This window comes from Lissotriton vulgaris, chromosome 6 (assembly GCF_964263255.1).
Source record: "Lissotriton vulgaris chromosome 6, aLisVul1.2, whole genome shotgun sequence".
Classification (NCBI taxonomy): domain Eukaryota; kingdom Metazoa; phylum Chordata; class Amphibia; order Caudata; family Salamandridae; genus Lissotriton; species Lissotriton vulgaris.
Window position 1 is genome coordinate 78714179 of NC_141694.1, and position 60948 is coordinate 78775126.

A 60948-nucleotide genomic window follows, 5' to 3' on the forward strand; every position below is an offset into this window, starting at 1 on the left:
ATGGCCGCCGTTTTAAGCACAGTACACTGCATACCCTTCATGATGGTCATGTGACCCTTCACATGACCGTCCACTTCCGGTATTTTGTTCTTTTTACATAGCAGGACTCTCACTCTCTCCTCCTTCGCAATGCCCGCATTGAAGATGCTCTGATTGCAGCGCTTCGTTTCATCAGGTAAGCCCTTCACTGCAGTCACCTTGTCTCTGCCAGTGGTTATGCGTTACACCCCATTTACTCTCACCTTCCAGTTCCCTTTAGGTCCACCGAGACCTCCGTTCAAGCCTTCAAGGCGGCTAACCGCAGATGAGATTCACCTTCTTCCAGGTTAATCTCTACTGGAAAACGGTATGCATCCAACTAGGGCAATCATGCGGTTCACCGCATTGACTTTACACTCTCTTTTTTTAGGTCTATCAACCTTTCCCTAGTTCTCATCAGGTCCATCGCTGAAACCTACACGTTGTGTAACCGCGTACGAGGTTCACAACTTTTCCAGTTCAATCTCTACTGGAACAAGGTACATCCACCAACCAGTCTCCATGTATGTATTCCAGGCATTTGTGCAATTAACCGCATTGACTCTTCACTTGTAGGTCACTTGAGGTAATTGGCTCACATACCTCGTTTCTCCTCCACCATAGAGGACAAGCTGATGCGGTCTAATTAGTGGCCTTTTTCTACACGTTAATTAACCATTTGTTATGGAAAACAACTCCAGGGCCACCCTCCCTTGCGTTTCACAATCGTGTGCCACAGGACACACAGTATCTCACTCGGAACTGGCTCACCATGTCAATCAGGTCTAATTACCCTCACACCTACACGGCCTCCGACGGCCACTGGCCCCTATGTTATTGAAATCGTGTTCCCTGGTCACAGAACACACTACTTCTCTCCATACCGGATCACCTTGACACAAGTGGCCGCTGTCACATAACGACACTCCACCTCTGATCCCACACACAGCTCAATTGACTTTTTCGCCGAAGTTCTCACCGGCTCACTTGCGTCTGATGGAGCAAGTATTCGCACGTTCAGCGACTTGCTTGAATCAAGAACCTCAAAATAATGTTAATCGATTAATTCAACTGGTTTGTCTTACTCATATTGCACATTTTACACTACACGGGGTGTGCTAGAGACGCTTGCTTATGTGTTTTCTAAACAGTAATAACGCTTGCCTTAAAATGGTCGCTGCTTTGCGGGAATTTAGTCTGCGCATGCGTCGGTCATACCCATGTGATGTGACGCACTCGCAGTTCTGGAGGGAATTTGTTGCTCATGCGCAGTACTGCTAAAATGTCCGCTTTGTTTTCTCACATGCTCCGTGCTTGCATTGCCGCTTTTGCAAAGCTGTTTGTTCTGCCTAACTCCTAATGCTATAGTTATTATAAAGTAAGGGGTGTAGTATAGCCAATCACGGTATACAGTGTATTCATTTTTTTCCTGTGTTCCTAAATTGTTTTCGCTTACTTTTCATGTATCATACTCCGTGGGCCTGGGAGGCGCTTGCTACTCCATATTTGAAGCCCCTATGGTCCCAGTCACTGATGGGGGGAAATGAACCTGGCCGCAGTGGAAATCAGCCAGCTGGCAGCTGAGGCTAAGATGTTCATGAGAAACGACCTGCTACCCAGCAAGACGAAGCTGAACTGTACCTGCATTCGCAACATTTGTATTAAACCTACTGTGTACCCTATTGTATTCTATAAATCTTATGCCATGGGAACTGGAATGTAAGGGGTGGGTCCGAAAATGAATATTAAGCCTGAGAAAGTCTAAATTTTGGGTAATGTGATGACCTAACCTCCTCCTTTGACCAATCAGAATTTAGGGAACCTTTCACTTGCAACATTGGTGGGTGGTACACTAACCCGAAACAGTATAACTAGCCTAGGTTTAGCTAGAGAAATTGTCCGACTTGTCCGAATAGCTGACCTGTCACTGACCCAACGAACTCTATAGGTGATTGATACAGAGAGCTGCGGAGCACTCTGTCGGTAATTTCCACAGACTCAGTCGGGGTTTGGGAAACCTTAAGTGCTGGCGAAGCACTTTGCTGGGAGATTCGAGAACCCAATCGGGGTTATTGGCAGATTCCTTGCAGAGAGGGGGTAGCGCAGGCGTTGCATCCGAAGCTGCAGGTGTTGGTCGACCCTTTGGTGAGCCCGGTCCTGATTCAAATTCCTGGGGTTATCCTGTCCTGACCATTCATGAGCTGTACCTGCTCGCCTACTGGCAGCCTAAGTCCTTGAGGGTCCTTTCCCGCCTTTTCCAACTGACCCGTGGCCAGGGTTAGTCTTCAACCTATCCTAGGTAGATATAACTGAGTGTGGGTGTTTGTCTATCTAAGCTTCTCTCTCTTGTCCCGAATAAAGCATAATTGCCTATGTCCTTGACCTTGTTTCTATAAATAAGGTTTTCGTGCAAACTTGTCTATTAGTATGCTCCATTCTCTACCTACCCTTAGTCAAATACAGAAATGTACGCATATATAGTTTTTTCCATTCTTACCCTCCCTTTAGAGAATAAGCACATCTGGATAAATCAAATTGCATAAGTTTCATTTCTCTGAACCGTTAGTGAATTTTGAAAGTCTGCTTTGATTAGTATGTTCCTTTTTTTCCCCGCCTTTAGTGAAGTTGTGAAAGTCTGCTGATCTAAAATAGCGTGTTCCTTATTTTTCCCTTCCCTTTATTTTTCGATTTCTAAACGTTTCTTACTCTCATTCATAGCTATACAATCTTTTTAATTCTAGTTATAGACAGTCTGATCTGTGTAAATGTGTGGCTCATGGTATTAGATGATGAAGAAATTTAGATAAAGGTGTTGAAAACTTCATGCGTCTGTGGTCTTTATAAAGTACAACATTATTTCAATGTTGCATGGTATTTTGGTGCTGTCTACTTAATCCCACAGCTAGCTCCTGATCCATTGTGATCTTAGGTACCCGTTTCAAGGATTTGGTAAGTCAGGTACACGGAATTACAAAGAAGTGAAACTGAATTGCTGATAATAGTGTGTAGGTTACCTGATTAAAGGATAAATGAAATTAGTATTTTATGGGCCCAAGTGTGCATTATCCGGTAACGGAGTTGGTCGGGTGACCTGCGCCCTCTATCAGTAATTTTCTGGTAGCAGTAAGATGGTTAGGACTAGTTAAGATAGGTAGATAAGTTACTTGTTGATAAACTATGAAAAATAATAAGTGCTGCTAAATTTTTTTTATTTCTGATAAATCGATCGATCAAAATAAATTTGCTTTGAAATGTTAGGAAATGGTTTTAAAATGTTTTGATGAAATACTGCTGTATTATTAAATGTATTAACAAACTCGTTAGTGATCGTTATATGTTTGTCTGGAATCCCCGGGGGCAGAATAGCGGGTGGTGAGGAGAATCCACTTTGCAGAGAGGTCACTTACATTGAGGAAAATTAGTGCATGGTTAGGCAGAGCTGGAAGCGCTAATTAGGGTTTTCTGTATGAATAGTTGAATAAATGATAGCAACGAGTTCGCTATTGAAACTTCAGCTGTGATATAACCTAGTAAGGGTCACACAAGGAAGGAGTAGTAGGTTCGTCGGAGCTTAAGTGATAGCAAAGGAGTTCACTAGTGAAACTTTAGACTTAGTATATATCCCGAAAAGAGTGAATGAGTCAAAGAAGTAGCAGGTTCTCTAATGCTTGTGTGAAAGGTAGGCAGAAGGGTCTATCCGCAGTATATGAAAAGTAGACAGAAGAGGTTTACTTGCAGTGAAACAAATCTTTCCTTTCTAGACACTCGAGTACAGTGGCGAATGTTATACGTTGTAAATTAAATAGAGCACTTGCACTTTAAGAAAGAAATCAAGTTTCCGTTACCTTGTGAAGGAGGGAGTCAGTCGCGGAGCTGCGCTGACGTCACTCTGTGCCGCGCTGGTATTGGTCAGAACAGTGGGTGTGTAACGGAGCTGCTATTGTAAAGGAGGGGTGAGAACGCGTCTCACGAAAAGGCCGCGCACCCATTGGTTGATTTTATTTGCTATCACAGTGTTGATTGGTTGTTGAAATTTACAAAATTTCCCTAGCATTGGAAGAAAATAGTAAACATAAGTACGTATTTTACCAAAATGTAGGTTTCATAAATATATGTGGTATTCGCTTAATCCAGAGACTCAACCTGATCCTAGGTACTTAGGGTTTGCGAAAGATCAGTGGAAAGGTCGTAGACTAGACGGAATGTACGGAAGCAAGAGAAAGATGACTTTCGTAAACAAAGTTAAAAAGTACTTCAAGAAGGATAAACCTATAAAAACTAGAGAGGGTATAATCATTCCACCACCTAATACTCCCGCATCTTTCATGTTATTTGATAAAGGGTATCATACCTGTGTATGGTTGGAAAATTGGGTGGAATATACCAAAGATGACGGAGTTTTAGCATTTCCCTTAGATGGTACCTTTAACGGTAGAATTTTGTTTAATTTAAGGACCCGAATGAATAATTTACACCCAACACCAAGTCTGACGCAATATGAGGCTTTAGAAGAATGGGAGATTGAGGCCTTTGAGCAAGACAGACCCAGAATGGATAAAGGATTAGCAAAATTTTATCTAAAAACACAGAGAGAGACCCGAGAGAAAAAAATGAAACAGTGGAGACAAAATATGATGGTGGAAGGGGTGTTCCCAGTACGTGCTGTAGATGACCCCATAGGAGGAAAAAGGACAGAGAAAACCCGACACTTAATGACTGCGGGTGATTCAGAAGATGAATACCTGGAGGATTTATTAATGGAAAATCCCCCGCCATATGATGAGGAATCTAGGTCCTTGAGTTAGAAAAATCCATTCTTTAGGCCTTCCAGTAATAGAATGGCCAGTGCATCTGATACGACAGGTCCAGGTTATATGCCTAGTGGTAATGAGGGACCGAGCATGCCCGATACAACTGTTCCATATTATGGACCGTCCTGTGGTGAGGGATCGAGTATGACCATTCCGACTGCACCAAATCTTTACCCTCCTTTAATTCCACAAGTAATACATGAAACCTCCATGGAAAGGCTTTTTCAAAATCGAGAAAGAGAGGCCTTAACTAAACAGAGAACCAAACTTATCCAGAAAATATCACAGTTAAATTCAAGTCCTGAAGCTTTGACAATTCCAGTAACCATTGGCCCAGTTGTTCCTCTTTATGGGGATAGACAGGCTAGTCCGAAGACTCCAGTTATTACTCCAGCTGTAGTGCAGCCAAGAAAAGAGCCCTTAATAGTTGATGACCAGGTAAGTGAATGCGAGTCTGTAATTTCCCTGATGGATTTGCCCATAAGTGAACCTGAAGGCAGCTCCCAGAGAAGGAGCACTCAGACTAGTGTAAGAGAAGTCCTGATAGAGTCAGCTTCAGGTACTAGAAGTGCCACAGTAGTGACTCCAGAAGAAATAGATCGATGGACCCGAGAATTTGAAAAAATAAATCCTCAGCCAAAACCATTAGATATTTACAAATTAAGAATAGAATTGGAAGAATTGATGGCTGGGAACGTAGGACTAGACAGGCTGAACACGCTTAGTGAGGAAGAGCTACTGTTTATTTGCAAAAGTATTACCAGAAACACCAGAGTGTTCCATGAGAAATTAATGGACACAGCAGCTAACATGGAAATAGACGTCAGCAGATCCAAAGTATTGCAAAAACCCTACCGAGCAGAATTTTCTGACAAAGATTTAGAAAACATGAACGTGTCAGGGAAAAAGGTGCAGATAAGAGAATTGCTGAACCTGTTACAAAAATGGGGAGACCTAGAAAAATGGAAAGCCAGGTGGGCAAAGAAAAAGGAAGACAGTAGATCCAGACAAATGTCCTATGAATATGTCCTAAAAGAAGCAGCCAAAGCAGAAAAATTATATCCTATGCGAGAAGTGCCAGGTGGAGGATATGTACATGTTCCACGGTCCAGACAGGATATTGTGTCCTTTACAAATGATTTCCCAAAATTACGAGAGAAACCTGTAGAATGGTATAGACAAGTCGAGAGATTTGTTAAAATGCAAAAATGCCTCCTGAAAGATCTAGATGGGTTCTTTGACATTGTAGTTCCAGTAGATTTGTGAAACAGAATGTAAAATTGCTGTTGATTGGCCAAGTGAAGAATATGCCAGAGACAAAAAGACAGGAGCTCCCTCAGCGGAGGTGATGAGAAAGTATGACCAGGTAATACTGTACTTGAAAGGAAAGGTGCCTGCTAAAGAAACTGATTGGACCTGCATAGATAGAACTACCCAAAATCGTGATGAAACTGTACATTCATACTATGAACGATTGTTACAGGTGTTCAAAACCTACAGCGGGCTAGATAACATTGAGATGAAGGATATGACCCATTTCATTTATCGATTCGTGTTAGGGCTGAGACCTGAAATTTCTCAATGGATCAAAGACAATAAAATCTGTTGGCAAGCCAAGCCCATTGATGAGGTTTTGAAATATGCTAAATATTGTGAAGATGAGCTGGAAAATAAACGAAAAGACTTAAAAGAAAAAGTTATGTGGGCACAAGTAAAATTAGCAGAGCGCCAAGAACAGCAGTTAAGTAAAATGAATAATAGCCAGAATCAGAACTCTGGGGGTGGGGGGAAGCCCAGAGTAAAAATGAGCAGAGAAGAAGCCCGAAAGAAATTTCTCTGTCACGGGTGCGGAAAGATAGGGCATTGGAGGGACGAGTGTAAGGCTGTGCAGAATGATAACGTGCAAATTAATGATTTAAATCCGCAGGTGCAGAATGAGGGGCCAAGAAAGACACAGCAACAGGTAAAACAGCAACAGTTGCCTCGTGCACCTAGGCCCAACTATAGGAGCAGAGCACCACAGAGTGAGGAAGCAGAGGTTTGGGAAGGAAGGGAGGATAGAAATGCAGCAACTTCGCAATTCCTGTTGAATGATACATTCCTCTGTGATGAACCTTACTGACGGTGCCTGAGGGGGGAGGACGAGGAGTGCGTGCTCGGCGCCTCCTTGCCGGTAGACCAGTCAGGGCCATACATTGAAGGAAAGGTTGAAGGAAATGATGTCACCTTTCTGTTGGACACTGGTGCTACTCGTTCTACTGTGAGAACAGCAGATGTTCCAAACCTACCCCTCTCGGGAGAAGCAATCCAAGTAGTGGGTGTTTCTAATCAATTAATTAGTACCCCAGTTACCGAGCCCATGGAGATCACAATAGGGAACTTCAAAGAGATGCATAGATTTGTAGTGTGTGATTCAAGTCCTGTGAACTTACTAGGACGTGATTTGTTGTGCAAAATGAATTGTACCATCTTTTGCACACCAAAAGGCGTTGAAATTCAGACCCCAGATGTAGATGGAATTTATAAATTGATGTTAATAAGGCCTGACCCGGAAATTAAAAGACTGACAATACAAGACTTACCTGAAGAGCTCCAACAGACAGTGAAACCAGAAGTATGGGATTTTACTGGAAAAGATGTAGGATTAATGGCAAATGTTGACCCAATTAAAATAGCCATAAAAGAAGATGCAGTTTACCCAAATGCCAAACAATACAGGATGAGTGCAGAAGTAAAAGCAGGGGTTGCTGTCGAAATAAAAAGATTGTTAGAAGCAAACATTATACAAGAAGTAATGAGCAGTCCTTGTAATTCACCCATAATTGGAATCAAGAAACCTAGTGGAAAGTACAGGGTAATGCAGGACCTGCGCAAGGTAAATAAAATTGTTGTTCCTTGCTGTCCTATTGTTCCAAATCCTGCAGTAATTTTGTGCCAAATTCCATGGAATGCTGAATTGACCTATGTCACGCATTCTTTTCAATCACATTGCATCCAGACAGCAAATTTCTTTTCTCATTTGAATTCGACAGTCATGTCTACGTCTGGAATCGTGTCCCTCAGGGGTACACAGAGAGCCCTTCGATTTTCAATAAGATTCTGAAGAAATGACTTGAATCCTTAGTCCTACCTGGAGAATCAGTCCTGGTGCAATACATAGGCGACCTCTTGGTAGCATCTAAAAGTCGGAAAGACTGTGTTGCTGACACCATTGCCTTACTGAACTATTTAGGTGAAGGAGGGCATAAAGTATCAACAGACAAATTGCAGTTCTGTACCTCTTCAGTGAAATATCTGGGGCACCAGATAGAGAAAGGTATCAGGAAAGTTACCACAGAAAGAATTAGGATAATTCGAAACATGCATCTACCCAATACTCAGAAATAGATCAGAATGTTCCTTTGAGTTGTAGGATACTGTAGACAGTGGATTGTGGGGTTTGCAGTACTAGCAAAACTGTTAATAAAAATGACAAAGAAAGGAGCAAAGGACCCAGTGGAGTGGGATGAAGAAAGCATGCCAGCTTTTACAAAATTACGAGAATGTCTGTGTACAGCTCCTGCATTAGGGATGCCTGATTATTCGAAAGAATTTGCATTGTTTTGTGACACACGAGACAATTGTGCACTGTCAGTCCTAACCCAAGCGCATGGTTTGACTAGACGTCCAGTGGCATATTTTTCTGCTACTTTGGATCCAGTGGCTGCTGGATTACCTGGATGCCTAAAAGCTGTAGCTGCAACTTGCATGAGTCTTGAGCAGAGTGAATCCATCATTATAGGACATCCTGTGACTGTGTATGTTCCACATGCAGTTGTAATCTTGTTGACCCGGACTAAAACCCAGTATCTCACACCTAGTCGGCTGACTAAGTATGAAAGAATTCTGGTGGGTGCAGCAAATGTAACCATTACTCGATGTAACATATTGAATCCAGCTACCCTATTACCAAATTCACTCATTGCAGAAGTAAAGGGAGAGGTCGAGCATGATTGCATTGACCTGACCGAGTTCAGTACAAAACCACGCCCAGACATTAAAGAAATGCCCTTGCCTGTTGAAGATTATGAACTGTTTGTAGATGGCTCGTGTCTAAGACATGAGGATGGAGGCCTACGCGCTGCTTATGCTGTGTGTACATTAGAACGCGCAGTAGAAGCATCCTATTTGTTTGGGGTCAAGTCTGAACAAGTAGCCGAATTGGTTGCATTGGCAAGAGCCTGTAAAATTGGGAAAAACAAGAGGATAACATATACACGGATAGCCAGTATGGTTATGGGGTTGTGCATGACTTCCGCCAATTGTGGCTGCAAAGAGAGTTCCTGACTTCTTCAGGTACTCCTATCAGAAATGGAAAAGTTGTACAGGAGCTACTGGAAGCAATCCAGTTTCCAAAAGAATTGGCAGTGGTCAAGTGTGCTGCTCACAAATCTGGCAATGACGATGTGACAGCAGGTAATCGATATGCTGACCAACCGGCTCAACACTGTGCAAGATATAAAATGTCAGTCAATATCAAGTTGGGGGGAATTGGAAACAGCTGCCAACTTATGGTGTTTGAAGATGTACAAACATGGGAAGAACTGAAAGATTTGCAAAATGCAGCAGGACTAAAGGAGAAGAAAAGGTGGAGAAAGTTTGGTTGTCAGAAAAGGAATGAGGATGGTGTCATGGTTTACACTGATGGTATGCCTGTATTGCCTGACAGCTTGCTTGCTCCTATGGCTCGGCTAATACACGGAGATGCACATATAGGCAGGGATGCAATGGTCCGTGTCTTTAGACAGACATGGTTCAATTCGAAATTCAGGAACATTGCAGAGGCACTCTGCCAGAGGAGCTTGACCTGTCAACAATACAATCCTGGAAAGAAAACAGTAGTTTTACCAGGTACAATCGGAAAAGCAGAAGGTCCTTTTATCAGGTTGCAAATTGACTTTATTCAGTTACACCAATGTAAAAGAATTAAGTGCGTCCTTGTCATTGTCTGTCTATTTTCAAAATGGGTAGAAGCTTATCCAGCAAAGAAAAATGACGGCATTACTGTAGCCAAATTGTTACTGAGGGAACTGATACCTAGGCACGGTTTTCCAGAGTCAATTGAATCAGACAGAGGTGGGTGGGCATTTTCAGAATGAAATAATAGGCCAAATCTGTGAAGCATTCAAAATTACCCAAAAACTGCACTGTGCACTAGGCTTCTGGAGTGGTAGAACAACTGAATGGTACTATCAAGTCGAGATTAGGAAAAATGTGTGAATTCACTGGAATGAATTGGATAGACGCCTTGCCGCTTGTCCTGATGGGAATCCGAAGTATTCCAGATCGGAAGACAGGCCTGATCCCCCATGAGATACTAATGGGAAGAGTAATGCGACAAGCATGGGTACCAGGACACAAACTGATAAGCATTTCTGATGATTTGGTGCTAGAGTACTGCAAGCAACTGGGTGACCAAGTGCGTTCTATCTCTCACCAGATTGGGGTAGACACCGTCGCCAGGCCAGCAACTCCAGCCCATAATCTAAACCCGGGTGATTGGGTTGTACTAAAGAAACACACCCAGTCGAGTTGCCTTGCACCGAAGTGGGGAAAACCGAGACAAGTGATTCTTGTTACCACAACAGCGGTGAAGTATGCAGGTGTGCCGAAGTGGATCCATGCCAGCCATACGAAAAGGGTGACAGAAGACGAAGAAACTGAGGCTGAAGGTTGTGCAGCTGAGGGGTCTCCTGACGTTGGTCCTGAAGTAGCTGATGACGAACAACCAAGCACCAGTCAAGATGAGTGGGTCCCAGTAATCGACCTGACATTCGATCCCATAAGAACCAGAAGACAAACCTACTTAGATAGAGAGTGGGATAGTGAGGATGAGACAGGAATAGAAAAGGATCATCAGATCATCGAAATCCATGTCAAATCTGATAATGAGGAAGGTCAGATAGGGACAGAGCAGGTTATCGACACACCTCCAAGAACTCCTGAGATTGAAAAGGGACAAATAGAAAATAGGGCGGAAGTTCAGGCAGAAGAAAATCAAAGGTTCGAAGTGTTTGAACAGGATCAGATAGAAATAGATAAATGTGTTCATAAAGAAGAAATTGAAATAAAACAAAGCCAAATCCAGCATACACCTGAACCAGGCCAGCTTAGTGAACAGGCAGAAGAAACAGACCCAAGACCTGGAACTAGTCAGACAGATAGGGAAGAAGAAACCATTGAAGCCGATGTGCCACAACTGAACGAAAATAAAAGAGCATTTGAAGAAAGCCAAATTACAGTGCCAGTCAAAAGATTCAAGAAGAAGAATAGAGAACCAAGGTTCATAAAAAGACTGAGACTAAGACTAAAGACTGTAGAGGAGAAACTTGAGCAAAGGAAACAGGCCTCCAGTAAAACAGAACAGTCTGGAGTAAAACCTAAGAGAAGAAATGCTCGAATAAAGAGACAGAACAGTAAATATCAGAATCCTGAATGGACTTATCTGGTGTTGGAAGAATTTGAAAATCTTGAGATAAATTACGAAATTGATGAAGAATTGATTGCTAACCAGAGTACCGAAGAAGAAGAACCAACCTGAACGTTGCCCTGTGTAAGCAACCTGTATAAAGTTACAAAGAGGGGTTGAAAAACTTCTTTTGAACCAAAATATCTGATTCCAATGTGAAAGGTTATTGGGTTTCTAACTTAGGGAAAAGTCTTTTGAGCAAAATACTGATGCCAATCATGGGGATAAGTATAATAATGTTTATTATATTCATTTGTTGTAAATGTCGCAAACATCAGAAAAGGTACACTGTGAACAAGAGAGGAGTGAAGAGGAATGTGGATGAGTTAGAATTGGAAAAACTGAATAATCAGATTTATAAAAGGGTGAAAAATTCTCACCCTAATAAAGAAACGAAAGAAAAGATGAATAGAATGCTTGAAGAAATTGAACTGTTAAAAATGTGAAAAGTTGGCATCTGGTTCCATTAATAGTGATGATAGTAAATATCATCAAAGAGGGGATTGATGGAGCAAGTATTCGCATGTTCAGCGACTTGCTTGAATCAAGAACCTCAAAATAATGTTAATCGATTAATTCAACTTGTTTGTCTTACTATTATTGCACATTTTACACTACATGGGGTGTCCTAGAGACGCTTGCTTATGTGTTTACTAAACAGTAATAACGCTTGCCTTAAAATGGTCGCTGCTTTGCGGGAATTTAGTCTGCGCATGCGTCGGTCATACCCATGTGATGTGACGCACTCGCAGTTCAGGAGGGAATTTGTTGCTCATGCGCAGTACTGCTAAAATGGCCGCTTTGTTTTCTCACATGCTCCGTGCTTGCATTGCCGCTTTTGCAAAGCTGTTTGTTCTGCCTAACTCCTAATGCTATAGTTATTATAAAGTAAAGGGGTGTAGTATAGCTAATCACGGTATACAGTGTATTCATTTTTTTCCTGTGTTCCTAAATTGTTTTCGCTTACTTTTCATGTATCATACTCCGTGGGCCTGGGAGGAGCTTGCTACTCCATATTTGAAGCCCCTATGGTCCCAGTCACGTGATGGGGGGAAATGAACCTGGCCGCAGTAGAAATCAGCCAGCTGACAGCCGAGGCTAAGATGTTCATGAGAAACGACCTGCTACCCAGCAAGACGAAGCTGAACTGTACCTGCATTTGCAACATTTGTATTAAACCTACTGTGTACCCTATTGTATTCTATAAATCTTATGCCATGGGAACTGGAATGTAAGGGGTGGGTTCGAAAATGAATATTAAGCTGAGAAAGTCTAAATTTTAGGTAATGTGATGACCTAACCTCCTCCTTTGACCAATCAGGATTTAGCGAACCTTTCACTTGCAACATTGGTGGGTGGTACACTAACCCGAAAACAGTATAACTAGCCTAGGTTTAGCTAGAGAAATTGTCCGACTTGTCCGAATAGCTGACCTGTCACTGACCCTACGAACTCTATAGGTGATTGATACAGAGAGCTGCGGAGCACTCTGTCCGTAATTTCCACAGACTCAGTCGGGGTTTGGGAAACCTTAAGTGCTGGCGAAGCACTTTGCTGGGAGATTCGAGAACCCAATCTGGGTTATTGGCAGATTCCTTGCAGAGAGGGGGTAGCGCAGGCGTTGCATCCGAAGCTGCAGGTGTTGGTCGTACCCTTTGGTGAGCCCGGTCCTGATCCAAATTCCTGGGGTTATCCTGTCCTGACCGTTCATGAGCTGTACCTGCTCGCCTACTGGCAGCCTAAGTCCTTGAGGGTCCTTTCCCGCCTTTTCCAACTGACCCGTGGCCAGGGTTAGTCTTCAACCTATCCTAGGTAAATATAACTGAGTGTGGGTGTTTGTCTATCTAAGCTTCTCTCTCTTGTCCCGAATAAAGCATAATTGCCTATGTCCTTGACCCTGTTTCTATAAATAAGGTTTTTGTGCAAACGTGTCTATTAGTATGCTCCACTCTCTACCTACCTTTAGTCAAATACAGAACCGTACGCATATATAGTTTGTTCCACTCTTACCCTCCCTTTAGAGAATAAGCACATCTGGATAAATCAAATTGCATAAGTTTCATTTCTCTGAACCGTTAGTGAATTTCGAAAGTCTGCTTTGATTAGTATGTTCCTTTTTTTCCCCCGCCTTTAGTGAAGTTGTGAAAGTCTGCTGATCTAAAATAGCGTGTTCCTTATTTTTCCCTTCCCTTTATTTTTCGATTTCTAAACGTTTCTTACTCTCATTCATAGCTATACAATCTTTTTAATTCTAGTTATAGACAGTCTGATCTGTGTAAATTTGTGGCTCATGGTATTAGATGATGAAGAAATTTAGATAAAGGTGTTGAAAACTTCATGCGTCTGTGGTCTTTATAAAGTACAACATTATTTCAATGTTGCATGGTATTTTGGTGCTGTCTACTTAATCCCACAGCTAGCTCCTGATCCATTGTGATCTTAGGTACCCGTTTCAAGGATTTGGTAAGTCAGGTACACGGAATTACAAAGAAGTGAAACTGAATTGCTGATAATAGTGTGTAGGTTACCTGATTAAAGGATAAATGAAATTAGTATTTTATGGGCCCAAGTGTGCATTATCCGGTAACGGAGTTGGTCGGGTGACCTGTGCGCTCTATCACGTCTGCATGACATCTTATGCCGTTTTTTACTCATCCTAACTGTCTTTCCCATTTTTCCCTTTCTCCTATTATCTCTTTACAGGCAATTTTTACTCAGGCATGTAACACTATGTCCTAATGATGATCCCAAAATTATTTAAAAGGGATTGAAACGTCTTCGACTCTATGTACACCGTAAACGCTTTCCTAACCAATATTACCCATGTGTAACGGTGTCCCATCACATCTTTGCTTGTGCTATTTGAATGTATAACATACAAGCAAGTCGCTCTGCCTGACCCTTCCTGTTTGTTTCTCTGTTTTATGTATATACTGTATGTACACGTGGAGAAGTGTGGCTCAAATGGTTAGAGCGGCAGACCCTGATGCAGAGGTCTAGCCCGGGACCAGGGTTCAATTCCCCGCCTCGGCGGGTCTTGGGCTCAAAATTCCACGGACCTGATAATTTTCGCCTCGGTGCCTATTCCAATCATGGAGTCCCACTCTGCAACTCTGGGCAATAGCTTGCTTAATCTCCACAACGGCCCCCACAACGCTAAGGATGCCTGGCCTCCACCTTGGGGGTGCCCAGGAGTGGACGCCTCACAGGGAAAACCAGGATGGGTTCCACAGCGGTATTCGTACAAGCGCCTTGAGACCCTTGCGGGTGAGTAGTGCGCTATACAAGTATCAATTTACCATTTTTACACGCTGAGTAGGATGCAGGCTTGTGTCCCACTTTATTGTGTTCGTGTCAATTTTACAAATTAAAAGCAATTCTGTCTGGCTGGACAGCTTCAAATATAGTACTGACTCTGGTTCTATATTCATCTTCTTTAAAGTTTATTGTCCTTGTTTAGGGACCATTGTGTTTATAACTCGCTCTGATGGCAAATGGGTCGAAACCACTTTTAGGGACAAGTTGGCATCAGAACGCGAGGACTCTGCACTAATAAAACATTCCATGCAACATGCAATATTAGTGAAATCTGTCAGCAATACAGACCCTTATTTGACCTGAAGTATGACACAACATCAACCATACTTATGTGCTGCAATGTTCATGGGTTAGTAGGCTCCCTCCCCTAATCCTCTCAGTTCTACACCATGTCTGAGAGGTTCAGGAGGTGGGGGGAGTGGGGGCTCATGTGGGCCTCTCCCCTGGGCCCCATTGTAACTGTTTCACAGCTCTGTACCATTGCTCTGTGCATAGGTTGATGTCAAGGTCCATGTCCTGTGATGTCGTTTCCTGTGATTTCACATTGCATGCAATTTGGAGGAGCCTAACACATTCCCTTTCTGCTGGGGCATAGCATTTGGTCAGAGACAAAGCCATCAGTAATGCAGCGGGTGCAGTGGCACTGGGCCCAGGGGTATTAAGTGCTCAATGTTCCCAAAATACGTCTTTATTTTACTGTGCAGCCAGTGGACCAAAGTGAGAGGGCTTTTTCACTTTGCACCAGCACCCATGGCACCATTGCTGTAGTACTTGCCTCTCTTTCATGGGCACTGCAGTCATGTTCCGGAGCTGTGAGACCTGTGAGAGTCCCTCCCTCCTCTGGGCATTGCAGCCAGCCCTGGTTGGACACTCACGGGAGGAGGCACCAGTCTTTGAGCTGTGAGGCTCATTGGGGGTGTAGCTATCAATAGTGCAGCAGGTGCAGTGGGACCCGGGCTCATGGATGTTCGGTACCCAACGCACCCAGATTATGGCTGTGTATTAGTGTACGGCATCATTTTCTTGCATTAGGGCCCATGGTTACATTACTATGCTACTGGTCCCTTCTCTCATGCACCACACAGCCATGATTCAGAGCTGCGAAGGTCAGGAAACGTCTATCCTACGCTAAGCATACTGACCATGGTCCAGGGCTGGGAGGCCCAAGGAAGGTAGCCTGCTGTTCTGAGCCTTGCAGTACTTGTCCATGGCTACACGTCCCAGGGCAAGAGATCTCTCTGAAGGACATAGCTATCAATAGTGCAGCAAGTACAGTGGAACCATGGCTCCATGGGGTAATGGATTTAATGCAACCAAATTATGGCTACATCTTACTGTCAACAAAAAAGTATACAAAAAGTGATGGAGGGAATGCTTGAATTAATCACAGAAAACCACTAATTACGCAGGCTGCATCCTACTCCTTCGTAAGTTTGCATACCGTGCCATCTCAGTTTGGACCCAGACATATGCAAATCAGTCTTGAACCTGCTACATTAGGTACAGTTCAGACCAAACTACCAGGCCAGGTCCTCCCTGACCCAGAACACAAGACAGGTGTCACCCTAGTTAGGGATCATCAGCTGGGTACAGCCTGGTTCCAGTGCCACAGTGTGTACAGGACACACGTTTGGGCACACCCATCCCACTTAGGGTGATTCACTAAAGTAAAGAAATAGGTGAAGGATGGAATCCTCGAATTCATCTAAGCCACTGTTGAGGCTGATGCCCCTATCATAAATTGATGTCTACCAGAGCAGCCTGGTCCCAATTTGAAGACCTTGGCTTACATCATTTGTATCTATTCCAATCTGAGAGATTTTACTAAGCTGATGAGGCACAGATATTTTGTTCTATATTGTTATATCCCTATAAGATGTCTTGAGATTTTTGCTTCCTTGCTCTTTTAGACATGAAAATCTATGTATGAAGATGAAATACTGACCAGACACAACCCTAAAGGTCTGGCCTCTCTCCCATAGCCCCAGTAGCCATATTCCAGTACTATGAGGCCCAAGGAAATAGACGCTTAGTGGGCCTGGCTTGCAGCATTATTTAATTGCATTTAAACTTGCTTTCCGTGTATTGTTTAAAATGAGGAGAAATCAAATGAGATGAGATGTATCTCAAATCTGTTAACTGAATCTGCATCATGCTAATTTACAAAATGAAATGCACTCTGGAAACATGTAAGTGTATACTAATTATTAGTATCAGAACATTTAAAGGCTTCAGAGGACGTTGATAGAGGTGTTGTGGCCATGACTCATGGCACATGACATTAAAACCCTTTTAGCCTACATACAATTGTATTCCGGTAGTTCCTGGTGATTTTCAGTAACTAGGGTGATGCCTTTAATAGAAGTCAAGCTATTTTCAACAGTTTTATTTGCTTTCATCTCTTTTTTTCACATACTCTATCTTGCACAGTGTATCTGGGAAACCATCCTGGAATTTTAATCCACACTGGCCTCCTTAAGGGTGTCCTACATGCTGCAGGACACCTCAATAGGGCAGGAAGAAATATGACCACATCATAACACAATGCGTTAACAGTCCACAAACCAGCTTACTTTCCCATCACTCCCTTACTTTATGCTTGTCAGTGACCCTGTACAGTGTTCCATGTGTTTGGCTAGGTTTGCACTATACGACTGATACCACTGGCTTTTCGGAAGTCAAGCTTGCCATCTCCAGTGGCTCTCCACACACCTGCAGCAAGGACACCTTGAGACGGAAGAAAAAAATGTGCTAATAAGATGAAAAACAGGAAAAAGGCCTTTCCCACCTATGCCCCCAGGATATGGAATTGTAAACCTGCATCCATCCGGAGAGCCTGAAGTCAGCTCCAATTTAGGAAACAGCAAATAGTCAACTTAAAAAAAACAAGCATCTGTAATGCAATAGGTCTCGCATTTACGCGATTTTGAGCTATTAACATTGCAAATGACAATGTCTTTTATTTTTGTTTTTAAAATATAAATAAAAGGCATTGTCATTTAAAATGCCAATAGCTTAAACTCGCGTAAATGCGAGACCTATTGCATTGCACATGCTTGTTTTTTTACGCAACGAAATGTAAAGACCTGTAAATCAATGGTACACATTTTTGAAACATCAGCAGTTAGGAAAGCACGCCTGAAATGTGATGTAAACAAATATTTAATAGGACCAAAACAAATGAAGATCCTTTACTTGGGATGAGTAAAAGATAAGCATTTGTTGAAACCAGATATTTGCACATTATTGTATGTGAGCTATATAGTTTTATCAGTAAAACTGCATCAGTGCAACGTTTGCAGCCGTATCAATGGTAGAAAAAGGGGGATCCCTTGGTGAATCTAAATACCACAACCAGATGGTAAAATGGTTGTCTATGTTCTAGCCCGTATATCAGAAGTGAATGTCATAAACAAATCAATATAGTTTAAAATTCTTCTTTCATTTTCAGTTTAAAAAAAGGTTTTTCGCGCAAAGATTTCTTTAAAAACAATACATTACATTCAAATATACAACAATATACACCTCATGATTAAAACATTTTTGACATAAAAGAAGTTGATCCTAAAAAGGGAAAAGACAAAGGAGAGAACAAAGAACAGACAATCCTATTTGTCATAAAAGTACATATCAGGGAATTCAAATATAAGAGCCTAATCCAGGACACGTTCTACTTATAATGTCTACGGAAATATCTCTGTCCCTTGATTATGTGATATCAGGCGTCGACGCGTTTCGATGGTTAGTTTAAATTTTTGACCATCTTTTTCAAGACCAAATAGATATGTCTCTCCTATCACACTGGCAATGGATGGTCGCCAAGTTCATGGAGATCCTGCAGATAAACATACTTGTATAAGTATTTTGTATATCAATAGTTCCACCTCTATATACCAGTCGGATTCTTCTAGATACAGCTTATGCTAAAATCTATAAAATCTGATCTTACATGGCCTATACAGTAATATACAGTGATTGCAATGTCATCACTCCATATACATTTGTACATCGACTTTCCAGTTCTTAAACTACTGTTTCTTAATAGTATACGCATTGTTACATTGAACCCATCTCAAATCTCTTCTCTTGTTGTTATAGTACTATATATATATATATATCATTTCTCATATATGGGCTTTCAGGAAGGATTTACTGTTCCCCAGGGATTATGCGCACAAAGATTCTCTGTGCCCAGTTATACTGGCATCCGAGTTTCCCACTACCCCGGGAAGCAAAGGGGAGAAAAAGCTTTTGCTCGGTTCACTGGGTAACTGTTATTTTACCTTATATCATGTTCGCTTCATTTTTCTTCTGAGTATCAGTTGTTGTTATTATGCGTTTCATCAGGGAGTTATTTCTGTTGCTTCTATCTATGGGAGAGAGGTGTAAAGAATTTATAACTCCCTATTTTTTAAACGTATTTTCTATGCAAAGCGTTATCACTGAATATTTAGTACCTTTTATTATTCAATGAATTGTAAATGAAGAGCGCCTCCTATTTTGTCAGGTTACAGACGCCCACTCCCAAAAGAGTCTGGTTCTCCAATCTTTATTGACTCTGTGTAGGGAGACAGGATACGGTAAAATTAGTTTCTGGCGAGTGCTATTGTTGAATAAGGGAATAAGGGAATACCCGCAAGGGATATTTATTACTATCCTGTCTCCCTACACAGAGTCAACGTTACAATGGTCTAGGGAGAATGACCCAAATTGAACACACATGGCCACAGGGGGTACGTGCACCCCTAAAACACCATAAAGTCAGATAAGAAATGAGGTAGGAACATATAGTAATTAAAACACAGCACACACAGTGATCTAGCGCTCCCAATGCCCGACATCGGGACACATTACCCACTGGCTACATTGTGTCCAAGCAAGGTCGAGGCCCACCTGTAGTAACCTTTTGACCACTAATTTAGGAATCTAAGGTAGCAACCAATAATCCTCACCTTATATGGATCGCAGGAGAACTTTACAACCTGATGAAAACTGTATTGAAGGATGCCAACTGAATGTAAATTGAGACAGTCCTCAGACTGTGTGTCTGTAACCATTCTCCTTGCTGGTGTGACAAAGGCTCCTGCAGTTCAGGGGGGGGGAGCTCCAGGGGGCCACCTCAGCCCAGTACCCTGGCCTGAGAGCCCCTGAGTGAGACCGTAGGGTGGCCCTCCATGTAGTTTGCAGGAGGGCCCTCAACTTTCGTTACACCACTGGTTCTCCTGGCTGCTATGTTTAATTCAACAAACTGTTCCTGTTTTGACAAATTCCTCTTGTTTTTTCAAGGTATTTCGTACTGAAGTAACACTATGATGGCATTTTCTGTGATTTCACACTGTACGCAAATTAAGGGGGCTCACACATTCCCTTTCTGCCAGGGCCCCAAAATGTCTAGAACTGGCCCTCAAAACGTGTTTTTAGAATGTTATTGAGTTTGATCTAGGACAACTAAGAGGACAGGGGCATCCTAGGTGAGGAGGATACAGGAAACCTGAAGGTCAGGTCTATTGATACTCAGTAGCCGCTGGCAGGGTCAAAAGTGGAGAGGCGGGGGAAGGGGAGGTCGCGCGGGGTGGGTGGGCCTTCCAAAATTCAAAATTAAAAAAAACCTTACTTACATTCATGCGGAGTCCGCAGGCCCCTCTCCTCCATTGTGTCGTCCCTCGTCTTTCCAGAACCAGGAAGCTCCCAGGATCCCTTCTCTGACCAATTACAACCCTGCATTTAGGTCTGAGCACTGTAGATTGGCGCTCAGACAGGACCTGGCTGGGAGGGCTAGCATGTTTCTTAAACATGCAAAGTGCATGATTGCTTGAGGCAGCCGAGAGGGCTGTCCATGAAGTTATGAGCACTTTGGAGTGTGCAGCAACCACTACACCTATGGGACCTCACGGAAGCCCAGCCCCACCCAACCTGGCGGGAAAAAAAATTATAATAAAAAAAAATAACTTCTGTTCTTATGATTTTCTTTTTTTACACTGCTGAGTGAACAGTGGGGCGACCCAACCCACTGCTAACTAACTTAGTTCCAGGCGCGTGTGAACATTTTTTTGGGTTGCTTTCAGACCACGCCCTCTTTAGAGTGCGCAGTTCCAGAACCGGACCTTACCTGGTGCAGCTGACTGCACCTTATGTACATTAATTACATGGAGGCATTCTTCAGGCTGTCCACGAGGCCGCGCTGCAGGTGGCACGCGGTGTCACGTCACGCGGTTTACGGCGGCCGACGCGCCTGTGAACTGCGTCACCAGCCCACGCCAACTGCCTCAGGGGCACGGGGCGGGCACCTTGTGGAAGAGACCAGGAAGCATCTCGCCCATCAGCCCTGGTTTCCGCGCGTACGTACCTCGCCCGCAGTGCTGCTGCTCCTGGCCAGGTGTGGTGAGCAGGTCCCCGGTGCGGTCTTCTTCCACTGTCTGGCTTCGGTACTTTGATCTCCCAACACAGATTCAGAGCTTTAAAATACGAGAATGCCAAATAACAAGCCGATCTGATGATCTGCTCGGGATCATCACAAACATAACAGGTATCAATTCGAACAACTTCCCTAGTAAACTCTCTTACTGTCTGAGATAGGGTGACCAACTAGCATGGGTGCAAATTCAGGACGATGAGTGTAAAAATTCAGGACAGAGGGTCAGAATTCAGGACAAAAATTCCGGACAGGAGGTCAAAATTCAGGACAAAAGTTACGTTTTACAGACACATCCGAAGAGGTCGCGCCATAGTATACAAGTAAGTAAATAGACAACCATTTGAGTACAAGTGAAAAGAAGTTTATATTAGGTTGAGATAATTGTGCACTTCATGGTTTTTCAGTATGCGCGCAGCTTTGAATAAATGTGCAAGTCATTTTGCATTAACAAAATCGCCCACCACCACCTTTCCAGCCTCCCAGGGAAGCGCCTGATGCCCGGTCTGGACAGTCCAGCCTTGTTACCACCCTCCAATGGTGACCCTCCTCTTCACATAGACCCTCTCTCATGTGTATTTAATTTATTGTATAGTGCTACTCATCCCAAGTAAGAAGGACAGGGTGTCTGAGTGAGTTACATCACACACATATTATATAGAAACAATGACTCATATAAATGTGAAAGTCAATCCATAGGAAATGTACTTAAGATGATGGGGTTACAAAGTGTAATCATTCTTTCATCCATCATTCAGTCTTTCACCATTTACTCTGTCCTTCCATATGGGTGCCCATCCATATCAATATTCAACCATGTGCAAACCTATCCATCATCTATCCTTCCATCCATCCATAATTCCCGTTCTTTCCGGTATCTAGCAGCCAAGCTATGGAATGCTCTCCCTTCCCACATGCGAGAAATAAATGATTTGTACCAATTTAGGAAGGCCATCAAAACTTTTCTGTTTCCTTAAAATTCCGTTTTTTTTCTGTTTTCTGTTGTGTTTTGTTTAGGAACAGCGCCGGGACGCCCCTTTTGCTGGGGCAGCTGTGCGCTCTATAAAACCCATAACATAACATCTATCCCTCCATACACCCTTTCACTCATCCATCCTTTCACCTTATCCATCCGTACACTCATCCATCCACTCTTTCACTCATCCATCCACTCACCCATCCAGCCATCTACCCTTTCAACCATCCAGCCATCCTTTCACTTACTCATTCATCCACCCAGTCACTCATCCTTCCACACATTCACCCTTTCACTCATCCATCCCTCCATTCATCCTTTCACCTTATCCATCCATGCACTCATCCATCCACTCTTCTGCTCATCCATACATTCACTCATCCATCCAGCTATCTACCCTTTCACCCATCCAGCCATCCTTTCACGTACTCATTCATCCACCCATTCACCCATCCATCCACCCATTCACCCTTTCAGTCATCCAGCCTCCTTCCATCAGCATGGGGCCCGGAAAGATCACAGGCCTGGGGCATACTACCTCCTCTGCCCTCCCATTGTGATGGCCCTTCACCTTAGAACATGGAAAGGGCTTTAATCGTCCACAAGAGCGATCGCATACACAGCTTCCCTTTCTTATCCATTGACAGGGAAAAGCTCTTCAGAAGCTCCCACCCTCCCTACACCTATCCTTTGCTCACATATGTAGGGGCTCCTGTGAGAAGCGGGGGTCTTTGCATACCCAGGTTCATCTATGGTAAGGCACAAGGTGGGGAGTGTGGGGTTTAACAGCCTGGAGGCTGTATAGCAAGCCCTCTCGGTCTACTCTGTTTGTTTCCCTCCCATGTCTGCACATAGTGGCAATTATTCCTACGCCAAACCCCTTAAGTTAAGGAATGTCAAAGGTGCAGTCAGAAAAAGACTAAAATATTAAATGTGACAGACAAACAAATGCATCTTTGGTCAAATTGAAACTCCTGAAAAGGTCTCTGAGGTGGGTTTCGGGCTGGACTGAAATGAAGGGTGGCTTACTGGTAGCCTTTCTGTTTTAGCTCTGCTCCCGGGCTGGTCACATCATGGGGATTTGCTGCAAGGCTGGTCATCAAGCTCGATCACGGTTAGGTCTACCTGGGATCAGGCATCAGTATGTCCATTCCCGCACATGACCTTTATTAGTTGTACAAGGATGTTGCGAAGTAAAGAATGTGATCCCACTGTATGTGACGTTACCCGTCGCTCTGACCCGTAGGGCAGTTGCCTCCGTGGGTACCACAGCTGCCAGGAAGGCCCATGCAAGTGCGACGCGTTTCTCTTTTTTGTTTCCAGCCAATAAAACACTGCATGCTGGGATTTTGATGCCCATATTTATAATGCGTTTGGCTAAAAGGCCAGAACTGGTTTAGTGTTTACACATGACATGGGACCTTTCGACAGCTTTGGCTGGGTCACGTCATAGGTTCTACTTTGTAAAAGCCATGCCCTCCGTACACTGTCACTTTGCAGCCATACACTCACCACTGGCCTCAGAGCCCTACACTTTGCAAGAGCCACATTCCATGGGCCTGTCCAACCAACACACAGATCATGCCCCTCAGAGTATTGTGCTGCTCTTGCCCTTTACACCCCAACGCTGTCATCCATATGCTTCGGATCAAGGTCCCTGGGAGCACTATTCTTGTAGGCCATTGCCCTGCAGGCATGCTCATCCCTGCACTGCCACTTGCAGGCCTATTTGTGTCAGTAATGTTCAGTCACTCTTCTCCTCACACCATCCGCAGTGGACACATCCAAATACAGCATCGACAGCAAAAGAGCCAAGCCCTACCTGTCACTCACAATCAGAGGCGCACCGATAGCCCAATGTTTCTGTGTGTGTGTGTGAGGGGGCGGGGCTGGACAGGGGTGAGGGTCACTACAAATTTCGGAGGCGTGGTGGGAGGGCTAATTCTTCCAGCAATGGGCAGGGAGTGTGGAGATGAAGGGGCGGAAAAAACAACAAAGCCTTGTTAACGCGTAATTGGTCTTTTAAAGACCTGTGAAGTACTCGGGTGGGACCATGTGTGTGCTCAGAGCAGTGTGAGGCGCCCCATCAGAGCTGAGGGTTCTGGCAGGGGAACAGTCCTGTTCCCCAAGCCAATGCCCAAATTATGGACAAAAGGCGTCCGTAAAATGGATTCTCACGGACAACGGATGTGAGATCCAAATTACGGACGGTCCGTAAAATTTACGGACGGTTGGTCACCCTAGACTGAGATAGTAAAGCCAAGCGCAATCTCCTATGCATAGTACTCACTAAATGTCTCTTCGTCCGTCGTCTGATGATCTGCTCACATCTGACATGGAACAGTGTCCTCATCACTTATTCGAGGTGGGTGAGCCAACACATTATTAGAGCGGGTCGAGCTAAAGCCAAGCCGAGGGTCTGGGTTGGCTCTTGTGGCCGTGCACGAGCCAAGCCCTGCGAATGTTTGCCTTGAAACAATCAACAAACATGACATAAAATATGATGAAGTCTCTGTAAATTTAAATAACGGTATTTCTTTAATTTCGTATGATTGTATTTATATAGCTTTTACTACACCTGACGAGACGTTGAAGTACTTTTCGGGGAGTAGCACGCTACTCCGGAACCCTAAGAGAATTATTGGTGAATTAGTATAGGGAGATATGCAATTAATTTGAGCGATGGACATATGAGTCTGTTAGTTGGATTGAAAAGGACAGTGGAGGGATAGAAGTGAGAAAGTTTTGGGGGGGATCATAGCAGAAGGAGAAGGTATGAAATGAGTAAGGGGGAAGTGGAGGGGTCACAACATTTAAATTACGGTGTCACATTACATTTTTTGCCTTATACAAACACATTTTTTAGGTATAACTGACCCAACAGATTTTAGCTGTCTGAAAATGAAAGCCTCTTGTAGACTATACCAAAAACTTGTAGTGGACTTGTTGCCCACCCATAGCTTACTATTGGTTGTCTTTGTCACTCACTCATTTGCTTGCTTCTTATTTAATGGCTTGCCTTCCTCTTTTTGCGTTTCCCCTTGCCATAGAATATAGCCTCCTTACCATGTTTGTTGATTGACTGACTTACACTTTTAACAATCACATTTAGGGAACTACTTTTCTTTAGGCACTATGAGTGCGCATGTGTTTGCCAGCTCTTCCCTCTTGTGTGCTGCTTATACCCACCAACCCCCGAAATTAGCTGTGCTGCTCCCTGCCCTGACTTTATTGTCCATATTCAATTAGACCCCAAACGTCTGCTGCTCTCCCACCCACTGCCTGTTGCTTCTCCCACAGCTGCTCCTCCACCCCACTCCCTTGTTACTTTCTCACCCCTTGGATTCCTCTAAATACTTATTTCGATATATCTGAAAGACCTGGCAGCTCCTATTTGCTGCTAGGCTGCTCCACTTTCACAAATCTGCTTTTGCACAAGTGAAAATACCTTCTTGGATAAGAAATGATAAAATGGCACCTTCATCATTCAGTTAGTGTGACATCATGCATACAAGCGCCCACTGAATAAGGCAGCCACATGCGTATGCCCCCTACACTTTTTTTCACCAGCACTTTAAGCAAAATACTTTGGCCTATGCTGTACAGCATTGACAAAGCCAATAGGTAATCAAGGATTGACCTATTGGCTTTGCCAATGATTTTCTAGGTTTTGCGTTAACTGTTATTGAAAGATCATTCCAGCTGGAAAGAAAAGTAAAAGTAAAATAGATACTGCAGCACTGGGACCTGCCATTTTCAGGTTTTCGCCAATGCTACTCTGCTTCAAGAGCAACTTTTTCCTCTTTTGCCAAATGTTTACCTGTCAACTTCTGTTAATCTGCAGATGGGCTGCCTAAAACCCGGAGCAGACTGGGTAAATAAAAACCTGAGTGTTAGGACACAGATACATCCCACATGACTGGGAGCCACTCAAGCCCAGCCCATACCTACTATTCCTAAGGATACTGGTCCACTTCAAATGTAGCCTCAATAGGTGCAGGCACTGTAAAGTTGGTGTATAGACAATGTATATGGGCTCTGCTAATGGTTCCTGCTGCACCAAACTTGAAGACCAATCACAACTAGGCATGGGCTTGTGGCTTGGTCAGGACTGACATCCTGTCACACCGGTCAATGTCTCCACTGCTGGTGGCTGGGGCCAGCTACTGTCCGAGTTATGGGGTGGACATTTTCCCACTTCAGCTGGTCCACCAGACATACTTGGGTAGCAAAGATCGCTACACATGAGGTAGAGGGACCAAGCACATGGGTGAAGAGACTTTGCGACTCTGGGGCCTGTGACTACAAGACCACTAGTTTAGTCCATCCTCAGAATGCAGTCTGTCAGCCATGATTAAGTCACAGCTAGAGAAACCATGGCAGTCATACCTATCAAGGACCCTCTGGATTGCAAGAGGTTTATCTGCTACTGTCTGTGCCGAAGATTTTTAGTCACCTACTGGCTAGTTAGACTACAACTGGCAACACCACATTTGATTGCCTCCCCCTCCAGAACAGGGTAATTCCTAACAGAAACACAGCTTTAAAGTATCTGCTCCAACATTTAAGGAAGTGGTGCAACCAATTTTGGAGATTTGGCATTGAGGAGAATGTTGTGAGAAGTGGTGCAGGATGACTCAGAGATTGATAGCTTAAGTTCCAAATAGTTAGAAGTGATGGGCCGTAGCGGTTAATACTTGCATTAAAGGAATTAAATAAGCAACATTCAATAGCACCCCCTTCGGGACCTATAATAACTAAGTATAAAAAACATTAATTCCAGAACAAGAATCTTTCAATTACGCAAAAAGGGTCTAAATGGAATATTACAGCATCTAATCCTCAACTTACATCCTGAATGCACAAATTAGTTTCTTCCTCTGGATCATCCTTCTGACTGCACAAGATAGATTCATCCTCCTGACTGCAAAAGGTGGGTTTATCTTCGTGTCTGCACAACATAGTCTGTAGAACCCCTATTTACTGATTCAGTACTCTAGCTCATCAAGGACCACTCTCCTGTAACATCAGAAAACAATCAATGTTCCAAATTGTTCAGAAAAAAACCCTTAGTCCTATCCATAAGCGTGTTATTTAAATATATGCATGTCCTGCATATCACTTCCTTATTCAGCAGGAGGATTACAAGCATGCAAAGCTATCTTACAAACGTTTGATCTGTTGATCCCAGGACCTGCGACTGTACTTCTTATATTTGTTTGGAGTTCTTGGATGGATTGCTGGAAGCGTTGGCATTAATACGTCACATTATAGCACTGGAAAGTGTTTATTAACAGTGATAGTTGGAACCCTTTCTGCCCTCACCCTGGCAACAGTGCCATTGATGAACTACAAGGCTAGACTGTTGTCACATGAACCCTGTATGTGTCCCAGTTTCTTATCAACATTATATTTTATTTATTTATTTATTTATTTTATTTATGGAATTTTTAATGCGCAGCTACTACCCAAGGGTGTCTAGGCGCAGTGTGATGCTTTAGGATACAGTGGTAAGCACAAACCTATTGGTTGAAGAGCCAAGTCTTCAATGCCCTACGAAAACAAATGAGAGTAGGAGCAGTTTTGATATGAGAGGGTACAGAGTTCCACAGTCTGGGAGTTGCTACCAAGAATCGTCTGTCTCCCCAGGTGGCGGTTCTTGTTCGGGGAACAGATAGTAAACAACTAGCTGCTGATCTTAGGTTCCTTATAGGGGTGTATGGCTGAAATGCCTCTCTTAAAAACTTCGGGCCGGTATGATGTATGGCCTTATAGGCAATACATAGTGCCTTAAATTTAATCCTGCTCTCCACTCTTAGCCAGTGAAGATGGCGTATAGCTGCCGAGGTGGACTGGCGCCTTGGAATGTTGAGGAGGATTCTGGCTGCCATATTTTGAACGGATTGAAGCTTGTTCAGGATATATTTATGCGTGTTAAAAAAGAGGGCATTTCCGTAATCAAGCTTGGAGAACACCAAGGTGGTAATCAGTGTTTTTCCAGCTGATGCTGGTAAGTACGGTAACAGCTTTTTTATCTTTTTCAACGTGAAAAAGGCAACTGAAACAACCTTATTTACATGATGTTTGAAGGACAGATGTTTATCAAAGATCACTCCAAGATTCCTGACCTTTGCAACTGGGACCGGAGGAGGACCCATCTGAGTAGGCCACCAAATCGGGGACCATTCAGGCGAGATGTTACCAAAGGTCATAACCTCCGTTTTCTCCGCATTCAGTTTTAGGCAATTACTGTGCATCCAAGCTTGTACCTCCAGTATCCCCTCTTGAAAATTAGCTGCCACCACTGGGCCGTTCTTATGCACCGCCAACACAAGTTGGGTGTCATCAGCGTAGGTAGTTAGGCGCATCCCATGAGATTTTATGACCCTTGCCAGATCTACAACATAAATGTTAAAAAGCGCTGGGCTTAACGACGATCCTTGGGGGACCCCGCATGGCAGTTTAGAAGTCGATGAATAATAATTGCCCAGTTTAACTGCCTGTATGCGGTTAGCTAAAAAAGAAGCTATAAGATCTTTGGCCAGATTGTTAATCCCCAGGGCTGTGACACGGTCGACCAAGATGGTATGGTCGACCGTGTCAAAGGCCGCCGAGAGATCCAACAGAATGAGCACTGCTGCTCCTCCCGAATCCATGATGTTTCTGATTTCATCGGAGGCCTTTATCAGCGCTGTTTCGGTTCCGTGTCCCCTCCGGAAACCGAACTGCGTATCATCCAGGAGTTCATGTTGTTCAATGAACTCTGAGAGCTGCTGGGTCATGATGGCCTCTACGATTTTAGCGGGAAAGGGCAGGCAAGCAATGGGTCTGTAATTGGCCGTAACAGTGGGGTCTAAGGAAGGCTTTTTGAGCAAAGGTTTAACGATGGCCTTCTTCCAGATCTCCGGGTAGACGCCTGTTTTAAAGATGGCATTACAAATGGTGGTGAGCGGCTGAGAGATGGTATTGTAGAGTTGATTCATTATATCAGGAGGGCATGGGTCAATCGGAGAGCCCGATTTGATCTTGGCAGCTAGTATGCTGACCTGATCTTCTGTCACTGGCTTGAAACCAGAAAAAGAAGGATGGATCAAAGCCAAGTGGGAGGATGGATCAGTCCTAGCTTCCGCCGGTAATTGTGGGAAAATGGAATAAATATCCATGACCTTGGTGGTGAAGAAATTGGCCAACGAGTTACAGAATTCCTGAGAATGCTCGGTTGCAGAGCCAGTGGGAGGGGTAGAGAGGGAATTCACGACCTGGAATAACATCCTTGCTGAGTTCTGGGCTTGTTCAATTTGACCAGTAAAGAATGTGTTTTTTTGAGTGGTGATAGCTTTCTTATAGATCGCCAGCGCATCTTTATAAGTTTGCTTAGCAGAGGGACTATAATGCTTTCTCCAGCGTCTTTCTAGACTTCTACAATACTGACGCTGGAGGCGCAGCTCCTCTGTAAACCACTGGGCCGATGGTGTAACTCTATTTGGGCGATAAGATTTCTCAGGTGCCACTTGATTAGCTGCATTTAGTAACCATTCCTGAAAGTTAGTGGACAGAATTTCAGGATCATAAGAACTTTCCGGGACCGAAGTCCTAAGGAGATTTGCGAGATGAGGAATATCGGCAGTTTTCCAGGCTCGTGTTCCCAGTGATGACCGGGCTTTGGTCTGGGGGGGGTTAGATTGTACTGCTCGAATTCTGAAGATGATGGCTTGGTGATCAGACCATACCAATGGTAGTACTGCTATCAGGTCAATGCCTGGATTATTTGTGAACAGACCATCTAGTGTATGCCCCGCTTCATGCGTGGGACCTCTCACCAACTGTTGCAATCCTATTGCTTGCATGTCTGTAATAAGTTGGGCTGTATTGAGTATAGTCCATTAAATTAAACAGAATCAGTTGAACACAACATGTGTACATCTGGCATACTGAACACACTTTATTGGAAGGAGCTTTCTTAGGACATAGTGAAGTAAAAGGAAGATCGATATTTGCCCAAGATCACCCAATTTGGTTGAGCGGGTAAGCCACAATTAATGCAGGTTTTCTGGTTTCACTTTGTATAAATTAGCTACTAAATGGGTATCTGTTTGTCTCTCCTTTTATTTCAAATGTTAATGCTTTGTTTTCACCTCTTTGTACATAAAGGTGGAGTGAGGGTGGCAGGCAGAAGTCATGTAAAAGCTCGGCTTGTTATGGGCTCGAGGTTCCAACAGGACGTTGGGCTGAGTCAGAGCCAGACTTCAGGCTCGAGCTTCCAGCGGCTCACCCACCTCGGTTACTTAGACCCTGCTCTGGGCCTTGTTATCCTGAACTCTTAACGAGAACCAGAAGGGAAAGTGAAAACACAGGAATGGCTCTACTAGTCTCAGCTAGCTCGGGATGACTTTCTATTCCGGCATTTGCAGTTTGCACTCATTGGTGTGGGCACCTTACATAGAAAAGAAACAAAACTACCAGTAGAAGAATGCGGAGTGAAGCAAACGTAAAATCCTAATTTAGCTGATCGTCTCATATCTCAAATGGGACTCCTTAAGCAGGCGGCCAACTGAAACACAGGGTTGAGGGAGGTGTAACATCACATTCACATACTTTATTAGAGATCTCTTTATTACAGAGTTGAGCTCTCCTGGCAAACACTTGTGTGTACCTTGCAGACTGTAGCAAGGAACAACCCATGCTGGAATTACATCACTTTTCCAGGCCTAGGCATGTATTTAATATATGAGACGAAAAACAATGAATTAGAAACAAGAAGCCATGGTCAGGAATCGTGGTGTCCTCTGATTAGTAGTGATTTCCTATCTCCGGCTCACCTTTCCTTTCATCCTTCAGTGGTAGATAGTCCGTTACAATTGGGCACTCACTTGGGCAGAGAAGTTAGTTTGCAGTGCAACTACCTAAAAATGATATTCTTGTGATGAGGCTCTTTTAAATACAGCTCTCCAGAAGTAAACTGGTTATCTACTTGAAGCCTCCAACCCCCCTATCACCTCGCCCATCCCCACTGGTTATAAAATCCTTAGGAGGGACCGACCTAGTGGGAAGGAGGCGGCATCGCCATCATTTGCAATCAAAAATTTGACTGCTCTCCCATCCCAATGGAAAACATCGAAAGCGCAGTGTCCATAGACTTCTGTTGTACCTTATCCCCCCATCAAAGCATAGCTGGTTTTCTGACCTACAGACCTCCCAGTGCAATTGGAAATTTTATTACTACGCTAAATACAGCCACCACTTCCCTGGCCCTAAACACAGTAACTGCCTTATTCTGGGAGACTTTAATATGCATATGGACTATGAAACAGATCTTCAAACAATTGTTTTGTTGGAGACACTGCAGGCCTGCAACATGGTTCCATCTATTTCTTGAGCCATCCATGAGAAGGGCCATACTCTAGATCAAATCTTTCACAACTCTGTCATAATGGTAAGCCTACCTCTTCCCATTACCTGTTCTGACCACCTCCTATTAAAATGAATGATTCCTAATTCTTCCATAACCTGTTGGGCTAACGCAGGGCAGAGGGTCCCTAATTACAGGCCTTCCATAAAATATCCTTCCCGATGTTGCTGACGCCCTCGTCGTTCCACACCGGAGCTGTCTGGCAGCCCCGACTTGGACGCCTTCTTGATAGATTCATGGTTCCTAATCAACACTGATGCAGCAGTACCAGCAGTTCCCCGCTCTTCAAAGAGGTCAACCCACCATCCCCATGGTTCAGTGGTTCCCTCAGATCTAGCAAAGGTAATTATAGAAAATTTGAACGGAAATGGCATAAATCCTCTCTACCCGAGTACAGGAAGGTATACAAAGATACCTTAAAAGCTCACTACATTCTCGTGAAGGCAGAAAAGAAAAACTTCTTTCAAACCATGATAGAAAATGCCAAAAATAGGAGCGAGGAAATCTTTGGCATAGTTAAATCCTTTACCTCCCGAAAGCTGGCTCAAATGAAGGGCCATGCACAGAAGAATGGTCAAAGCAGATAGCTCAATTCATCCACAAAAAAAGTCTCTGTGATCCAACAAGCTTTTTCTAACAAGAACTGACCTCCTACCACAGTGCAAATAGTAAATTTCACCAGCTATCCCTGAGCTTCAGCTGGGAGAGTCACTGACCCTTCTCCACAGCTTTAAATCTGGCTCTCTTGCTGACCCATGTCCAGCAAATATCCTGAACCTATTAGCTCCCACCATAAACCCCACGGTAAACCAGCTCTTTAATGCTTCCCTCTCCTCAGGCAATATGTCGAAATTATGGAAGCATGCAAAGAATCTGCCGCTGATAAAAAAAGGCTAATACCAAACTGACAGGCCCTGCCAACTATAGGCCAATCGCAGTTCTTCTGGCCCTCTCATAAGTATTAGAGAAGTATGTAAACAAGGGCCTCCAAAAACACATTGAAGATGGGAAGCTCCTTCACGAGTCCCATTCCGGTTTTAGGGCCAACTACAGTATGGAGTCCGCTCTGCAGGAAGTAACAGAACCTATTAGGGGTAAACTGGACCAGGGAGGCAAAGCTGTTCTGATACTGCTCGATCTGTCGGCGGTCTTCAATACGGTTCTAAATGAACTTTAAATATACTTTACTGTCTATTATATGTCATAGTTATACAAAACCATTCCAATATGGCTGCCAAAATGGATTTGCAGGAACTTGTAGTCCTACTTTACTTTTCACTATTGCACTATTTGTATGTCTATTGCACAAACATTTCCTGACCTGTGACCAAGGTTCTTCGGGCACCGAAACGCGTCGGGTATTTGATTTGCTGCATGTTTTAAATAAATCAACACGATGCATCTAGTTACTGGGCTCGAGTGGATTCTTTCTAAGCATGGGCGGAAAATCCGTTCCGCTCGCGAATTTTGTGGATTTTTGGTAAATTCGCGATCCGCGAACGCTCGCGAATTTACCGAAAATCCGCAAATTTACACGCAGCGGATTTTTTTTTCTTGGTGATACAATTTTGCGGCGTGCGGGGTAAGTTCACAATTGCGAACATGTAGGTGCGGCGGGCAGCAACAATCTCGCACTCACGAAATTACAAAATTTGCAATTCTGCACAAGAAATCCACTAGCAAGCAGCATAGACCTTCTGAAAATGATGATTTTTATCAGAATAACTCCTCAGGTTGACATTTGCCTGCCCTTTTTTGGATTTGAGGCCTTTTGACTTTCTTTGGATCACTTTTGGATTAGAAATAAACTTTCACAAGTAAGTTTGTTTGGGGCATTACATTTGCTGTTCTGCAGAAAAACGAGTTTTGCTAAACTGAAAGCACTCAGCGGGTGCAAAAGTTTAAATTCATCATTAGTAACCATTCCCTGTAGTGCTTCCTGACTGGGGCCCCTCCAGAGTTCAGTTGCTAGTTGCAACAATTGTATGACCCTGCTCTGACCCTCACAGCGGATCATAGAATAGCTACAAGTAGGCCACGAAGGTCCTGGGAAAAAAAATTGCACTGCAACAGAAAGCAAATTACAGATAAGGAAGCAGGTGCCAGACTGGAATTTTAAAACAGTGACACATTAATAAATCAACCCCAAATTAATTCATGTCAGTTGAAGCAGGGCAGGTGTGCTTGCTTTTTCCCCCCATAATCTACAGTGATGGTGATGAACCAGAGGGTGGCATTGATGTACCAGAGGGTGGCATGGGTGAAACAGAGGGTGGCAGTGTTGAAACAGAGGGTGCTGTGAACCCGTGATGATGAACCAGACGTAGAAACAACATAGTCGCGACCGTTGCATGCCGACCAGTAAGTTCGCAATTGCGAACTGGTACAAAATCCTTGCGAACTGGCAGAAACCCTTGCGAACACTATAAAAACAAAAAAATCAGCGGATTTTGCGGATTGCGAGTTCGCAAAAACGCAAATTCGCGAACGCCAGTTTCGCAAAATTTGCCCATGCTTAGTAGATAGGGCGTCTGCCTAAGGATTTTTGCCTCTCGTGAAAATTTCTTTCAGGGTTTCGTTGTTTTGGAAGGACTGCACATGCCCCTAGATAATAATCGATGATCGATGCCCAGTGTTAGTAGGATTGCTTGCTTAGTCTGAATTCCAGCTGTACTAAAGCATTCCGGGCATGAACAGGTATCTGGAAAATGTGTTTAAATGCTCAACAATTGGCAGACTCCATGATATTAATTAGTGCCCCAAGAAAGACGAGTTGCCCGTAACAAATTGAGGAAAGTAACTTGGGATTTATAATCTTTTGAATTGGCTCGGTTGTTAGCCTGCACAGTTTGGAGTTGAGTTTGCAGAGGGGGTACGTCACTGCCTTGGCTTTTGATTCTATGAATGCAAAATGTGTTGTCAGCTTGCCATTGCTCGTGATCCAAACCCCCAGATAGTTATACTTAGTTGTTGCAGTTATTTTCAGATTACCCATTTTCCATAGTTGTTTGTTAGTCTATTCTCCAAAGATCATTGCCTCTGTTTTACTAGTGTCTGTTGTCAATTCATTTTCATCATTGTAGGTACTTAATGCGTCCAATGCTCTTTGCAAAAATGTCCTCATGTGGTCCATTAATACCATGTCATCAGCGTATTGCATGAAGAACAGTCTGGTCAGCCCAGTTTTGGGTGCTGACAGGTTTTCTTTTGATATCGATTTGTCAAGGTCTGCAGTATACAAGTTAAAAAGTAAGGGTGCCAATAAGCAACACTGTTACAGCACTAGGTCCGTGTATACCTTCTTTGTTGCTGTGTTCTGAGTTAGTTTGACACGTACCCGGTTCTGGTGTAGAGGGCAATGATGGCGTTCAGCAGCGTGGTTTGGATCCCCCAGTTTTGTATTTTTTGCCGGAGTAAATTCCTATTGACACAGTCGAACGCCGCAGAGTAGTCAATGAAGCATGCAAAAAGGGGCGCTATTTTTCCTGGGTGGACTGTTCTACAAGGTAGGTTAGGGATAGAATGTTATCCAATGTTGATGCTCCTGCCCTGAAGCCAGATTGGTAGACAGGTAGCATTCCATCCTCATTAGCCCAGTTTTGTAGATCTTGTAAGAGAAGACTTGCGTATTCCTTTGCCTCAATATCCAGAAGGGCTATCATCCTGTAGTTGGTTGGATCTCCAGGTTTGCCTTTATTATGGATTGGATGTAGTAGGGAGCCTTTCCAAGCTTTGAAGATTGCTGAGTTAATCATACAGAACTTGTATAACGGGGTGAGTATAGTTGCCCAGAACATGTCGTCCTCTTTGAATAGGTGTCCAGGTAGGCCATTGGGCTCTGGGGCTCCGTTGCTTCCGATGTTCTTTATTATTTTTAGCACACGTTGTACACATCAAGAAGTTCACTTGTTTCTTCCGTGATTGTTTGAGTTTCCCCAAGTTTGTTACCAGTAACATTGTGGGGCTGGTGCTTGTAAATGATTGTTGATAGTCTAGAAGTGTATTGTAAGAAGACCTGCAGTAGAGTGTTTTCACATGGTTGATCCATGTGTGACTTGGAACTCCATTTCGCCAGCCGAGCCCAGACAGTATGTTGATGTATAGCCAAAATTCTGCTTGTCTACTTGGGATTGAAAGACTGTGGATGTGCAGCCATTGGGAATCTTTTGTTGCCTTTTGAAGCTCCATATATTTCTTCTGTGCGTGTTCCTGGCTATCACCCGTTTTTGGAGTCCTGTTTCAAATCTTGCACATTTCTAGTTGCGGTTGGCTTGTCTCAGTGCCTTCTTGCTAAGTTGGATGTTTTTACACCTTGGCTTATGTTAACAGCACAAGATGTCTACAGACAACAGCAATTGCATTGATCCACAAAGTGTCAGGATACACTGTCTATCGCGCCTGCCACACAAACAACTACAATTCCCATGAGCCTCGAGGCTTCTTTCAGGAAGTACAACTATGGGAGGGATGCGCATCCGGGTGCGCGTTATTCCGTGTCCTGTTCGTTTCGAGCGTGAGAGCGGCTGCTCTACACGCTGATCCCTGGATCCTGTATCTGCCGTTTGAAGAGCGACGGTGCTGGTCTCCGGTGTACTCCTACCCAAATCTCCTGCCGAGAGGTTTGAGACTTACCCGAAGGTATAGTGGCATTTTAGCTCCACCGCCCCAGGCGGCTCGCATTCCTGCTTTCGTGACCTGTTCTGGTTTTGGTATTCTGAAGCTAGAGAATGCTTCCTGGAGACTTCCTGATTTGAGATTAGCGGAGCGCGGAGGCGGTCAAATCCACGCGTTACCATACTGTAATATTCATTTATGTTGGTGTAGGTAGCGGGGCACGGTAGTGTGGTTAACTACGTGTCACCGTTACATTCCTGGCTTTTAACTGGCTATTTACTGGGAGCAATACCAGCGGGAACGTTGTGGTGAGGCTAACTACACGTCCCTAGGATCTATGTTCTTGTTTTGTTAAAGGAGCACATGAACAGAATTCAGTAGTGGTCGCAACTACGTTTTACTGTTGTGAAAACCTTATGTACTGGTGGGTCATTATTTGTGATTCCTCTGAAGTGAAGAGAGCGGAGTGTTGTAGTTCTTGCTTCCTACACACTACCGTTTCCATGGAACATTGTCTGGAACATATTTACTGTATTTAAGGAATACTTGGACCCCCATTTATACATTGAGTCCTTCAAACAGTTAGTGGATATTATTACAGGCTGTGACTGAAGGGCTGTGTTGGTTTACTATCAAGGGCTTGGTCTTTCTTGTTCTTCAGGTATATATTTACTTCATTATATTTAGCGAGAATTGATGAGAGTAGAATGGTGTAGCATTAAGCACTTATGTGATACATGTCTTGTTTTCTGTTACAGGTATCCTTTCCCAGCTGACCCTAGCCTTTCCCTTCCCTCATTTTTTATTTTAGTTTGTTATTTTTCTCCCTCGCCTAATGACTCGAACACCCTGTATTATTACATTCAGGGTGTTGGTGACATTTGGAGGTGGAACCATTGTGCAGCGACTGGATCCCGTGGAGTAGACCTGACACAAAGATGAGGAACCAAGGGAATCGATGTGAATTATATCGACCAATATCATTGCTTAATGCAGATACAAAAATATTAGCTAAAACCCTGGTGAGTAAACTACGGGGTGTAATTACTGATCAAATTCATCTGGCCCAAACCGGATTTGTACCCCGAAGATCCATCAAACTTAGGGCCTGAATTAATTTTGGGTGGACGGACCGTTGTTTTGCCAGGGCATCGCCCTGGTGGAGGGACTGCTCGACAACTTTATAAATAGCCACCCAGCTGGTGTCGCATGACAAGGGGAGTATTTAGCAGTTTTCACTGCCCCTTACTGACAGAGTTTTTCTGGCAGTGACAAGCAGTGAAAACTGACCTGTTATTCCGCCCATCTGATTCAGATAGGCGGAATTACAGATCTGCCACCAAAGACCCTTACTCCCCGTCGGAGAGGTATAATCATGGAGGAAATGGAGTAGTCTCCGCTGTGATTAATCCTAATCCCAATCTGCAAATAAATTTGGTGGGTAGTAAGGTTACTCCGTTGCTATTGTGATGGAGAATCCACACCACCAAGAATGAAATCAGGCTCTAAATTTTAGACGGCTCTACAATAACATAGTCATGGCTAAAGGAGTAAAAGAACTGGTAGACGTGGACTCAAACAAGGCTTTAGATTCTGTAGAATGGCCATTTCTATTTGCCATTGTTTAAAAAGTGGGAGTAAGACCTATATTTATAAACTGGATGAAACCTCTTTATGATACACCCACTGGCGAAAGTGAGAACCAACATGACACTTTCTCTGGAGCTCTCAATCAGCAGAGGTAGCCAAAGGGCTGCCCCTGTCGCCAATGTGGTTTGTCATGGCTATTGAGCCATTAGCAGAGCGGATCCTTAAAGCAGCACAACTACAGGGTTGGGTTTGGGAGGGAGGATGGGACAAACTAATATCCCTAAATGCTCCCAGGATATTAGTCTATGCAGCTAACCCTGAAACCTCCTGAAATGGACTAAATGAAATATTGAAAAGGTATCATAAATACTCTGAACTAAATAGGAATGGGGAGAAATCCCTGATTTATCAATGGGGTGGGGCGGATACCAGAAGAGAACTTGCCATTACCACTTAGAATAGGTGATTTCTAATATCTGCTGGGAATATCTGTTTTATGGAATCAAAGGAATAAAGATTGAAGAAAACAAAAATAAGTGGACTATATCTTGAAACTTTTTGTTTGGACAATTCCTATAGAATGCTACCTTGTCATGTGTTTCCTTTTTTTTACTCTATAATTAGTAGAGTCGGATATACTGAGGGTTTATAACTTATGCCCTAATTGTTATAAATACTAGCCTACAGGAGTGCTGTCAAAAGTCTCTCAATTTTGTTTAGAACAGAGACCCACCAATTAAAATATTTGGGACTGTAAATTTCAAAAAACAGTAAAGCACACTATGATGGTAATGTAGCCCTCTTGACGGCCAGGCTAGAAGTGGGCATAGTGCGTTGGGATCACCGGCTGATCTCTACTCTCATTAGACACTCCCCCTCTACTTTCAGTGATTCATACACGGCAAGCACTAAATCCCCCCCCCCCCCCCCCCCCCCCAGAACTCCCATATGGGGGGTACACAATTGAAAGTAGTAATCATGTTTCCAGGATTCAAGGAATGGCTCAACCCTAGAAGATGTATGGAACGCGAACAGAATAGAGCCCTATGAAAGAATGCGAGATGGGCCCGCCACAGTTATACAAATGCCTCCATGCGTCTCATGCTGTGCAATCCAGGATATCAGCAGAAGAAACGACCAACAAGAAGAATGAATACAAAAGCCATATCAATTACATATAGTCCACGAATGATATGATAAACATACTAAAAGTCCTACAAGGGCTGAGGGAAAAACAAGCTAAAAGTGATTGAGACTTAGACAATCACAACTAGGAGGATGCACTTAGATTCCAGAGAGGCGTGGCAATGAAAACTGTGGACTCACACAGCTCAAAATACTGTACAGAACATAGCAGAGCAGAATATTAATATACAAATGAATCAGGGCCATGAACAACAGATGCCTACGAATCTGTGAACAAAAAGAGGCCCATGTTTGCATACCCTAGGGGACCGCCCCAGAGACACTGGCGGGCAATCACTGAAAGAAGACGAGAGGACGCCCCTGAAACTACCATTGAGATGCATGCCTCCCTTTTACTATGGGAAATATGAAAAGGCACAGGTACATTAATACCAGAATACAGGGCTGGAAGAGAGGTGTGCACATGTTTATGCTAATGGAAAAGAAAATATACAATGAACGGAGATGCCCCAAAAATATTCAAAAAGTATGGGGAGGCTGGAGGATGGAGCTTGATCCACGCGTTACCATACTGTAATATTCATTTATGTTGGTGTAGGTAGCGGGGCACGGTAGTGTGGTTAACTACGTGTCACCGTTACATTCCTGGCTTTTAACTGGCTATTTACTGGGAGCAATACCAGCGGGAACGTTGTGGTGAGGCTAACTACACGTCCCTAGGATCTATGTTCTTGTTTTGTTAAAGGAGCACATGAACAGAATTCAGTAGTGGTCGCAACTACGTTTTACTGTTGTGAAAACCTTATGTACTGGTGGGTCATTATTTGTGATTCCTCTGAAGTGAAGAGAGCGGAGTGTTGTAGTTCTTGCTTCCTACACACTACAGTTTCCATGGAACATTGTCTGGAACATATTTACTGTATTTAAGGAATACTTGGACCCCCATTTATACATTGAGTCCTTCAAACAGTTAGTGGATATTATTACAGGCTGTGACTGAAGGGCTGTGTTGGTTTACTATCAAGGGCTTGGTCTTTCTTGTTCTTCAGGTATATATTTACTTCATTATATTTAGCGAGAATTGATGAGAGTAGAATGGTGTAGCATTAAGCACTTATGTGATACATGTCTTGTTTTCTGTTACAGGTATCCTTTCCCAGCTGACCCTAGCCTTTCCCTTCCCTCATTTTTTATTTTAGTTTGTTATTTTTCTCCCTCGCCTAATGACTCGAACACCCTGTATTATTACATTCAGGGTGTTGGTGACATTTGGAGGTGGAACCATTGTGCAGCGACTGGATCCCGTGGAGTAGACCTGACACAAAGATGAGGAACCAAGGGAATCGATGTGAATTATATCGACCAATATCATTGCTTAATGCAGATACAAAAATATTAGCTAAAACCCTGGTGAGTAAACTACGGGGTGTAATTACTGATCAAATTCATCTGGCCCAAACCGGATTTGTACCCCGAAGATCCATCAAACTTAGGGCCTGAATTAATTTTGGGTGGACGGACCGTTGTTTTGCCAGGGCATCGCCCTGGTGGAGGGACTGCTCGACAACTTTATAAATAGCCACCCAGCTGGTGTCGCATGACAAGGGGAGTATTTAGCAGTTTTCACTGCCCCTTACTGACAGAGTTTTTCTGGCAGTGACAAGCAGTGAAAACTGACCTGTTATTCCGCCCATCTGATTCAGATAGGCGGAATTACAGATCTGCCACCAAAGACCCTTACTCCCCGTCGGAGAGGTATAATCATGGAGGAAATGGAGTAGTCTCCGCTGTGATTAATCCTAATCCCAATCTGCAAATAAATTTGGTGGGTAGTAAGGTTACTCCGTTGCTATTGTGATGGAGAATCCATACCACCAAGAATGAAATCAGGCTCTAAATTTTAGACGGCTCTACAATAACATAGTCATGGCTAAAGGAGTAAAAGAACTGGTAGACGTGGACTCAAACAAGGCTTTAGATTCTGTAGAATGGCCATTTCTATTTGCCATTGTTTAAAAAGTGGGAGTAAGACCTATATTTATAAACTGGATGAAACCTCTTTATGATACACCCACTGGCGAAAGTGAGAACCAACATGACACTTTCTCTGGAGCTCTCAATCAGCAGAGGTAGCCAAAGGGCTGCCCCTGTCGCCAATGTGGTTTGTCATGGCTATTGAGCCATTAGCAGAGCGGATCCTTAAAGCAGCACAACTACAGGGTTGGGTTTGGGAGGGAGGATGGGACAAACTAATATCCCTAAATGCTCCCAGGATATTAGTCTATGCAGCTAACCCTGAAACCTCCTGAAATGGACTAAATGAAATATTGAAAAGGTATCATAAATACTCTGAACTAAATAGGAATGGGGAGAAATCCCTGATTTATCAATGGGGTGGGGCGGATACCAGAAGAGAACTTGCCATTACCACTTAGAATAGGTGATTTCTAATATCTGCTGGGAATATCTGTTTTATGGAATCAAAGGAATAAAGATTGAAGAAAACAAAAATAAGTGGACTATATCTTGAAACTTTTTGTTTGGACAATTCCTATAGAATGCTACCTTGTCATGTGTTTCCTTTTTTTTACTCTATAATTAGTAGAGTCGGATATACTGAGGGTTTATAACTTATGCCCTAATTGTTATAAATACTAGCCTACAGGAGTGCTGTCAAAAGTCTCTCAATTTTGTTTAGAACAGAGACCCACCAATTAAAATATTTGGGACTGTAAATTTCAAAAAACAGTAAAGCACACTATGATGGTAATGTAGCCCTCTTGACGGCCAGGCTAGAAGTGGGCATAGTGCGTTGGGATCACCGGCTGATCTCTACTCTCATTAGACACTCCCCCTCTACTTTCAGTGATTCATACACGGCAAGCACTAAATCCCCCCCCCCCCCCCCCCAGAACTCCCATATGGGGGGTACACAATTGAAAGTAGTAATCATGTTTCCAGGATTCAAGGAATGGCTCAACCCTAGAAGATGTATGGAACGCGAACAGAATAGAGCCCTATGAAAGAATGCGAGATGGGCCCGCCACAGTTATACAAATGCCTCCATGCGTCTCATGCTGTGCAATCCAGGATATCAGCAGAAGAAACGACCAACAAGAAGAATGAATACAAAAGCCATATCAATTACATATAGTCCACGAATGATATGATAAACATACTAAAAGTCCTACAAGGGCTGAGGGAAAAACAAGCTAAAAGTGATTGAGACTTAGACAATCACAACTAGGAGGATGCACTTAGATTCCAGAGAGGCGTGGCAATGAAAACTGTGGACTCACACAGCTCAAAATACTGTACAGAACATAGCAGAGCAGAATATTAATATACAAATGAATCAGGGCCATGAACAACAGATGCCTACGAATCTGTGAACAAAAAGAGGCCCATGTTTGCATACCCTAGGGGACCGCCCCAGAGACACTGGCGGGCAATCACTGAAAGAAGACGAGAGGACGCCCCTGAAACTACCATTGAGATGCATGCCTCCCTTTTACTATGGGAAATATGAAAAGGCACAGGTACATTAATACCAGAATACAGGGCTGGAAGAGAGGTGTGCACATGTTTATGCTAATGGAAAAGAAAATATACAATGAACGGAGATGCCCCAAAAATATTCAAAAAGTATGGGGAGGCTGGAGGATGGAGCTTGGACTGAGACGGGATTAACAGAAGGATAGACAACATAAAAAAACGTTAAGGCTTGATGAACATGGTAATCGATGGAGCCCTTCCCCATCCCTTTGTAAGTTTGTGAAATGCATGAATGAATGCTGTTTTCACCCCTATACCATAACATATTATGTACATCGTAAATTGTGAGGACGTAAGACATAACCTGTGTGATAGTGTTCCTACATTTAGCAATTTCACAGGGATCTGTATTGAAGTCCAGAAGAAAGCCAGCAGATTCAGCCTGGACTTGAGTGGCTGAAACATGTAGACCTTGTATGTAGGTTATGTAGGGGATCCATAATTTAAGCCCATTTGACATCCCTCCTGTTTTTAACCTTACCCACCCAAGTAACCATAAATCTAATAGATTTTTCCAGGAGACTTGAGATAATTTCAGACTTCCCACAAATCCCACTGAGAGCCCCCTCCCCCGTGAGGCTGGGCACACCCAGACACTGTTGGTGCTCTGAGTGAGTATTCTATGATGAAGCTTGCCACTGGAGTATCCTAGAAGGTGGCAGGCCTTTACCAAAATATAAAAGGATTCCAAGATTAGGAGAGGCATCATTCTGGCTCCATTCCCCACTTTGTTTACTACTATTCTTAGGCAGACAAACCATAGAAATGTCACACATAAGCAATCTAAAACCTGGGCAGCCGTGCAGTTCCCAACACACCCTCATACGCTTGCCGCCCTCTTGACCCTTACCTGCGGCCACTAGTGAACAGCAACACAAGCTTCTGTTTAGTTGGGTAAACAGGGTTTACAACGCATTGTTTACAACGCATTGTTTACAATGCATGCCATTACAACGCAAGTCGTTACGACGCGGTGTTATATCGCATGCCATTACAACGCAAGTCATTACAATGATTCGCTGTAGGGGGCAGAAGGTGTTGGATTGGTTGGATTTTCAATCCAACACCTTCCCTACTGTTTCACACACTGGAGTTGGAATAGTAAATTATTCTATTCCAAACTCAAGCGCCCCCCTACAGCAAGTCGCTGTAACAACTTGCGTTGTAAACGCACGCGTTGTAACGCATGGTATTCGTTTAGTTGCTGTGTACTAATATTCAGATTTTTTTTTTTAAATAAACGGGCAAGCATTTATTAACTTGCAAATAAATGCTTTTCCATTTATTTAACTTTTTTTAGACCTCCTTCCATCATCTCTGACCCACCCAGACCCCCTACCACCATTCAGCTGGCATCAGTGTGGCCCTCGGTCACACCACAGACCTTACTTTGTGGCTTTTAGAACTTGGCTCGCTTTGCAATCTGCTGTCTGTAGAGTGAAAAGAGGGAACCGGATGCAAAGCAAAATAAAGAGGCCTAGTACCTGTTGAGCAGCTGAAAACAGACACAGAAGAATTGGGGGAGCTGCATCTCACCCCGGGTCTTCCTCAGCACATAGGTAGATAACCAGTGCTCTTACTGGAGGGCTGCATTTAGAAGAGCGTCATATCACAATTATAATTTTTATTTAGTCGCACTGCAAACTAACGTGTCTACTGGAACTTAATAACTGTTATTTTACATGCATTATCAGTGCTAAGTCTTTTACATGGAACTCAGAGCCCAATTGTAACCGAGTATCTACCTCTGAAGGATGAACGGCAAGGTGAGCCGGAGATACAAAATCAGTCCCATTGAGGACACCATGTTTCCTGTCCATGGCTTTTTGCTTCCAATTCATTTTTTTAGTCTCACATATTAAATACATGCCTAGGCCTGGAAAAATGAAGTCATTCCAGCAAAGGTAGTTCCTTGCTGCAGTTTGCGTGTCCTGCAAGGTACACACAGGTGTGTGCCAGGAGAGCTCAGCTCTGTATTAAAGTGATCTCTGCTTACGTATGTGAACGTGCTGTTATGCCCCCCTCAGCCCTGGGTCTTACCTGTTCAGGAGTCCCCATTCAGATGTGAGACCATCGGCCAGGTTTGGCTTTTACATTTGCTTCACTTCACATTCATGTAGGTTTTTTCCTGTTACAAGTACCAGTAACAATGAACGTACGCTGAAAATGCCAGAGTGATCCCAAGGCAGCTGGAACAAGTTTAGCCATGTGCGTGTTTTCGCTTTGCATTGTGGTACTTGTAGTTTTTTCTCGTTAAGAGTAGAGGATTACATGTCCTAGGTCAAATTCAAAGATTTTATTTGATTCAGACCTCACAAGAGATCAACAAATACAGATATTTAAAATTATTATTCATTGGGCTTGAGTAAAACTATTGAATTTCTGATTAAAAATGAATAATTAGTACTATCTATACAACATACAGTTAAATAAAAAATACCAAAGCGTTTTTTTAAATAACATCAAAAAGCTTTAAAAAATATTTTAAATAAATGATAACATACATATTCATTTGAGGGAGAGTTACACGGCATAATTAGATCTTGAGCTAACATGGCGCTGTATCTTAACTGCATAGTTGATAAGCGGCTAAGTGATGGAGACATTTTCCTGGCATTTTTAACTCTGACACTGTGATGGGAAAACCCAAGTATAGAAGCCAGACGGGGGGACCTGCTCACCACACCTGTCCCGGGGGCAGAATCTGCCCAGGAGATGGTCCTGCCCTGTGTGGGGTCGGCAGCACTGAGGGCGGGGTACTCACCCCGGGCGGCATCGCCGGCCCCACCGCCAGAGACGTTTCAAGGCATGGGCAAAGTGGTGCCTGGGGCCCATGGTGGCCCCAGCCTTTTAGGGCCCCCCTGAAAGAGACAGCTCTCTTCTGCAGACAGTCTAGCCCGGATGACCTTGAATCATTCTTAAACCGATTGTTTTAAATACAGTTTTCCTCAGTATGTTGTTTATGTGGGTGATGTGCGAAAGTCTATTACCCACATTTGGCAGAGAAAGGTTTGTTTATGTTTCATGCAACAGCCATAGAAAAACTTTTCAGATCAAAAGGGAACCCACATATTAGAAATGGGAGGATGCAACCCAGAATATATGTAGTAATATTACTGAGCTTCTTCTGTTATAATATTGAAAACTCACGTGACTATTCCTAAATATTAGCCTGAGCACTGTCAGTGATCTGCCCAAAGACGCCATAGGGCTGAAATGTTATCATGAAATCAAAGCTGTTCCATACGTTTGGCCCAGGGCCCCCAAATGCGTAAGATGTCCCTGCCCTCTGCCCCCGCGGCTCCGATCCCAGCCTAGGGTGCGTCCCGGGCAGGGGCTGGGCCGTCTCCGGGGCCCGCTGCCTGTGCCTCCGCATTGGGACAGTTGGCGAGGGCACTGGGCCACGTGATTTGATCTGATACCGTGCCCAGTCTGCACCGCCTCCAGGGCATTCTGACCTGCGACGTCAAGTGGTACAAAGTGCAGCCAGGAGGGGTGGGCAGAGCCCTCAATGAACAGGAAGAGCCGAGCCCAGGCTCTGACTGGGCTCTAAGAGGCAAAGCCGAGCCGAGCCGAGCCGCGGAAGAATCATGCAAGTAAATCATGCAACAAACATCTGTGAAAAATACGCTTAAGTGTCTTCAAAATACAAACACGTTTATTTCTTTCACATACTGCAGCGTTTCATCTTAGTACATCTGATTGGATGACTGCATCAAGAGGCCCTTGCCATGCCGTTGATGAAACGAGGGGCGGGTCACTCGTCATGAGCACGCCGTGATGTATGGCCTAGATTCCTAGCTGGAGCAACGTTCTGATATATATTAAATAGAACACGAGATGTTCGTTCAACACACGTACCAAACTTGCACATTGCAAGATCTCTCATTCGTGATATTAAAAAGCAGGCCCCGCCAAATAAAACCCTTGTCAAGGATCACACAGGTTTATGAAGCGGCCGCCAGGATTGAGTCCAGGCCCCTTAGTTCCACACTGGAGTATCTCTTTCTCTTGCCCGTTGCACATCAGATGTTGCTGCTTTGCCCAGTAGATAAGAGAGTGGGGGCAGACAGAAGCCCCATGAAAGCTCTGCGCGCTTTGGCTCGAAGGTCCCGGGGGCCTCGAGCTGAGCTAGAGCCGGGCATCAGGCTCCAGCCTTCAGTGGTACCCCCACTGCCAGCTGCAGAGTTGAAGGAATGATACACCAAATGAAAACAATGGTCGATGGGAACGGGGATGCTGTCCGCAAGGCGGTGGGGTGAGTGAGCATGTGGGTGCGGCTAAAATATAACATATTCTGTAACATTTTCGGTCTTTGTTTCACCTTCTGGTAACTACATATACAATAATACACAGCTTGAACGAACATGAATATGTTAATCAGTGGGAAATGCGCTCTCATATATTATGAAACCTCTATCAGTTAATACAACCAATAAATCCTGGTTGGTCAATGGAGAATAGGGACTTCTGTTTAGTGCTACAAGGCCCCAGTCTGTGACAGAAAGCACTGTGAACATGTAAGTAAATATTTTAAACTTGCGGTACATATAGGAGAGGCTGCTACTGAATACGCAAACATGTTCAAGATGAAAAGTGTTTCCAAACTCTAGTTCTTCTGCAGGCTGGACATAGTGCAGTTGTTTTTTTCACAGTTTAGCTGGCAGCTCCCTTCCAATGCCTCTCAAAAAGAATGAATGTGCATCACCGTCAAGTAAAGCCAATGCCAGCTTCCAGGCGCCTTAACCTTTGCACATTGACCCTTCTTTCAGTCAAGCAGGCACCCTGGCAAGAAGGCTTGCTTGGCTGCTGGCCCTCAGGAGGCTCCCTGAAGGACACTTCAGCTGCAGCATTTCAACTCTCCCGGGACGCTTGACTCTTTGCAAGAAGTAGGGGAACTCTTCACTTAAAATGAAGAAATGTATGGTCACATCATGTCCCGCAGATCCTCCCACTTCGACCACTGAATGAAATCCTGCTTTAAAAGAGACCCCAAGCACTGAGGTGACTACTATCTGGGAATGAGCCTGCTAAAGGTACCATGTAGGTGTGCTTGATATAAGTATGGTGAATTCACCAGTTACCTTAGCATTATGGAATAGATGTGGATTGTGGTAGAATAACTGGTCCTAGCAAAAACCACAAGCATTTGGGAACATAAGGGGCAGAAACATGTTGTAGCGGAACAGGAAGGAACGCTACGATGAAGCATGCCGCCAAGGGTTACCCCTGGCGGGTGAGAGCTCTTTAAAGCGAAAAGAGTCTGTTCTCCTTAGGTCGACACCAGGATTCTTATTGGCCTAATCAAGTTGGGCTGTTCCTAGCAGGAGAGCCAACTTCAACATTCCCAGGGGGTGCTGAGCTATAGGTCTCAACCTTTGGCCTCCGTGATATTATCAGAAGTGATTTCACAGGATGTGCTGTCATCAGCAATTATATGGCACTGAGGAAACCACTGAATAGATAGAAAAGGTGTTTTCAGCTTTAGAGCAACATACCAAAGTTCCTTCAACACCATTATGCAACAAAATGGCCTCTAAAGCTTTAAGCGGCTATCATTAACTCCTTGGGCTACAGAAATCCACAACTATTTCGCAGGTAGCATTTCCTGAGTCAAATTTCTCACCGTTGGACATAGGCTTACAATTCGGAAAGTGGGCCAAACATCTGAACTGCTGGACAATCCCACAAAAACTGAATGGTTGGACACTGTACTTTAGACACAGAAGGTGGGCCTAGTAGCATTTGTTTTGACCAACTTTTATAGAATGTTAGACCGAAACATGTTGATATACATGGCATGTTAACAGGTACACATAATCACCTTATACAAAAAGGTGTAAAGGGTGAGGGTGTACAGCTGCTGCAACCCTCTAAATTGCTTAAAAACCATTATGTTTCAGTTTAAACCATCTGACTGGTATAAACTATTAAAATTCATAGGAAAAAACAACGTGTGCGAGTGCCATGGACAAATGGGTAATTGAAGAAATGTGTATTGGATACATGTGAGATGGCTGAGAGATCTAAACCAATGGGAAGGGGTGATACATCTAAGAGAGGGTGTGCATAATAGGAAGTAATACCCAGGCCACCTAAGCAGTTATCCATTTACCATTTCAGCAAACAAATGTGTGGAAACAAATGTGCAACAGAATCGCCAAATGTGAAAAAAATGGTTATGTTGCAGAATCCCCTTATGAGCAAAAATAAATGCAAAGCTCCTCAAAACAATCAAAGAGAATAAAGGCCTTGCTAACAAAAATGAAACTTAATTCATAACAAATAGTCCGCAATAAATGCTAAGTAACATCAAAATAGCCATAGCCACATCTTTCTGCAACTATGAACCACCATGAATTGAATAGTGCTCTGTAATAAGCTAAAAGAAAGTTCAAAAGTCGCAAAAGAGCAAGGCCCAATCTTCCGAAAACAACTCAGACAGTGAGTTCTAAGCAGTTTTTCCTTGAACATGTTCCTGTTACATTAATTCGTGCTTTCTTCTTGGTAGTAATAGCTCAGTCAAAGAGCATGTGGTTCCAAGCTACTGCACAACTGAATTGCTTCAGGGCACTCACTCACAATAAGATATTGGAACTGAAGTATACGAAGGCAACGGTCCTAGCCTAGGATCACACAATTTTGGTCAGGCAGAGTAGCTGGGATTCAAAACACAAGCCACCTGAAAAAATGCTGCAACATGGAAGGATATATACAGCTGCAAAGACTGACTGTCCCCCTCCCAGCTCCATACCTTCCAGTCAACCAGATGTAGAACCATGTAATCAAGAAGTCATACCCCAATATACAAAAAAAGCAGAAAGTACTTTTAAACTAAGACGGATTTGGGAACCCTCACAATTTAGTATTTTCTTGCAAAAATGAAAAATTATGCTCAGCTTTTGGACAAAAAGCTAAACCTGAAACACTGACCTCAGCCTGCACACCTCCTGCAGGAATCTTGCCTCGAGGAACAGCCACTGCCTCCAGGCATCACCCTGCTAGATGCATACCACCCCTCTCTCCTCCTTCAGGAAAAAAACATAAAAACCACGTCAGTACCATGCAGACGTGTATCAAAAAAACAATGGAATGTGCTTTTATCTCTCAGGGTCTGGTGGGAGGCGGCTGTCTGCATAAACTGGAGAAGCTGAACTTGAACTTTTCTCCAGCAGCCGACACGCCTGTATAGATGAGGGGACTGAGAGCAGGAGGGAAGAGCCAAAATGAAGGGGCGATTTAGAGACTTAGGGGGTCATTAGGATTGCGGGCGAATCGGCACCGCCCGTATGGCGGTGGCTATCCGCCCGCGAAAAACCTCCGCCCGCTCTGCATTTACCCCCCCCACATTACCATGGCAGGGGGGACCCCGGCAGACGGAAAGACCATCTGCCAGTATTTCCACCCGGTCGCAGAGTCGACCGGGCGGAAAAGCTGCTAACATGGTGGCGGTGTCTGGGAGACACCGCCATCCATATTAACATGTCTGTGGGGTTGAAAGGCAGGTGGTTTTGGCCATTGGGGGCCCGTAGCGGGCCCCCTGGGATTCGGGGGGGGGCAGGGGGTGCCCCCTGCAGTTCCATGCACAACATGGCAGGCACCACGCAGTGCCTGCCATGTTGTGCATGGAAGTGCACGACATACCTTTCTGGCATTGTGGCGGGCGTGGCTGAGTGAACCGCCCGCCACAATTTCAGGAATGCAGGATGCGCCCGCCAGTGTGATGGGCGCATCCTAATGACAACAATGGGACCCCCGCAGCATCGGCGGGCGGTCCCAATCCCCGAAAGGATGGTGGGCGGACAAAGTCCACCTGCCATCCTAATGACCCCCTACGAATCAAACACACAGTCAGCATGGGGCCTGTTTCATAATAGGCTCTGTGGGCAAAGCAGAGCGCCTTCTAATGTATATTTCTAGTAACTGGCCACCAGAGCAGCCTAAGGTGAGCCTCAGAGAACTCATCAAATTTCCTGAATCTCATGATCAGTCACACTGACCTATATACTTAATGCCTTTAAGCTTGTAAATAGCGGACTTATTTTAGAAATGTGTTTTTTCGTAGTTTTATATAGCACAAACTTGACCCAAAGGTATTGGGGTATCAGAGCACTTTACATAGTACCAGTTGTTGTTACACAAGGACACATTAATTTGTGGTAGGCACGGGGAGATTAAATGATTTGCTCAGAATCACAGGATGTTGAGCGTCATTGCTGAGACTCGAAACCGGTTCCTCAGTTTGGAGATCGACCGCCCCTAGCAGTTAGGCTCATGGCGGCCCAGGTAGCAAGCATTGGCGTAGATCAATCTAGAGATGATAGTAGCATTAACAACACAAGGGTTCAAGTGGCATAGAAGGTCCTCAGTTGGAGGTGACGGGACAGCACAGCTGCAACAGCAGGATGACACAGGTGGAAGCCGTGCTGAGGAGGACAAAGGCTAGCTTGAGCCGGGGTCATAGAAGAGGTCCAGGCTACAACGGAGCCTTTTCCCACAGTGTCTTTATCTGGAGGGTAAAAAGGAGTTTGTTGTTCCCGCACCCAGAAATCTGGGTGCCGAAACACTAGACCTCTTCTAATTGCGTGGAACGGAATTCCAGACTGTATTGCCACTCCACACCATGTCAAAATGGGGCCCATGTCTTCTATGGGCACTTTGCAAGTGGGCAGATTAGGGAGGATGGTGTGGCACTGCGAGACACAAGAAGCAATGAAAAAACATGTCTTTTGTATGACTTCACTGGCTGAAGTCTGCAGAATCTGTTGGGAAAGGGATTCCTCATTTTTTTAAATTTTATTATCGCAGTTTCCATATTCATGTTCCAAATCAACTGTTGCAGAGCAGATAATGAGGACAAATTGGATACGTTGGCTGAATGGGAAGGGTCTCCTTTTCTGTGAAGCCAAGAGAGAGGCAGACAGAGAAAGAGGAAGCAGTCTTCTCACCAGGGTGCCTTCTACATGGAAGAAATGTAAATCTGTGGTTAATGAGCAAATGTACAGGTTGCATGGGAGACTATAGATGGCTTTAATTGATGTGTCCTTTGAGCCTTCAGGGTGAAATAGGTTTATTCTTTGTCAGAGGTAATGTAAAGGTGTTATCAGCTGAGTCCTGGAGCAGCACTTCTTATGGAAAGTCATACAAAAGTTTGCGCTAATTACAGTCGGATTGCGTACTATAAACAATATTCATATTTTTAACACACTTGTTTTATCTTAAGTACGAAGGGCCCTATTGCAAGTTGCCAGGAGCTGTGTTTACCTCTTGCCCCTACCATCTTGTGTAGTTTTAAGGAACCTTCATTCTACTCTATCAAAGGCTTTCTTGGCATCCAGTGACAGAAGCATCACATGCTTGCTGTGTTTTTTATAAAGAAATGATAGGCACAAACCATTCATTATATGCAGATCAATCCATATCCATACTAATATAATAAAGAGAGAGCCCAAATCTTTGAGGCGGGTAAGCTCAGAAACCACAGCGCCAATCAGAACACCCAATACAGCATTGGAAAGGACAGTTTCAGCAGATGGACATAGGTTATGCAGCAGCCCACCATATACATTAGAAGGGGAAAGAACGTTAGGGGCAAAGAAGTCCGTTGTGGGCGTGTGCGTTGTGCTCGGGGCATGTGCATGCAGCGATGGGCGTGTGAATTCGGCAAAAGCCTGCGGTATTATACAGCGTGCCCTTCGGCATTGTTGTGGGTGTGTGCCGTCGAAGACGCCGGAAGCATTCAGAAGCAGGAGTTGTGGCGTTTGCCGTTGACACGATGTGGGGTGTCTAAGTGCACCGCACCGTGTTTGGGGAGTGTGTGCATTTTGCAGCAATCGGGGCGTCAGCTGGAGCGGACACACAAGTTCGCATATTGCGGCAAGGACAACAAACAGAAGAGCTCACGCTCACCTTCAGCGGTACCGAATGAGAGCTTCTGAGCAGATGCAGAGGCAAGTTTTGAAATAAAGTTGCCTTGCCTATTCCGACCATTGCAGACATTCTATTTCATCCCTGGACAACGTCGGGACGGGCCGCTAGTTAAGTCATAAAGTGCACAGACTTGCGTTTTTTTGTTTGCTATATCAATAGGTATACTATGTTTTTATGTTGTCTCCTACTTGTCTCTTTGATATAAAATCCGTCCAGTTGAGGTGTATTAACTGAGGAATCAAATCAGTCAACACTGTGGCCAAAATTCTGGCTAACATCTTAATAACTACATTTAAGAGACAGGGTAGTAGGAGCTGCATTCTTCTGGGTCTTTATATGATATTCCGTCAATAAATTAAGAAAAAACACAAAAATTTAGAACACCAGCCTGACGAAATCAGGCTGACTAAACTCTATTTTGAGGAGCAGTACTATGATGATGTAACCGTTAGATCTATGCCACCCAGGATGGAAAAAGCTAGAGACACCAGTGTCTCATACAGCAGTGTTTCCCTATCCTCGGCTGAAAGTGAACCCGGGGAGGGCTTCAGTCTTGATTCATCGGACAAAGCTTTGTCCCTTTTTTTTAAGGAAAATCCAAAGATACAGACTGGGCAACAAGAAAAAGAAGCCTACAGCAAAAGAAGGAGAATCAGGAGGGGCGTTCAAACCAGACAACAGACCAGTACCACACAGGCCAGGAAATAGATCTAATGACGGGTAGGAGGGCTGAAGACACATCAATTGATCACGAGGTTAGTGAATTGAAAATTGTAAACCTATCATCAAGGCAATTAGCCAATAATAAAATAACGATTCTGTGTAAAGGCCTACATTTTTGTCCTTCTGAAAAATGCAATTTTGTTTATGTACATCCTGATTTGTTTAAATGTATTTACAAATTGAGATTAAATGTATTTTGCAATGAACATGCACCAGTCACAGTGCTTTACCAGACACCATGCCTAGATCAACCTTCTCTATCTCTGATTTAAATGTGATACATACTATTGCGGCCTTAGATGATGAAGAACAATGTGGTGACCTTATAGAGATTGCAAGTAAATTGGATATTCAGGAAGACCTAACATTTGCTAGTGGTCTAAAATTGTCATCCAAATTCATACCATCTTATCAAAAGGACACAGCAATAGATGAATTCTATCAAAAGGTTACCCTTGAACTACACACATTAGAGGACACACATGCCAACAAGAGATATTGCAAACATCATCGGAATCTCTCTAAAGCAGATAGAGAGGTGACTCTCCATTCGGGGAAGGACGAGAACATATTAATACGTGAGGCCTACAAGGGAGGGAATGTCGGTATACTTGACAAGAAAGATTCCCTTGATGAGATCAACAGACAATTAAATGATAGTCTATTCTTTGACAAACTGATAGGCAACCCAATAATAGACATTGACAAATATATCAATGCCCACCTGAGAGAGTGGTATGAAACCTGTCTTATTTCTGACCAAGAGTACAGGTATTTACAGGCACAACAGTCAAGATATCCGTGCATATATGTTCTACCGAAAATTCATAAGACCTTACAGCACCCTGCAGGAAGACCAATTATCATTGCCAATGGAGGTCTAACAGAACATATAACAGAATACATTGACGGATTCTGGCAACCTCATGTTAAGAATTTGTCATCGCACTTGAGAGATAGCAAGGACGTGCTAAGTAAATTGGAGGACTTCAACTGGGATAGCGATGAGCTACTGTTCGTCACAATGGACGTGCAGAGCCTGTACACATGTATACATATTGAATGTGGACTGGAAGCCCTAAAGTTTTTTCTATACAAATGGAGCGCTAGTCAATTGGAGCACATGATTATGTTACTCAAAATGGCTGAAATTGTTCAATCAATCAATCAGTGACACTTATAAAGCGCGCTACATACCCGTAGGGTCTCAAGGCGCTGGGGGGGGGGGGGGGGTGCCGCTACTGCTCGAACAGCCAGGTCTTCAGCTTCTTCCTGAAGGAGAGGTGGTCTTGGGTCAGGCGCAGGTCGGACGGGAGGGAGTTCCAGGTCTTGGCGGCCAGGTAGGAGAAGGACCTTCCTCCTGTGGTTGCTCTTCGGATGCGGGGGACGGCGGCGAGGGCGTGGTTGGCTGATCGGAGGTGGCGTTTGGGAGCGTAGAAGTTGACTCGGCTGTTGAGGTAGCTCGGGCCTTGGTCGTGTAGGGCTTTGTGTGCGTGGGTGAGGAGGCGGAAGGTGATTCTCTTGTTGATGGGGAGCCAGTGAAGGTCTCTCAGATGTCCGGAGATGTGGCTGGATCGTGGGATGTCGAGGATGAGTCTGGCTGAGGCGTTTTGGATCCGCTGGAGTCTCTTCTGGAGCTTGGCGGTGGTCCCGGCGTAGAGGGCGTTGCCGTAGTCCAGTCGGCTGGTGACGAGGGCCTGGGTGACGGTCTTCCTGGTCTCTGTGGGGATCCACCAGAAGATCTTCCGTAGCATGCGTAGGATGTTGAAGCACGCCGAGGAGACGCTGTTGACTTGCCTGGTCATGGAGAGGGAGGAGTCCAGGATGAAGCCCAGGTTACGTGCATGGTCTGTCGGTTCGGGTGCGGTGCCCAGGGCGGGAGGCCACCAGGAGTCGTCCCAGGCGGAGGGAGAGGAGCCCAGGATGAGGACCTCCGTCTTGTCCGAGTTCAGTTTCAGGCGGCTGGTCGTCATCCACTCGGCTACCTCTTTCATCCCTTCGTGTAGGTTGGCTCTGGCGGCGGCGGGGTTGTTGGTCAGGGAGAGGATCAGCTGGGTGTCGTCGGCGTAGGAGATGATGCTGAGGTGGTGTTTGCGTACGATGGCCGCGAGGGGGCTCATGTAGACGTTGAAGAGGGTGGGGCTCAGGGATGATCCTTGGGGGACGCCGCAGATGACTTCGGAGGCCTCTGACTTGTACGGTGGTAGGTGGACTCGCTGTGTTCTTCCGTCGAGGAAGGAGATGATCCATTCCAGCGCCTTGTCCTGGATTCCGATGTTGCTGAGGCGCCGTATTAGGGTGCGGTGGCAGACCGTGTCGAATGCCGCGGAGAGGTCTAGGAGGATGAGGGCCGCTGTTTCTCCATTGTCCATCAGGGCTCGGATGTCATCGGTGGCGGCGATGAGGGCGGTCTCGGTGCTGTGTTTGGCTCGGAAGCCGGACTGTGAGGGGTCGAGGGATCCGTTCGTCTCGAGGAAGGCGGCCATCTGCTTGTTGACGGTCTTCTCGATGACTTTGGCTGGAAACGGGAGAAGCGAGATGGGGCGGTAATTCTTGAGGTCGGTGGGGTCCGCTGTTGGTTTCTTGAGTAGAGCGCTGAGTTCGGCGTGTTTCCAGCTCTCGGGGAAGATGGCGGTGTCGAAGGATGTGTTGATGATGTCTCGCAGGTGGGGTGCGATGACAGCGTCGGCCTTGTTGAAGATGTGGTGGGGGCAGGGGTCGGTTGGTGATCCGGAGTGGATTGAGTTCATCGTGCGGATGGTGTCTTCTGTGCTGATCGGGGTCCAGGCGTGGAGGGTGGTGGTGGGGGGGGGTGGCTGGTCGGTCGTGGTGTGCGTTGGTTGGTTGTTGAAACTGCTGTGTATGTCTGTGATCTTGTTGTGGAAGTAGGAGGCGAGGGAGTTGCAGAGGTCTTGTGATGGGGTGATGTCGTTGTTTCCTGCGTTGGGGTTGGAAAGCTCTTTCACGATGTTGAAGAGTTCCTTGCTGTTGTGTGCGTTGTTGTCCAACCGGTCCTTGAATGCTGTTCTCTTGGCGGCGCGGATCAGCTGGTGGTGTTTCCGGGTGGCAAGTTTGTAGGAGGTCCTGTTGTCCGGTGTCGGATCCCTTTTCCAGACTTTCTCGAGGGCTCGGCAGTTCTTCTTGGAGCTCTTGAGTTCGTCGGTGAACCATGGGGCCTTCTTGCTGCCGGGTCTGCTAGGCGGGGTCCTCAGCGGGGCGAGTTCGTCCGCGCAGTTGCTGATCCACTTCGTGATGTTATCGGCGGCCTGGCTGGGGTTCGCTGAGCTGGCAGGAGGGTGTTGGCTCAGGGAGGTGGCGAGCTGGTCTGCTGTGATCTTGTTCCAGCTTCTGCGGGCGGTGTGTTGCTGGTGTTGGTGGGTCGTTGTTCTCTTGAAGGTGAAGTGGACGCAGCTGTGGTCCGTCCATTGAAGCTCTGTGGCGTGGCTGAAGTCGATGTCTGTGCTGGATGAGAAGACGGCGTCGAGTGTGTGTCCGGCGAGGTGGGTGGGGGTGGACACCAGTTGCTTGAGTCCCAGGTTGGCGAGGTTGTCGAGCAGGGTGCTGGTGTTGTGGTCGTTGTTGTTCTCCAGATGGAAGTTGTTCTGACGAAAAACTTCTTCTTACAAAATGGGCATGGTACCTACAAAAACTGGAGACAGCCATGGGCTCAAGGTTTGCTCCATCTAATGTAAACCTCTTCGTGGGATTGTATGAGGTGGAGCATACCTGGGACCTGGGTCTAGAGACTAGATTGATAAGATTATTTTCTATGGTCATTACATTGACAACATTTTAAAAATTTGGAATGGGACTGTAGAAGATCTACAAGCATGACATGCATACCTGAAAACAACAGATTTAGGGGTCAATTCCGATTCGGGAAAAAAAACGTCTGTACAATTTGTATCCGGAGCCCTCTCCGTACGAATCGTACCCATCCGTCCGAGTCGCGAAGTACGATCCGTATTCCATGAATACGTCCGAATCGTCGGGATCCGTACGTATTGTAAGGCTGAAACCGTGAACTGTACGACTCGTACACATACCGTACGACTCGTACACATGCCGTATGACCCGACGAGTATGATCCGGACCGGGTTATGAGGACGCGATTCGTACGGTCCACGTCAGGTAAGGGCGAGTCGTAAGGAAAAGCACACAAACACATACACACAGTACGGTCCATACACCCCATGATCCCAGGGGTACGCACCGTACCCCTGCGATGATGAGGTGTACGAGCCGTACCCCCATTGTACAATCGGTGTACGAGCCGTACCCCGATCGTACATGGGGTACGGCTCGTACACCGATCGTACAATGGGGGTATGGCTCGTACACCGATCGTACAATGGGGGTACGGCTCGTACACCGATCGTACAATGGGGGTACGTCTCGTACACCGATCGTACAATGGGGGTACGGCTCGTACACCGATCGTACAATGTGGGTACGGCTCGTACACCCCATGATCGCAGGGGTACGGTGCATACCCCCGCGATCATGGGGGGTATGCACCGTACCCGGGAGGGCCGTTCCGTACCTGTTTCGACGCGAACTATGCTTTTACGGCTGTTTTCAGCTCCCGTAGAAACAAGGTCGTACGGGGAGTACCCGACACATATCGTACTTGCTGGGTCGTAAAAACCAGCCGCGAACCGTACAGATGTCGCGTACAGCGGGTTCCGAGGGAGAATCGTACGGAGATTAGAGTCATACGGTGTCTTGTACGACTCGTACGGAGTACGGCTCCTGGTACGAATCGTACTTCGTCGTACATACGGGGGACCTTGCAGGGTACGATCATATTGTACAGCAATCATATTTCAATACATTATGTAAAATTGGAACATTTTAAAATCTAGTACCATACCCGAGGCCACAATATCTAACAAACCTAGAGCAGTGTACCGAAAAGGGAACACCATAAAACAGAAATTATGCCAAAGCTATGTAAAAAGAAAAAATGAGGAACAACGGTTAAGAAATTGGTTACCGGACAAACCTAAGGGCTTCTATCTTTGTGGAAACTGCTCAGTTTGTTATTTGGGTAGGAACAAAACTATGGAATTCAGATACAACATTGACTCAAAATATAAGGTGATGTCTTTCATGAATTGCAACACCATCCATAGGGTATATGTCATTGGATTTGCCTGCAATAAAATATACATAGGGAGCAGTATATGGTGTTTAAAAGTGAGAATTCAAAATAAATAAATGTGAATCCGTATTTTTAAAGTGGGAACTACTCACCATTTCGGCTCTCAAGGCGTTGGGGCCGTCCTGGAAATGAAGTGAGCTATTGCCCAAAGTCACATGGTGCTGAGCTGAGCTGCCGCCGGAGCGCGGGACCGGACCTTAAACCCTGTGCCACACCTCTCCAAGAATACAAGACCATGTAAGAGCAATTTCTGGAAGGGTGACATCAAAGAAAACAACCAGCCGACACATGTTTCATCAAGCGGGCAGTGAAACAGTGACTCTTTAGGGCTGTATTATGTCAATAGATACAGGTTTGTATAGCCGGTGATAATTCCAACTCGGCGTAAAGGGTTAAGGTGAAATACCAGAGAAGTACTAGCCAGGACAAACCCGGGGGACGGGCGGGTACATTCGTCCTACCGGAGATCTCTAGATACAAAGGAGGAGAGACGGGTAGTGTCTTCCTCAATGCTGTAGAATTAACTTTACGCCAGGCAGAGGCAAGATGGATATGCCGCCTGAGAACAGTCCGGGGCTTAACAGCAATTCTGAGTTCCATCACTTGCTGTAACTGACTGAAACCCCCCTAAAATAATGATTCTTCAAGAGAACAATGATATAGTGGTCGGTAAAATAGAAGTTCTCTTATGATGACTTTACCACTCATTAGGGTGAGTTCAGCTAAGGGTTGCTACATTTATGGGCAGAATAAAAATAGTTGTTATCGTGCATACATATCCACACACTCTGAATAATTTAGAAATATAGCTTTACATAGTCAATTGATGTTTCGACAATGAGGACATATATACCTTGCTGTCTAAAGATGTCTGTAGTTGCATATGCAAATTCGTTAATTTAACCCTATTTGGCATATTGCTCTACCATAACAACTGTTGCCATTAATGTGCAGGACATAACACATGACATATACTACGCTTACCATCCAGTTAAAGATGGCCGCCACTGTGTATCAACAGCCCAGTACTGTAATTGTATACCTTAAGGACGTTTATCGTTGCTTATGCACAATTCCAACTGTGAAACAGTACCGCTACACTGAGTTACCCGACCTTTCTAAAAAAAAGTCCCCTTCAATAGCATTCTAGCTTAACAATATAATTACTAAGTGCTCTGTAATCCATGTAAAGATGGCTGACGGTAAGTACAAATTAATGCTGCCGTATTTAATACCATAACTGTTTTACAAAGGGTACCTCTGATAATCATGTAAACCTATTATGCAAACATAAAGTATTGTTTACAGGGCCAAAAAAAGTGCTGTCACCACATACACATAATAAACAAAAACATGCGGGACATGTACCACTTCTCACTGTAGATATAAAATAGCGCATTGCTTTATGCCTTATCGAGGATATTATTAATAACAACATATTTTGCCTACAGAGGTTGTGTCTCGTTGACACTTGCTTGCTGTTTCGACTTGGCCGACAAACTACCATATATCTAAACTTCATCTAAAGATGGCAGCGAAGGAAGAAAATCCCTTATAAACAACATTGCATGTGTACGACGTATGATACGCTATAAAATCGGGCTAAAAAATTGAGTTGAGTTTGACTTCAAGTCAAGAGACGGTGCACACATGCCAGCATACTGACATGTAAGGAGGGGGGAACCGACTGCTCTCTTTTCTTTTCGTATTTCCCTTGCAAAACTGAACGGCTACCTAACTAAATGGGAAATTGTGGGCATAAAGACACATTCTGTCATGTAACAGTTCCTTAAAAATCTTATTTATCGCTATCTAGATATTTGGTTTTGAAAAAAATAAAGGTAAATGTGTAGAAAAATGACTTTGTCAACTGACAAGCAATCACGAAACAAAATATTAAACGTAAAGTAGAGTCGGTCTTTATAGAATCTAACACACTCAAATATGGAGGCCATAACATAATGATGTTTCCTTCTGTGCTTCCGTGAACCTATTCATAAGGGGTAACCTAATGCCAGTGAACAGAATGCACTTTTCCCGCATTTTCGAAGACCTGTTCACAGGCAGGTGTACATTTCTTAAACTGAGTTATATTATTTTATAATTACGTAGTAGAAGCTGGCTGTTATGTTCCTTCAAGGATTTGTTTATCTCGTAATGCAGCAGGAGGAATGTATTTTGTATTACTAGGAGTGTTACTGTTTAATTGTGCATTCCATCCTTCGGTTGTTCTCTCCTGACAACCTGCATTCATTGCTGCAGTGAGACAGGGAGAAGGACTCAGGGAAGACTGCTCCGTTGATGTACTTCTTACTGGAATAAATACTTAATGAACATTATTTCGGCGTTCATTACTTAACAAATGTTGGCGATGATTTGAACATCGGCGCGAAGAACCCACGGATATGATTTTGTGATTACTTGGAGTTTCTACGATCTTCACACCTTTTTAAGATTGATCTTGTGACGTAATTCTTAGTCTCTAGAACGCATCTCCCTGCAACGTGAATCAAGCGGTAAGATTTTTATTAAAAAAAAATTACGTGCCTTGTATCTTTCAAAACTGGATGACGGTGCCGAGCGCGAAGCTAGTAATGAAACCTTCAAGTCAACATCGACCGGCAGCGTTATTACGCCCTGACACGCATATCGTAATTACGTACGCTAGCTGCGAGGTCACGTAGAGGGTCAAATTATGTGCCGCCATTTAGAATAACAAACAAAAGGAATTTCAACGCATAGCTTACTTGGAGTTACAGCCTTATATTGGATTA

General features: G+C 44.4%; 1 long non-coding RNA gene across 1 annotated transcript; it reads right to left on the reverse strand.

Moving 5' to 3' along the window:
* Window positions 1–17800: 17800 nt before the first annotated feature.
* On the reverse strand, window positions 17801–49419 carry LOC147706824 (uncharacterized). The gene is made up of 3 exons (XR_015296594.1): window positions 49291–49419; window positions 18939–19025; window positions 17801–18490 (listed from the first exon to the last, which is right to left on the reverse strand). It is a non-coding gene; the product is annotated as an uncharacterized LOC147706824 (long non-coding RNA).
* Window positions 49420–60948: the final 11529 nt, after the last annotated feature.